At 32.8% G+C, this 65,550-nt stretch overlaps 3 protein-coding genes, 4 long non-coding RNA genes and 2 other non-coding genes across 9 annotated transcripts; 2 read left to right on the top strand and 7 right to left on the bottom strand.

The window, feature by feature from the left end:
- Positions 1-7,400: 7,400 nt before the first annotated feature.
- Positions 7,401-9,507, bottom strand: LOC138348316 (uncharacterized). Its single transcript, XR_011220773.1, has 3 exons — positions 9,395-9,507; positions 8,592-8,661; positions 7,401-7,627 (listed from the first exon to the last, which is right to left on the bottom strand). It is a non-coding gene; the product is annotated as an uncharacterized lncRNA (long non-coding RNA).
- Positions 9,508-11,262: 1,755 nt separating this feature from the next.
- LOC138348315 (uncharacterized) lies at positions 11,263-17,556 on the bottom strand. The gene is made up of 4 exons (XR_011220772.1): positions 17,428-17,556; positions 16,625-16,694; positions 15,593-15,661; positions 11,263-11,539 (listed from the first exon to the last, which is right to left on the bottom strand). It is a non-coding gene; the product is annotated as an uncharacterized lncRNA (long non-coding RNA).
- An 872-nt stretch (positions 17,557-18,428) lies between these two features.
- On the top strand, positions 18,429-18,977 carry LOC101248572 (agamous-like MADS-box protein AGL29). Its single transcript, XM_004237538.5, has one exon. The coding sequence runs from the start codon at positions 18,429-18,431 to the stop codon at positions 18,975-18,977; it is 549 nt and encodes a 182-aa protein (XP_004237586.4).
- A 421-nt stretch (positions 18,978-19,398) lies between these two features.
- On the bottom strand, positions 19,399-29,280 carry LOC101248871 (riboflavin biosynthesis protein PYRR, chloroplastic). The gene is made up of 9 exons (XM_004237539.5): positions 28,607-29,280; positions 28,035-28,169; positions 25,300-25,399; positions 25,067-25,192; positions 24,601-24,914; positions 23,879-23,998; positions 21,707-21,952; positions 21,497-21,622; positions 19,399-20,059 (listed from the first exon to the last, which is right to left on the bottom strand). The coding sequence occupies exons 1-9, from the start codon at positions 28,973-28,975 to the stop codon at positions 19,784-19,786; spliced, it is 1,812 nt and encodes a 603-aa protein (XP_004237587.1). The 5' UTR covers positions 28,976-29,280; the 3' UTR covers positions 19,399-19,783.
- A 1,630-nt stretch (positions 29,281-30,910) lies between these two features.
- On the top strand, positions 30,911-34,489 carry LOC104646930 (uncharacterized). Its single transcript, XR_011220771.1, has 4 exons — positions 30,911-31,038; positions 31,173-31,481; positions 32,243-32,329; positions 34,321-34,489. It is a non-coding gene; the product is annotated as an uncharacterized lncRNA (long non-coding RNA).
- A 3,237-nt stretch (positions 34,490-37,726) lies between these two features.
- Positions 37,727-41,975, bottom strand: LOC101253374 (uncharacterized). The gene is made up of 3 exons (XM_004237328.5): positions 41,791-41,975; positions 40,959-41,075; positions 37,727-38,901 (listed from the first exon to the last, which is right to left on the bottom strand). Exons 2-3 carry the CDS (start codon positions 41,052-41,054, stop codon positions 38,449-38,451), a joined length of 549 nt encoding a protein of 182 aa, XP_004237376.1. The 5' UTR covers positions 41,055-41,075; positions 41,791-41,975; the 3' UTR covers positions 37,727-38,448.
- LOC112941434 (small nucleolar RNA snoR103) lies at positions 41,397-41,501 on the bottom strand. The gene has a single exon (XR_003246717.1). It is a non-coding gene; the product is annotated as a small nucleolar RNA snoR103 (small nucleolar RNA).
- Positions 41,976-48,120: 6,145 nt separating the features above from the next.
- On the bottom strand, positions 48,121-56,190 carry LOC109120143 (uncharacterized). Its single transcript, XR_002027648.3, has 3 exons — positions 56,044-56,190; positions 50,327-55,330; positions 48,121-48,408 (listed from the first exon to the last, which is right to left on the bottom strand). It is a non-coding gene; the product is annotated as an uncharacterized lncRNA (long non-coding RNA).
- Positions 55,652-55,756, bottom strand: LOC112941437 (small nucleolar RNA snoR103). The gene has a single exon (XR_003246720.1). It is a non-coding gene; the product is annotated as a small nucleolar RNA snoR103 (small nucleolar RNA).
- Positions 56,191-65,550: the final 9,360 nt, after the last annotated feature.

The following is a 65,550-nucleotide window of genomic DNA, read 5'->3' as shown; positions in this document are numbered from 1 at the left end:
CATTTATGATTTATATACATAGTTGCATAATATTTAGCAGACTTTATTATTTGCAAAGACCATATCTATTATATTGGTGTCTGTGATATTATGTTGGGTCCGTGCTCAGCACAGGCATTTCTTTTTAGTTTTCCAATGAATAAGTGTAGTAATAATTAGGTTGAATCAATAGTGGATTCAGAATTGTCAAGTGTGAAGGGTTGTAATAAGACTAGAACACACAATTTCTATGAATTTTTATAATAATTTAATAATTATATATTTAAAAAAATATCAAAAATTTAATATATACGATATAATTATTCGACAGTAAAAGTGGGTCTGCCGCCAGGCAGAATGGATCGAAATCCTTTAAAACTTGACAAGTTTTATTCGGTCTAACTTGTATGCTAGTTTAATTGTCTTTTAGATTTTTGATAATTTGAAAGCCTCAATTTTCTTATACCAGGCATATGTGTCTGTGCTGGTACGAATTTGATATTGGAGTATTTTTTTCTTTTAATTTATATGATACAGATAGAATTTAGAAAGTTAATTAAATTTTAATGTCTTTTAAATATTTTAAGTTGTTAATTACGTTTTGTCTGCTAAAATTAATTGAAGAGGTCCATAATGAAAGTAGTTCCTCTCATAGGTTGTTCATTTTTACTCAAAGTAATTAGAAATATAAATAATTATTATCGACATTCAAAATAATAAAGCTATAACTAATGAATATGAATTTAAAACTAAAAGTCATACATAAAATAAATTCTGTAATTTCAAAAAATGATACAATTATCAAATTAAAATAGAACAAAAAGAATTCTTTTAACAAATTTATTTTTTAAAATTTGCTAAAGCAGGCACGACGATAGAAAGGTGTCTGCTTTAGCGTGAAGTCTCCCTTATATAATAAGAGAAAATGTTATTGTGATAAAATAATATTACACTTTCTTTTAGGTTCTTACGAGGAAAGAAAAATTGAAAACTAAGCAGCTCAATTAAGTTTAAAGTATTTTTTGTTGTAAAGCAATGGCAGTACCATATGAAGATCACCAAAAATAATGACTCACATGACTTGTCTTGTTGCAAGCAATTGTGAATGACATGTGGACATAACTTACACTTGGCAAATAGTGACCAAGTTACATCTTTCCAATTATCACTATAAATAGTAGTACTTCTAAATATAAAGTAACAAGAGAAAAGTTTGGCATATATCTTTGTTATACTATCTGTTTGTTTGTTCTTGTTCTTAATGTAGTTTTTTATTATTAATTTGTTAGCTATTTATTTTATAACACGTTATTAAATCGAGACTCTATCAACTTGAGATACTTTAAATAGGTAAAAAGGATAAGAACTTTATTTTTCTAAAGAAAAATGTCTAATTTTATCCTGGTCTTTATCAGGGGGAGTAAAAACGTGTTGCACTCTTTTTTTAAGAGTTGTGACTGATAAAGATTTGGAGAATAAATCTGCTGGATTATAATGTGAACGAATTTGTTGTATATCAATATCACTATTCTTCTGGAGATCACGTGTAAAAAATAATTTCGGTGAGATATGTTTCGTTGTATCTCCTTTTATGGAACCTCCTCTTAATTGAGCTATGCATGCATCATTGTTTTCAAAGAATAAAGTGGGTATCTTGACATCATATTTCAAATTACATTTTCTTTGATAAAATGTATCACTGATCACAATCATACGCTTTCTCTACTTGCTTTATGAATGGCTATTATCTCAGCATGATTTGAAGAAGTAGTGACTATAGACTGCTTCGTAGATCTCTATGATATAGCAGTACCTCCGTTTGTGAACGGATAGCCTGTTTGAGATCGAGCTTTATGTGGGTCAGATAAATAACCTGCATCTACATAACCAATAAAATCTGTACTATCTTTGTTAGTATAAAATAGACCCATATCACTAGTCCCTTTTAGATATCGCAATATATGTTTAAGTCCATTACAATGTCTTAATGTAGGAGAAGAACTAAATCTTGCTAATAAATTAACAGAAAATTCTATGTCAGGTCTAGTAGAATTAGCAACATACATAAGTGCGTCAATTGCTCTAAGATAAGGTACTTCAGGGTCAAGAGATTCCTCATTCTCTTCTTGAGGTCGGAATGAATCTTTACTCACTTGAAGTGATCGTACCATCAGTGAAGTACTTAATGGATGTGCTTTGTCCATGTATAATCGTTTTAAGATTTTCTCAGTATAGGTAGATTGATGGACAAATACCCCGTCTGCTAAATGTTCAATTTGTAGACCAAGACAAAGTTTTGTCTTTCCAAGGTCTTTCATCTCAAATTCTTTCTTTAGATATTCAATTGCCTTTTGGACCTCTTCTGGAGTTTTAATGAGATTAATGTCATCAACATAAAATGCAAGAATAACAAACGCTGACGTTGTTTTCTTAATAAAAATGCAAGGGCAAATGACATCATTATATAATCTTGTTTTATCAAGTACTCACTGAGGCGATTATACCACACGTGTCCTGATTGTTTTAAGCCATATAATGACATTTGTAATCTAATTGAACACATTTCTCGAGGTTCTGAACTAAATGCTTCCGACATTTCAAGTCCTTCTGGAATTTTCATATAAATTTTATTATCAAGTGAATCGTAAAGATAAGCTGTAACCACATCCATTAGATGTATTTCAAGATTTTCATGAACAGCTAAACTGATGAGACATCGAAAATTTATTGCATCATAACTGGTAAGTATGTTTCTTCATAGTCGACACCAGGTCGTTGAGAGAATCCTTGTACAACAAGGCGTGCGTTATATCTTACAATTTCATTTCTCTCATTTTGCTTTCGTACAAAAATTCATTTATAGCCAATCGATTTTACACCATTTGGGGTTTGAACTACAGGTCCAAAAACCTCACGTTTAGAAAGTTAGTCTAATTCGAATTGAATTGCCTCTTGCCATTTTGGCCAATCACATCTTTATCGACATTCTTCGACAGATAAGGGTTCAAGATCATCATTGTCTCTCATAACGTTAAGTGCAACATTATATGCTAAAACATTATTAACTATGATTTGATCGATCTAAACTTATCTCATCACCCGTAAAACTTATTGAAAGTTCTTTATTCACTTGAGTCTCGGGTTCACTGATCTCTTCAATATATCAAGATTAATCATATTTTGAATCTTATCCTCATGAGATTCTTTTGTAGTATCATTATTCGTATTTTTTTTTCTAGGATTTTTATCTTTTCAACACAATGGTCTGCCACGCTTCAAGCGTGTTTGTGATTCAGAAGCCATGACACTTGTAGATGGGTTGGATAGGCACGTTTACTGCGGAAGTATGTGACTTTGTTATCCTTTTCAAAACAGTAAATGCATCTGGCGTTCGATTTGCTATGTTTTGCAAATGGATGATCTTCTGGACCTCCTGTTCACACATAGGGGAACATAGATCAAAATAAAATAATGATGAGACTCTCCATGCAATTTCATTTTTAAGTTCTTTTTTCTCTCCCCCTAATTGCTGAAAATTTGTTTCATCAAATCGACAATCTGCAAATTTTGCAGTAAAAAAATCTCCCGTCAATGGCTCAAGGTAGCAAATTATGGAGGGTGAATCAAACCCAACATATATGTCTAACCTTCTTTGGGGGCCCATCTTAATGCGCTGAGGTGGTGCTACTGGCACATATACAACACATTCAAAAATTCGTAGATGAGCAATATTTGGTTCATGACCAAATACTAACTGTGACGGAGAGTATTTATTATAATGACTCGATCTGAAACGAACAAGTGATTCTGCATGTAAAATAGCATGGACCCAAACAGGAATGGGTAACTTGCTTTTCATAAGTAGAGGTCTTGCTATCAATTGTAAGCGCTTAATAAATGACTCAGCAAGACTATTTTTGAGTATGAATATGAGCTACAGAATGTTCAACTTTTACCACTATTGATAAGCAATAATCATTAAAAGCTTGGGATGTGAATTCTAGCATTATCAAGGTGAATTGCCTTAATGGGAGAATCTGAAAATTGCGTTCTTAATGTATTATTTGTGCCAATAATTTTGCAAACGCTAGGTTGCGAGATGATAACAGGCACACATGAGACCATCTTGAAAATGCATCTATTAGGACCATAAAATATCTAATTTACTTGTACTTCAAATATCTTTTTATTCCTACCAAAATACCACTATCTAAGTTATTTCTCAAGAAAATAACACAAAATATGATATGATTAATGACACTAAAATATCCAACAAAATAAATAAATGATAAAATCGCGTAAAACAAATAGTGCAAATTGATGAGTCATAATGAAATTGATCATAATTTAAAGTACTAAAATCATGTTAAAATAAGTTTGGTAAGTATTACTTACTTGACTAAATATTAAAGGAAAGCAAAATTAGATCACATATTTTAATTGTCTAAATCAATGTAAAATTAAAAAACAAATATTCATTATTATTGTCGTTTTTGGTGTTGAACTAATTTTCTTTTTACATTAGTATTAATTTGATTTTGATATAAAATTTATTATAATTACCTATATGTATTGACTATTATCTTTTATTAGATCATTAATAAGTCTAACTTCCAAACATGAAATATGTATATTAAACGATAAAAACTATGAAAAAGTATAAGAGATATTTGAAAGTTATATTAAAGTAAATATTTTTACGTATAAAATAAAAATTTTAAAATTATATATATAATATCGGGTTGATTTGGTTTTGAGTTGATTTTTTTTAGTTGAAACCAAACCAACCCAAATATAATCAGAGTTTTTTTTCGAACACCAAACTAAGTAAAATCAAATCACTAATCAAATTTTTCTCCAATTTAACTCCATTTATAATTTAATTTGATTTTCAATTCAATTTCGTACACTCTCTTATTATATTTTATTATAATATATATGTTCTTTATCATATGCTTCCGTATTTGTAGTATTATTGCATACCTTTATATTATATCATATGCATACTACATCCATATTCTTTAGATAATGTTATTTACTCTAATAATAATCATATATAGATATCCTACTAATTAATTCATAAATTACTTTTCAGATTTAATGGAATTGTCAAAACTTAAATTCGACTTTATTAATTCAAAATATTAATTTTGATGTAAATTTTCAAAAGTAAAAATTATTTCTTTAAAACACATTTGTCACCTCAAAAATTGTGTCACCATCCCTGCAAGTCAGGATAAAATAAAACTACGAAAAAGATCAAACAAGAAAAACAAAAAAGACTAAAGTACAAAACAACCATGTGACTCATAACGATTATGAAACAAAGATATGGATACAAACTTTTTTTTTTTTTAAAAAAAAAACACTCAATGATACAAACAAAAAAGACTAAAGTACAAAACAACCATGTGACTCATAACGATTATGAAACAAAGATATGGATACAAACTTTTTTTTTTTTAAAAAAAAAAACACTCAATGATACTAAATGTATCATTTTATATTTATGCTTTTTAATTGGGAAAATTATATATAATAGCAAATCAATAACCTAAAATACATAGAGTAATTAGGGTTTGATTTAATTATGCTCCATAGCAAACGTTAGCTAAAGTTTGTCAGGCGCCTCTCTCCCAAAAATCTCGCTCGCCACTCTCCCTCTGCTCGCCTCTCTCGCTTTATACACAGAAGTGTATAAATTTTATTTCTATTTTGTATAAGCAAGAGAAAATTATATATACACATGTAAAGACATATATCTTCGTGTTATATACTTAATTATACAATTTACGAACATTTTACTTCAATTCAATTGTAGACTAATGCAAATTTTATACAAATATTGCAGAGAAAAAGACCAACAAATTATACAATTGCGAATTATACAATTGCAGTGAAAATACAATTTTCTCTAGCTTTATACAACAGAAGTGTATATATTGTGTTTCTGTTTTTGTATAAAGCGAGAGAAAAACATATATCTTCTTGCTATACACTTATAATTATGCAATATACATACATTTTAATTCGATTCAATTGTATGCAACGCAAATTTTATAAAAATATTACAGCGAATTAGGCAGCAAATTATACAATTGTGCGTTATACAATTGCAGTGAAATAGGATAGCGAATTATACAATTGCAGCGAAATAGGTCAGCGAATTATACAATTTAGGCCAGTGAATTATACAATTGTATATGTATATCGAATTATACAGTTTTATGTTTGCTATGAAGCGCAATTATTTGCGCAAACTTTGCTATAACATACAAATATGAATTTTTTTTATTTGCTATATGTGAAAATTGCTTTTTTTAATTTGAGTGCACCTTAAAAAAATATTTAAAATTATATAAAATTGAGTCTTTCTTGATACAAACTATGATAGGGAACATTATTAAGATTTAAAAAATAACACCATAAAATCAACTTGTCAAAAAGTACCTTTTAATTAACACTTGATGAGGACCCAAATGACATGAATTAACCTTATAATAATTGGGCATGACATTGAAAAATGAAAGAAGAAGAAAACAACAACAATAAATAATCATCATATATATATATATATATATATATATATATATATATTAAATAGATTATGGGGAAATAATTAATAGAGATGAGATGTTAATTTTATCTAATAAGAAAATGACAAATAATTAATATTTTCTTTAAAAAATACCTTTAATTGTTAGTTATAAAGGTATAAGTTAGTGAAAAGTGAAAGAAATGGTACAAGTGAGCCCAAAAGGTGAATCAAAAGGTATTTTTAAATCAAAACATGAATGAAGGATATATTTAAATTTTTTTCCTAATTAGACGAAAAATTCAAAAAAAAAATGTTCAAAAATTGATGTATAGTATATCTTTATTTTATTCATATTTTCTTAACTTCAACTTAGATATTTCATTAATCTCATTTCCTTTTACATTATTGTATCTCCTTAATGTATTTCCTTTTATATTATTATATTTCATTAATATATTTTTCAGTTAAAGTTAGATTTCAAATTTTATTCAAGTGAATGTCTATTTAATGCTCATGCATGTGAATGAACTTTATTTTATTGTAAGGTTTTAATTATTTAATCTGCAACTTATATTATTTCTAATTATAATCAATCATTTTTTACTGCATACCTAGACTTGATTCATTTATCATTAAGTTTTAGATTCATTTTTAATATTGTAGAGAATTTTGATTTTGCTTATTGTCCAAAAAGAAAATTAAAAGATTTGAGGTGTATTTATATTTCTACCAATTAATATTTATATTTGTTAACTCCTATTATATTATATTATATTATATTATATTATATTTGTCACGACCCAAAACTGGGCGTGATGGCACTCGTCTTATCCCACCAAGACAAGTCAGCCTGAAACTCAACCATTACAATAAAGTGCGGAAGTAAAATATAAGTAACTTAATAAAAACCCCAAAACCTGGTAGTCACGTGCACAAGCCTCTAAAGTCAAAAGAAAACTCAAGTCTCAAATGAATTTGTTTCTAGAATAGAACAAGATCATAATTAAGGAGAAGAATGTCTGCTGCGATGGAAACAACTACCTGACAAATCTCCAAGAAGCCTCGGAAAAGAAGAGAATGACAAGTACAACAAAAATCCAGGCTCATAACCTACAAAAATTTGTAGAAGCAAGGGGTGAGTACCAAACCACACGGTACTCAGCAAGTAAACGTCTAAACACAAGCTAAGGGGATGAAATACGGGTACTCCTACCACCCCCAACCAAACCTCCACAACTACAACCTGCATTAAAATCAACCCAACCTAACAGCTCACAGTTTACATAGCACGTAGCTCAACAACAACACTTAGACAAATTACATATCCTCAACAACAACACTTCAACAAATTACATATCCTCAACAAGAATACTTCAACAAATTACATATCCGCAATAACAAGCTCAATATTAATCAATCACAAGTTCCGCAGAAAGGCAATCAGAAGACCAGCAAAATACCATATCAAGTTCACTAATGATAAGTATGTGCAATGCAATGGAATGCAATGTCAAGTATAATGATGCATGTCTGACCTAGTAATACACACCCGCTGTCTCTCAGTCCGGGACCCATGGGGGACATATCTGTCCATGAATCTGTCGCGGCGCACGACACGACCCTCGATAATAGTAACCATCACGGCGCGCGATACGTCCCTCGAAATATAGTATCCATCGCGGCGCGCGATACGTCCCTCGAAATGGTACATCCTCTTAAGTACCCATTCTTTCTCAATGCACATAACACTTGTCACAACCAATGCCTCAGAATAATGCAGATGACAAGTTCACACATATAATGAGGAGATGACCATTTCCATAACATCACACAGTTCACAACCACACAAACATGAAGTTACATCAACCATGATTCAACAAGCCTTCAACCCTTTCTCAACACAACAAACATAATCAATTAATCACATTGCCTTTTTTTTATCCCCATTATTTTCATCACTAGAATTAATCAATGTGGATAAGTCAACCCATCACCAATCCCGTTACTCCCAACATATACCACAAGGACATACACGCATTTCATACACTTAACAAGAGTTTAGAAATCCACTTGCCTCAAATAGTCGAACAGTCACTCCGGAACATGAGTCTTTCCTTTTCATTCGGCCTCCAAATAAATGCAATCTATTCAAGTCCATAATTATAGTAAGATTTCGAAACTAACAATACCCATATTATTACAGGTTTAGCATAGACTCGAAAACCTACTCAAATCTATAATAAATTTTCTAAATCTTGATACCCACTTATCTATCAAGTTTCACATTTTATAAATTTCAAATCTATTTAGTTTTAATACCTCCAATTCTCATAACTTTAATGGTATTCAAGTAATACAATACATTTAGTATTTAATTATCTATCTCAATATGTCAAAACCGAATGTATAACATGATAACCAAAGAAAATAATTAAATCAAACTAACGTCTTAGCACACTAGAGAAAACGAAGCAATCTAATTTAATTGTTTCAACCCATACTCACATATAATACTTACGTATATAGTTATCTGTACTACACTATTAATAATTAATGAGAGATTACCCTTCCAATCTTTAATCAATAGAAACAAAAATCAAATTCAATTAATTTATTAAACTATTTACAATAGTGCAAACGGACAAATTGAAAATTAACCTACTAGTTAAAGTCATGGCACCATTACTCCTCAATCATTACTTCTCTGTATGTTATTATTATGTCCCTCACTTTCTCCAAATTTCAACATATCAGTGCGTAATACTAACGCCAATAGCCACCCATTTTCACTTCCAATTTCCTTTACACTCGCCAACATTAACATCAATCAAACCTACATTTTAATGAAATTAAGATAAGTTCGAATAATAGAATCACCTGAAGCTTGCTGCCGCTATTCGTCGTACAAGTAGTTTCTCTCCTCAATTTGTTTTAATTATTTAGGGTAATAATTGTGAGCTAGTAAATAAATTAATATTAATAAGTCTCACTATTTTTTTTATCACACATGGGCCATGTGGTAAGGATATTATATAGATGACAGAATTGACCCATCAGCCACCTAATAAAAATTTATTTATTTAACATCACTCATCAACTAGACAATTAAAATTAACAAATAACTCAAAAATTTCCAAATCTATTTCACAAATTGATCAAAAGTTACTCGAGACAACTGCGAGATGGCTAAAACGGTAATTTTGTGAAAATTTCCACAAATGACTTTCTGGGTCATTACACTATCCACCACTAAAAACCATGTTCGTCCTCGAACATAAGGAAGAAGAAGGAGGACTAACCAACACGACCAAAAGCCTGAGGTATGATTTTTCAAAGTCATATTCATCTCTCCGAGTGATAACCTCATCTTTAAGACCATTTCATCTAGAGTAATTATTAAGAACTGAACTTTGGAATCAAAATTTGAAAGATCTACAAATTAGGAGGGATTATCAAGCCACAAGCTAACCCATAAACTCAAATTAGAGTAACATCCACTAGACCTTAACACAACCATCATAATAGATCTTTTCTCACATAACCAAGATGAAATTATGAATCAATACTTGGCTACAACTCCAAGTGGACTTTAACCAACCACCACACACTCATAATGCACAAATCATCACAGATCTTTCAAGATTTCCTTTTCCTAACATAGTCTTTTCATGAGCTTAAGCTATAAAAATATGATCTTTAGACATCAATACAAATCAAGTGAGAATCAAGCTTATCTAACTCAAAGAATAACAAGATCAAGTAACCACTTAACTAGCGATTCACTCAAGCTAATAGAACCTCGAACCACACTATCAAAATGTCATATCGATAGCTATTATTGTAGACAACCTTTCATAATGATAGAGCTATACCCAATGCTTCCTTCATTCAATCACACATATTCGAAACGTGACCTCGATGATGAGATGAATACTAAGACTATCAGACAACTGTAGGTATCCATGGTAGCACTTCTATGAACTCTTAAATAAGATTGTGTGTGTAGAATCACTACTTTACTTCAACTTCCCAAACAATAGCATCCATAATTGAAATGAATAAGTCTAACCAAAAATGCCATCCTACCAAGAGGATAATCACAGGATCGGTACACCCGATCCACCACTAGAAATTTACCCAAAAATATGAAACCATGTGTGGGCATAAACACCTAATCACACTTCAAATCGTATCCAAAATGAAATAGGTGGTCATATTAGAATATACAGAACCAAGGTTGAATAACACTTAATACTTCTTCCATAGTGCCCATATCAAATATTTTCATTCATATGACTAATCTCCTTGATAATTTTTTTTTTGCCACTCACAATCAAATTGGCTAGTCTCCTTAATAATATTATACTTGCTTGATTTGTAAAACCCCAAAACTTATCACAGTACTCCATTAGATCTAATACTCTTAATATCAATAAAAACTGTCACTAGTTTAAAATTCTTCTTAGCAAGCATATTATAGTCTTCAAAATTTCGATCTATGATTCTTTCTCTTTCCATTTAAGCTCCAATGATAGATATGAGTCCATCTAGGCTGGATATACTAATTCCAAATCTGATAGTACTTTCCCATTGAGATAAAGTTATTAAATCACCCCCATAGTGTCACGACCCAAACCGGGTTGCGACTGGCACCCACACTTACCCTCCTATGTGAGCGAACCAACCAATCTAAACCTTAACATTTCAATGTAATAACAACAAAAAATAATGCGGAAGACTTAAACTCATTAATAAAACAATTCAATAACTATCAATATTCAACATCTATTATTCCCAAAACCTGGAAGTCATCATCACAAGAACATCTACTTTAAACTACTAACTCTAAGAGTTTCTAAGAAGCTAAAAATACATAAGAAGCTAGTCCATGCCGGAACTTCAAGGCATCAAGACATGGAGGAGAAGATCCAGTCCAAGCTAGAAGCGTTAGCTCACCCTGAAGATCCGGTGTGACGAAGACTGGCTAGAATTACTGTTGAGTTGAGGACGACGGCACGTTTGCTGCACTCCACAAATAACAAGAAAAACATAAAAGTAGGGGTCAGTACAAAACACGGGTACTGAGTAGATATCATCGGCCAACTCAAAATAGAAAACAATATATATCAAGTAATATCATAAAATCAACTATGATACTCAACATGTAGCAACAACAAGCACTATATCATTAACAATTACCGTCAAGTTCACACATGAGGACTCAAGCCCCTATACCATACTCATTTGGGAATCATGTTCGTTAGATTGAGTATATTAACATCTTTCAAGATTCATTATCTTTAATTCTCTTGTGTCGGTACGTGACACTCCGATCCCTCATATTCATTATTCCTCTTGTGTCGGTACGTGACACTCCGATCCCCTAAATCTACGTGTCGGTTCGTGACACCCGATCCCCTAAATCTACGTGTCGGTTCGTGACACCCGATCCCCTAAATCTACGTGTCGGTTCGTGACACCCGATCCCCTAATTCTACGTGTCGGTTCGTGACACCCGATCCCCTAATTCTACGTGTCGGTTCGTGACACCCGATCCCCTAATTCTACGTGTCGGTTCGTGACACCCGATCCCCTAATTCTACGTGTCGGTTCGTGACACCCGATCCCCTAATTTCATTCTGTAAATCATCAAGCCTTCTCTATACCAAGGCATCATCAATCCCATTACTTTAATTCATCAAGACTTCTTCTATACCAAGGCATCATCATTAATAATGTATATTAAAGTTTCTTTTCAAGATTTGGGATTCAATATTTTCATCATGCTTATCTTATCACAATCACATAATCATATTCATGCAAACATACCATTAAGCATATAGCAGGGTTTACAATATTATGAATACATATCATTCTCTATTAAGAGTTTACTACGAATATCGTAAGGGAAACCATAACCTACCTCCACCGAAGAATTGAAATCAAGCAAGTTAATCCTCAAAGCTTGGCGTTTTCCTCTTCTTCTCGATCGTTTCTCTCTCTCCCTTCTTGTTCTTTCTATTTTCTTATTCAAACCCTCTTTCTTTTACCCTAATTAGTATATAATTAAGAATAAAAGATGGCAATAATACCCCACTAATTAACTTAGGGTTACCTCTTTTAACCCCCAAGAATTTGAGTTATTAATATAAACCCACGAAATCTATAATTAAGGAAAGAATAGTCCCAAACGTCCCTTAAAACGTGTAAGGAAATCCGATTCTGCCTGGGATTTGCGCAACCTGTGACGGGCCGTCGTGCCTGCGACGGTCCGTCCTGCAGGTCGTCGCAGAGTTCAGAGACCCAAATTTCCACCAAGGGTCTGTGACGGTCCGTCACACCTGTGACGGTCCGTCCTGCCATTCCGTCACAAAGTTCAGAGAGTCGATTTTTAGTACCCAATTTCAGATTTTCTAAGTGTTTTGAAACGAGACCCTGCGACGGTCCGTCGTGCCCTTGACGGTCCGTCGTAGGGTCCGTCGCTTCTGCCAGTTTTTCCAGAATTGAAGTCTGTTGCTCAAAACGACTAAACGGGTCGTTACACATAGTCAATTCTTTACAAACTTTCAGATATCATGTTTTAACTACCATTTACACTCGTCATATGCCTTGTGCCAAAATTTGAGAAATCCTTCATCACCCAATAATTATGTATACTATAAAATCAACCAACATCAAATGCCTATGTAACACATCAAAACAGCTAGTATCATCCCGTCAACAAAGTAGTTTCAATTTTCTCAAAATTCTCATTAATTATGTAAAATTGTAGATCCACACCGTTGAACATCAATAAGTTACCTATCATAATTTGAATAAATTAGCCCCACATAACAACACAAAATCTTACACATTACACTGTTTTTTTTTCACTCAAAACAAAACTCTACATTCTTAAAAATTGCTGACGAAAACCTGGTACGTCTGCACCAAACAAATTCACATCCATAGTCATATTAGATATTATACATGAAAATTCATACGTCCTTCAACTTCAAACCAAAATTCTAAATGAAAGGTCTTATTCTTTCGTTTCGCTTAAATTCTTCTTATGGCACAAAATTTTGAGTATCTTGAACTCTTCAATACATCAACTCTTGTTTCTTTGGTTGACTCGCTTACCAATATTATCCTTTGACCAACAACCTATGGTATTTTCATCTTATCCTTGAAATAAAAATATTACATGAAATCCCATTTAGGTATAACAATCAAAAGTAACCAAATTTACTACTCAAATTATTTTTTAGTCCTTCAAATGCTTCATACTCAATGTGATCAATCATTTCTTACCCCTTACCAATTCATACCTTGACAAAACACACTACCACAAATCTAAACTCACAATGAAAAACTTGAATTTTGAATTCAATTATGTAACTCAATCCTTTTATCTATTGAAATTAACTCATACATAGAAAATATTTACATATTTGGACATCTTAGCTTATTATTGATCGCCTATCCATCCACCTTGTCATACCCTTTCTTAAAAATCCAATGGTACCCGTTACCAAATTCGAAACTATAAAAGAACTTATCACCACACTCGAGTCGAACTGTTTCATCAACATGAATCTTTAAACCCAGTTATACCAATCCAATACAAAGAACTAACCCACTTTTATCCGCACTTCCTTACTAAAACTCTTAATTGTCTTCACATAAGTATACTCTTTAGGACTTCCTTTACCCATATGCTGCCATCCTAATATCGATTCACTTTCATGGAGCTTACGATCATATCACCACTCATTTAAAATTCTCGAGATACACTTTACAACCTAAACACATCAATATCGTACCAAAGATCCACCACTAAAATCTTTCTTATAAATGATGCTTAACTCAAATATCCATAGTAGCAAACCAGTTGATTTCTCAAATGTTAATGCAACATCAAACTCATTGTGCAATCATGTTATACAACTTATAATTCCTTTTGTAGTTAGTATTCACACTTAACAATCAACATATCTATTTTCGTATACCGCTAATACCATATCGTGAAAGTCCATTACATCCACCACTAATACACATCATACCTATCGAGAAGATTGTACCCAAATAGCCCACACATTTTTGTCCGTTAAGTAACTATAATAAACTACTAAATTCAACTAGTCACTCATCCAAAGTGATAGACATTCCTTTGTAGTTCAGGTCCATAGCAAGAGTAACACAATCCATAACACTATTCAAGTAGGAATCGGTATTATTTTAATAGTCATATCATAACCCTCTTTGGTATACACTGAATCTATGAAACTACAACAGAGATTTTGACCTCATCATTCACTAAGTAGCTCATATATGTTATGAACTTTTTACTAAATATAGCTTTGAAAGTTATATTCCCATTATCATCCATCCATTTAATCGTTATACCCCCCTTGTAAAACTGCTCTAAATATTGCATATACCACACAAGTAATATGCACTAGGGTAACTAACCTTACACAACCCCTTTAAAGTTTTTTTTAAACATTCTAAATCTAACCACACATATGTTCCATAAATATATCACCATACCTAAGTACCAGATCTAACATCCAAATCATACACGACACCAACTACTAACATGAGAAACTATGCATGAGTCACCACATAATGAGAGGGAATGGAATGAAGCGAAAAGAATAAAATCAGACCAAGACGCACGATAGAGTTCCAAAAAGTGAAGATTTTTCCTAAAAGTCACCATAGCTTCTCGAAGATAAGTAAAGACGTCTCCGTAAAGATCCTCGAGACTCTTCTTAGACTCGACTTGTATACACGTGAGACCTATGAACCTGGGGCTCTGATACCATTTTGTCACGACCCAAAACTGGGCGTGATGGCACTCGTCTTATCCCACCAAGACAAGTCAGCCTAAAACTCAACCATTACAATAAAGTGCGGAAGTAAAATATAAGTAACTTAATAAAACCCCCAAAACCTGGTAGTCACGTGCACAAGCCTCTAAAGTATTACAATTGATTCAAAAGAAAACTCAAGTCTCAAATGAATTTGTTTCTAGAATAGAACAAGATCATAATTAAGGAGAAGAAAGTCTGCTGCGATGGAAACAGCTACCTGACAAATCTCCAAGAAGCCTCGGAAAAGAAGAGAATGACAAGTACAACAAAAATCCAGGCTCATAACCTACAAAAATTTGTAGAAGCAAGGGGTGAGTACCAAACCACACGGTACTCAGCAAGTAAACGTCTAAACACAAGCTAAGGGGATGAAATACGGGTACTCCTACCACCCCCAACCAAACCTCCACAACTACAACCTGCATTAAAATCAACCCAACCTAACAGCTCACAGTTTACATAGCACGTAGCTCAACAACAACACTTAGACAAATTACATATCCTCAACAACAACACTTCAACAAATTACATATCCTCAACAAGAATACTTCAACAAATTACATATCCGCAATAACAAGCTCAATATTAATCAATCACAAGTACCGCAGAAAGGCAATCAGAAGACCAGCAAAATACCATATCAAGTTCACTAATGATAAGTATGTGCAATGCAATGGAATGCAATGTCAAGTATAATGATGCATGTCTGACCTAGTAATACACACCCGCTGTCTCTCAGTCCGGGACCCATGGGGGACATATCTGTCCATGAATCTGTCGCGGCGCACGACACGACCCTCGATAATAGTAATCATCACGGCGCGCGATACGTCCCTCGAAATATAGTATCCATCGCGGCGCGCGATACGTCCCTCGAAATGGTACATCCTCTTAAGTACCCATTCTTTCTCAATGCACATAACACTTGTCACAACCAATGCCTCAGAATAATGCAGATGACAAGTTCACACATATAATGAGGAGATGACCATTTCCATAACATCACACAGTTCACAACCACACAAACATGAAGTTACATCAACCATGATTCAACAAGCCTTCAACCCTTTCTCAACACAACAAACATAATCAATTAATCACATTGCCTTTTTTTATCCCCATTATTTTCATCACTAGAATTAATCAATGTGGATAAGTCAACCCATCACCAATCCCGTTACTCCCAACATATACCACAAGGACATACACGCATTTCATACACTTAACAAGAGTTTAGAAATCCACTTGCCTCAAATAGTCGAACAGTCACTCCGGAACATGAGTCTTTCCTTTTCATTCGGCCTCCAAATAAATGCAATCTATTCAAGTCCATAATTATAGTAAGATTTCGAAACTAACAATACCCATATTATTACAGGTTTAGCATAGACTCGAAAACCTACTCAAATCTATAATAAATTTTCTAAATCTTGATACCCACTTATCTATCAAGTTTCACATTTTATAAATTTCAAATCTATTTAGTTTTAATACCTCCAATTCTCATAACTTTAATGGTATTCAAGTAATACAATACATTTAGTATTTAATTATCTATCTCAATATGTCAAAACCGAATGTATAACATGATAACCAAAGAAAATAATTAAATCAAACTAACGTCTTAGCACACTAGAGAAAACGAAGCAATCTAATTTAATTGTTTCAACCCATACTCACATATAATACTTACGTATATAGTTATCTGTACTACACTATTAATAATTAATGAGAGATTACCCTTCCAATCTTTAATCAATAGAAACAAAAATCAAATTCAATTAATTTATTAAACTATTTACAATAGTGCAAACGGACAAATTGAAAATTAACCTACTAGTTAAAGTCATGGCACCATTACTCCTCAATCATTACTTCTCTGTATGTTATTATTATGTCCCTCACTTTCTCCAAATTTCAACATATCAGTGCGTAATACTAACGCCAATAGCCACCCATTTTCACTTCCAATTTCCTTTACACTCGCCAACATTAACATCAATCAAACCTACATTTTAATGAAATTAAGATAAGTTCGAATAATAGAATCACCTGAAGCTTGCTGCCGCTATTCGTCGTACAAGTAGTTCCTCTCCTCAATTTGTTTTAATTATTTAGGGTAATAATTGTGAGCTAGTAAATAAATTAATATTAATAAGTCTCACTATTTTTTTTTATCACACATAGGCCATGTGGTAAGGATATTATATAGATGACAGAATTGGCCCTATCAGCCACCTAATAAAAATTTATTTATTTAACATCACTCATCAACTAGACAATTAAAATTAACAAATAACTCAAAAATTTCCAAATCTATTTCCCAAATTGATCAAAAGTTACTCGAGACAACTGCGAGATGGCTAAAACGGTAATTTTGTAAAAATTTCCATAAATGACTTTCTGGGTCATTACAATATTATTTTATATTATATTATATTATATATATTATATTTATGTTATATTACATTTAGATTTTTAGATCTTATTCAAGTTAATGTTCATTTGATGTTAATGCATGTGAATGATTTAAATAAATTTAAAAAAATTATTGTGGTCTGTAATTAATAATATTTCTAATTATAATCACTTATTTTTATTTTCTATTTAGACTTGACTAATTTATAAAAGAGCATTAAAATATTTTCCTATTATAGTTTAATCTTTAGATTTAAAAGATTTTGGTGTACATTAAGATATTTTCCTATTATGGTTTAAGCTTTAGATTTAAAAGATCTGTGTACATTTACCTTCTTCCAATTATGATCATATTTTCTAACTTCACTTAACAAATTTCATGAGTATATGAAAATATTTACACATTTAACTTAATATTATATATTCTAATAATGTTGTTGCCATACAAAATATATTTAAAGCATAAAATTTAATGAACTTTTCCTAATTTTCTATATGATAAAAAAATTATTTGACTAAAAAATTTATTTTTGCGTATATAAATAGGCGTGATATCTTTTTTTTTTTAATATGAGTATCATTTGTTGAAAAACGTTTACAACTATCTTTTCATCAATCTCCTTATGAATTCAGCCATGGAGAGAAAGAAGACTAAAGGGCGTCAAAAGATACCAATGCAAAAAATAGAAAATAAGAATGCCCTGCTAACCACATTTTCAAAGCGTCGGAAGGGTTTGTTCAAAAAAGCTAGTGAAGTTGTTACAGAATGTGATGTTGACATTGGAATAATGATGATTTCACCTTCTGGTAAGCCACACTCATTTTTTCACCCTACTGCTGATGCAATTGTTTCTCGTTTTCAGAATCCTGATATGCAGCTAAGCGAAGGTATTCGTCTAGACGCGACTACTGCTCGAAATCGAGTGAATCAACTCAAAACCAGGCTCGAAGAACTTGATGCTATAGAAGATGCTCTGTTTGCTCAAACAATTTTTTATGACCAAATGGCAGAAACGCAACAAAAAAGTTCGTGGGAGTCAATTGAACAACTCGATGCAGATGAACTAATCATAAATGAAGCTTGGTTACGTGACACTAATTTCAAAATTTGCGATCGTTTGAGCCAATTAGAAATTGGAGCTTCATCCTCATTGGGATGTGAATTTTTGGAGTATGAAGTTTGAACAATTCAAATTATAGTTGAATCATGCTAAGTTTATTTATAGATATATTGGTGGAGACTCTAGTGAGTTCAAATTTATATTATTAAGGTATTGTTTTTTTTAAAAATAATTTATTTCAATGATGCTTCAATCATGTATTGCTATGACTTTCATTAATAATATCTGATATGGTTGGTCTAAACTATTACTTATGAGAACAAAGTTTCATGTGTTGGTTTGAAATATAATATAAAGGATACAAGAACACTTATATGCACTACATTAATAAATTATGATTGATTTTCTCCTCTCAATTGATTTAGGGTTAGGAACCAAACATTTTTCATCTATATATGACATATGATTATAGTATACCATGATGCATAAAGATGAATTCTCCAAAATAGATTGAGATACATATCACAAGGGGGAGAACAATAAGTATGTAAGAAATATGTTATTAATTATCATCTGTATTGTCACTTCACGAGTCTACACCCTGATCGTGGCTGGAACTCTGAATTATTTTTGGTCCCATACTAACAACTGACCTGTCTTATTGCTATATTTTACGCTGTAACAATTACAACCATTGCAGAAAATAACTCCAATACTTTATATATAGTGTCTAAAGTAAGAGATGCTTGTAAATAAAAGAAAATGAAACTATAACTCAACTGACTCGTCTAGCCTCAGCAACGATGTTTAGATAAATATGAATTATGAAACTCGAAATACACGTGCAACACGTATCGAGAGGCTTGGTTTTATTGGTAGATTACAACATTAGCCTAACATTGATAGGACAGAAATGAGAAACATCACTACTAATTATTTTCTGAAGTTTGAGGAAGCAAAGATTTTTGACTGGTTGAAGACTCACCTAAGAGCTCAGATCTCAACTTCATTAGCAATCGTCCAAGATAGTTAAGGCCTTCTCCGTCTCGACCTCCTCCCCAGAATAGATCATGTGGTGAACCCTCCACAAGAACAGATCCCGCCGTTGAGAGCAACAAAGAGTTTAAATAGGGGTATGTAGTGAACTTGCAATGTAAGGCCTTGTACATGACGTCAATCTTGATAGATTCCCAGTCTGGTCTTACCTGGAACACACAGAAAGAAGAGGGAAATGAACAGAAGTTAGGCGTTAACTGCATTATACACTACGGACCATTAATAAAGGGATAAAAAGGTCCATTTGCGAGCAGGCAAAAGGGAGTGCGGTGCAGAACCAATATAGCCTAAATTGTAAAGACCATGTATTTCTTGCTTGCATCAGAGGGTTGGATTAAGATGGATCATCCATGGCCCAATTTCGTAAAGTTGCTGGAATTGGCAAGGATTTAGAAACAAAACTCTTTTAAGAAAAATTATGAGTGTAGCATCCTAAGGTAATGTTTGCTACAGAACTATAACTCTTTGTTGCAACAGGCAATACTTCCGAAGTCTCCTCCGCTTAATACTGCTACCAACATTTCAACTTAACTATTTCTTTAAAGCACACTTTCTGGAATCAAACTTACCTCGCCCTAGACCCTGGCATTGTGCATAGACTCAATTCTCTACGATGTCCAGACCAACTATATTTTCAGGAACAGGTAAATCAAAATACTAACTTTTTACTGAGTTTGAGGTTGCGAAATGAATTCATCAAAAACTAATCTCTCTTTTGATAACTGTGGTGGCCAGGTCTGCGCGCACCTCGACTAATCACACCGGATACTTGTCACTTCTCACCAGCAACGAGAACTAGGTAACTCAATCCACCATGGCTCATTAAATTCTTTTTATCAACATATCTTTCTTCTCAATATCTTTGATTAGTTTCATGTTTACTTTTATGAACCAATGAAATCCTAAAGTTTGATACATAATAAATTGTCAATTGTTTTTTAAGACAACTACATATGTTTGATAATTAACACCCCTTCAGTATTACTGGGGATCTGCTGGTTGCCAGCAACCATTTCAAAACTACTATTTTTTCATTTGTTGATTGTGTTGTTTAAATAAAACTAGTTTTACTTCATAATTACCCCCCACCCCCACCACCACCAAAAAAAAAAAAAGGAACTGCCTGTTGGGTTTTAATTTATTTATTTTGGCTTAATAAACTACAGAGGAAGGATCTAGAGTGTCGTCTACAAGCTCACGTGAATCCATTAGCTTTTGTCCAAACCTTATATATGTATTAAGTAATCTACTAAAATATCTATAATATTTGACTGTGAACCAGTTACTATTGGATATTAATGTGAGATTGTTATAAGAACTCATGAACTTCAAATCCTGAATCCACCTGCATGTGCTAAGCCACTTAGGAGATACCGTTTGATATGGAGTAGATAGCTTCTGACCTTACCCATTTATGATCAAGCATTTACAATACAATTGATCATATTCTGCTATCTAGTTAAGGGGCATGCTTATGCTTTCTGAACACATGAATAAAACAGCCTTGCAAAGAAGGAACCACGAAAAAAATGATAGTTCATGGAGAAGCAAAGGGATAATGTTGTAAAAAGAATGTAAAGAATTACCAGATTAGGTTGCTGCCTCTGTATTCTCCTTCCAATCCGTGCTGCTTCCTCGGGGCTCTTTGCACATTTTAATTCTTCAATACAGCTTTTAGCTACAGGATCAGATACCCCAACAAACTTTTGTGCCTTGAATCAAAGAATTATTTGTCAAATGCCTGAAAGATGCTGCAAATAACGAAGTTCTATTTTCAAGTTTTTCAAGGAAATAACCTGGTAATAATGCTCTACACTGGACCAGGTGACAAGTTCTTCATTTTCATCAGGCATCTGAATTGGATGGAGTGAAAAATTTGAGAAGGCACCATATGGATCCCATGTCTTGTAAAAGAAAATGATGCTTGATTCATAAGGAGAAATGGTAGGATCAATGGCTGAAGTTTCTTGTACTGATGGAATAGTAGGTGTCAAGTCAGGAACTGGTTGCAGAAACCCACTAACAAGTATGTCGGGTCCAATCTGCATATCCATATGACTTCAGAGTTCAAAAATTAACTCAGAAAAACTAGCCATCATTAAAAGGTAAGTCAGAAGAGGGGGAAACAGTCCAAAGGGACAACAAGGTTTCAGTTTATCTTGTTTCATTTCTTGAAGGTGGTTAGTAGCTAACCCCTACCTACCGCTTCACCAAAGAAATGATATCAGAGAATGCCGTTGAGGATCCTTCATAATAGAGCAATTGAAAGGCAATACAATTTTTAGCAATTATTGCATACTTTACAATTCTACTAAGTAAAAGAAACACAAAGATGAACAAAAAATTGTCATGTGGTGTTGGACCATCTTATTGCTATAAGGTAAAAAATTATTTCAGCATTTCGGTACATCAGTAATGAGATATTAATGGCATAGAGACCTTTGTTTTTTACCAGCCTTGACAGATTACCATTGTGATACAGGATGCTAAACATTGTTCGAAAGTACAATGTACTTAGTTAAGGCTAGCCCAAGGAAGTAATACCTGCTTTTCCGACCCAGTTCCTACATCTGCAATGTGTGACCCTCATTAAACAGACTTATTAGCAGACCAACAGTAACTAAAAAGAGTTTAGGGATTTGGAATGACAGATAGATTGCGGAAGTTTACGCCTGGAAACACCTAAACAAAATCCTTTAACTTGAGCATATGCACTAACAAGAGATGAATGTGAGCAATATCATATGAAGGGAAAACAGAGAAAGAAAGATAGTGTAATTGGAATGCAAGCATTGGGCACATGGATACTGAATGAGGAATCTAACTGACTTCTCACTCAAGCAATTTTTATTGTATTTACTTGAAAGAGATAGAAGCAACACGGGAATAAGTAATTTGTCCTGCAATTCCTATTTATCCTTTTAAGGAATGCAGAAATTCTGACTACTTTTTCTTTAGCTTCTTCCATTTTGAAAGCTAAAGTTCCCTTCAAGGTAAGAATTTGACATAAATAATCTTCTATGCCTCAATCACAAATTAGTTAAGGTTGGCTACATGAATCCTTTGAGTACATTGTGCCTATTCAGTTCAAAGGATTCATTAAACCTTAGACTACGTCAGACTAGCCATTAACCTACTCCAGCCTTCTGCTTTATTTGAGTTTGATATCGTTCTGCTTTGTCAAGCTCCCGCATGCAGAGTCTTCCATCAACATGAAAACTTATACAAATTTCTTTGTTTGCTAGAACTCAGAAACCTAAAAGGACTATAGGAGTGACTCATCTTCTTAGGAAAGGTGAAAAACCGCTTTTTGTGTTTCACTTCTACACACAAGTTTGGGTGGTTATTGTAATTACTGATAGCACTGTTATGGTGCTACTTTTTAAATTTATATATAAATATATACATGTTGCTAGCCTAAAAAAAAAAAAAAAGCAACTGCATACAGCTTGGCGAGGAGGTTATTCTGCATATCAGCAGACTTTTTTATTCTTTCCATTGTAAATAAGCTACTTACAACCCAGCAATAGGGTTTCAGGAAGAGAAAGTAAGGAAAACTATTACAGCATGCGGCTTAGACATGATTAGCAAGATATTCAACAACATTCAACGACTAAGTGTAATTAGCATCTATAAAAGGGAATTTAACAAACATTGAGAAAAACCAAGGGTTTCTGATACTAAAGTGGATTTATCAGAAAGGATTCCAGGACTTAAGACAACGAACTACACTCAAATAAGAAAACACCAGAAATCTGGGTAAGGCCAAAAAGAGAAAAATGCACAGTTTATAACATGTACACACAGTACATAATTAAGGATTAAGCTAGACCAGACAGCGCTACATGCATTTCTCTTTCCCTCTTTTGTTTTGTTGGAGTGAAGGGGGATGGTTGAGGATAAGTAACAGCAAGACATGCATGTACTAAGCACATAATCAGAAAATTTAAAGGAGAAGCCTATCAAACCTGCTCATAGCAAACATCAATTAGTTCCAGAGCCTGGGTCATCTCTACCATTCCAAGTTCCCCAACTGGAGACGGTGCATTTTTCCCACCTATAATTTTGGGAGCGACAAATGCATGTACCTGCAGTAAGGTTTGACATATATAACTGCAATACAAAAACAAAAATTTCTCTCCATATGCAAACTAGTAGAGCAGACAAAAATTTGTTTAATTACACAGTAAACTAGAAGAGCTGCCAAAAAATAGGACAGCTGAATTGTCAATAAGATGAAGAACACCATAAAGACTAAAGAGTGATATGTAAGCAAAGGAAGGAAGAAACATGAACTTCTGGGTGTTTGATATACTATTCTCTGAGCATTGATGAAAATCTTGACAGTACCAGAAATAACAGAGTTTTTCAAAATGAGTATGTGCACTCGACAAGCCAGACTGATGTCCATATTTAGTTTAAAAACAGAAGAATTAGACAGTATCTATCCTCCATTTGGATTTTTCTGAAGTAAAAAGTTGCTGAATCAGGCAGCTACTGTCATTCACTGGTGAACTTGTAAAGAACAAAAACTTCTTAATAGGTTAAAATAGAAAATCAAAGTTAAAACTTTCAGTTGTATACTTCCCATTTCAGAAATTTAAGAGAATAAAACATATCCTCCTGAAAAGTAATAACAGCTCAGCAGGAGATCCAAAATAAATAGCAAGAAAAGATTATGAGGGTATACTTTGTGTATGACCCCAGAAGAAATAGCAGATGCAGCAAGTGTCCCTCCACACTCCCACAAAACAGAGAGATAACCACGATCATATAAGTACCCCATAACATCTCTAGGATCTAAAATATCAAATTCCACCACTTCAACGCCTTTGGATGCAAGCAATCTCTGGAAACTTCTCTTTGCACCTCTTTGTGTAGCAACTATAGTGGGGACCTCAGAAACATTCCAAAGATGTGCTTCTTCTGGAAGGTCAAGAGTTTGAGATAATACAACACGCCGGGGCAGATGGTCACCTCCATGTCTAACCGTCAAACGTGGATCTAGAACCAAAATCAAAAGTAAAGCAGCAGTAAAATATCTGAGATATCTCATCCAAGTCAAAAAGCATAAAGCCATTTTGAGTATCTCTAATAAAGTTGACTGGATATTCTTAGCATTCAGGATGTTTATGGAGGAATGAGAAGATTCATACTGTCTTTGCGCACAGTATTTCCTCCAACAATAACAGCATCACTTCTACCCCGCATTTCAAAAACTCGAGTTCTTGACTTTTTGCTACTGATCCATGAAGCATGACCAGAACTAGCAGCAATTTTCCCTGTGTACACAAAATATGGCCGCAGCTCATTGTCAAATTTATTAATGAAGCTTGTGATTTGTTACCATAGCAATGTTGTTGCAACATCATAGGCTATATGCACTCACCATCAAGTGTCATTGCATACTTGAGAACAGAGAATGGGACTTGACAGGCAGCTCTATATAGTAAAGGAGCATTGACAAGAAGGCAGGATTTGATAGCATCCTGAAAATTACAAATTGTAAGTGTTAGCTCTACACAGCAGAAATTGTAGAACGTAAGAATTAGCTCTACAATGCGAACTCTTCCCATGAAACAGATTGAGTTATCAAAGTAATAGTAAACGCATTAACAGTAGTTACAGGATTTCTCTTTCTTCTTCTGCTCTAAGTTTTGCAGAAAAAAATCCTCATTTATTTCAATGAAAATCTAAAACTAATCTAAGCAATGCAAACACTAAACAGGTAATGTATCTTGAAGTGTCTCGAGAATAAAAAATTAAGCTTTAAGCAATTTACAGTGATGCATAAAAAGCACATAATCTTTTGAGAATGTACTATAATATTATGCTAGACCCATTAGTAATTTATGTCAAGTAGTTTATATCAACAGCTTTGATATTTTTCTAGTGTGTTTCTTCTGAAATATATTCTTAAGAAGGGCAAGCAGGACAATTGACACACAAAATCAAGTTGGGATCAAACCTCTAGAGGATGCAAAGAACCACTCTGGACTACCATTGATACAAACAACTACTCCACCTTCATCAGAAATGAGTAGGAAATAACTATATGAATCATCACTGACCATGTTTCTCCATTTGAATTATTCTCAGGCCAACATTATACAAAATACAAACAAAAATAAAAAGTACTATAGAGTCTCTACATTTTATAATGATATACAAACCTCACATAGAGCTAAAAGAACTGCCGGAAAGCATAGGACTCAAAAGTGAATGTTACTAACATAAATAAGACATATTACCTGCTAATTGGTATTGTTATATAGATTGTTCCTTTCATTGTCCCCTAACTTTAGTTAGGTTTGCTTGAATTCCAAAAATTTACAAGTCTTTTAATTGAATTGATTATATTAATCAGTGAATACTTCAGTACGGAAATACATCAGAAATATGTGGAATGAATTCTTTGACCTCATAAACCTTAAAATTGGGAGAGAAAGAAAACAAATTTACGGAAGATGTGCAGCTTGAACAGAAGCTTTAAAGTTAGCATACCCAAGCTACATGCCAGAGCAGCCAATAAAGAGGCAGTTTGCAGAATTGAGAGAAGGAACAACAGGGAGTATCAGATTTAGTCATTTAGAAGAAGTTCTTGGATTGGGAGGTTGACTATCTGTCAAGTTTCTAGCTGAATCGGCAATTTCTAGAGAGTACCCTCAAATCCCAAAATGCACTATTATGGACTAAGGAGAAGGAAAGATAATTCAAAGTCAGATCAGCTAGACAGCCAGAGCACAGAAGAGGAAAGTTGGCCAAGATTAGCAAAACGGACACACAAAGGACCCAGAGAAACTTGCTTACTGTAGTAGCTATAAATGGACTTGTCTAGCCAAGGACAATCGGCAAAGAAGAGGAACTAACATATGCAGAAGGTGCTTCCTCAGTGAGAGCTAAAAATGAATCCCCATACCATGTGTAACTACATTGCACTTTCAGCTGTCCCACTTGGAGTATTTTTTGTGGATCCCTCTAGGAGTACAGGGAGCCATGTCAAGAACAGTAAAGGAGATGCTTTTACTGGCAAGGTAAAACAATCAATAAGAGGATCAAAGAATATAAGAAAACCTTCCTGCTTGCATTTTTTGGGCAGTCTGGAAAATGCTCAATTCCAGATGTTTCGAAGACAAAGAGGAAACTGTCCCCAACAATAAATAGAGATGTTTTTACAGTCTTGGGCTTTTTGGTGTAAGATAGATTTTGTAAAGGATGTTAATACCAAGTTGAACTTCAAGGACTCCTTAATTTGTCAAAGAAGCAACATTCAGACCTTTGTACCTGGTACTTTTGTAAATAAAATGTACCCTTACTTGATCCCAAAAAATATAAAAGATAAAGAAAATATTTGACACTTAAAAATTGCTAGGATGTACAAAATACTGCTTCAATTAACAAATTCTTGCATTCCAAACCTTTGACACTGATATTTCCAGGACTAAAGAATGGATAAACATGGAGGGATGAAAACTGAGGCAATAAGCTCGATTTTCTGGTGTGACATATGTGACGCAGCAACGAAAATCCTGTACTTGAATTAAGTGTCAGGCACTTATTTAAATACCATAAATTTCTTTGCAATTTTTGCTAGTGAAAATTCTTGGTATCTAGCAAGGAGTCTGAATCAGACAAGTTGAAATTAGCATATAATTTGTGGTGATTTAATATAAATGCTAATAATTAGATATAAACATGCATCAATAGTATAATTCCTTTCAAAGATGATAACATGCACCTTTTATAGAATATTTTAAATTCCAGGGAACCATAAAAGCTATTTAGCTAAAGATTTCTTCTAAAGGTAGCAAAATGAGTATATTCTTTTCGTACAAACATTTAGCACCATACCATCAATGTGATACCCTTTTATTTCTGGTCGTTATTGAGACTTCTAATTTTATCAAATATGGGAAGTAGATAGATATTCACCATAACTGCAGGGCAAAAACAAGGACACGTATGATGAAGAAAATCAAAAGTGCAGTTAACGCTATGTTTTAATTCTTTTGGTGGAGAATGTTATATTGCTCCAGAACTAAGAATTGAGATCTTACAATAGTTAATTTGCTACGCCGAAGCCCATCAAGTGAATTACCCAGGATGCACTACATATTAGATTACCTCAATAGTCTTACTCTGTGTATCTTCCCCAAGCACATCAACTTGAAGACCTTCACTCCTCAATGCGTGAATGGCATTGCCACGAAGGTGTTGCAGCGGATGCCGTATCCCAACAACAACTCTACTAATCCCTGCCTAACAAAGATGCATCAATTGCATTTCCCGCTAAACTTTAGCAATAAAGTACACATATTATCAACTTTTTCAATCAGTTTTCCTGTCTAATAAGGCAGTGAAACAGATGAATCTTTTAAGTGTTACAGGAACTTTTCCTCCCAACAAGAATGCATTACAGTACCATGCTTCTTAAAACATATATGTTTCTTTAAATAAGAGATGTGCAATTGGGATCTTCTGCAGTAAAATACAGCAAAATAAACTAGTAAATGTCTTTATGCCTGAAATCTAAAATATATTTTGTACACTTAGTAGTATATGCTGGTATCTTTGAGTGCCTTTTCTCAATTCTCACAAACAAATAAACAAAAAGATCTCTACTTTACCAATCCAATTTTTCATGGTATAGAGTAAATAGACAAACTTGTTTTGTTGAAATTGAATAAGAAATATACCTTGATTAGGGCGGAAACGGCACTAGTATCACAGTGACAGTCTCCAGGTTCCATATTAAGATAAGCAGTGGCACCTCTACACTGCTCGCCAGCGGCTTCTACAGCCTGCACTTCCGCCGGAATAGTCCCTTCGGCGTACAAGTAACCTTCTCCGACCACCGTAGCTCTACCATTTGGAACAGCGATAACGCAGCCGAAGTTGGGATGAGGAGCGGTAAATCCGGCCGATTTGTCAGCTAATTCGGCTGCTCGTTTGATGTAGAGAGAATCAAAAGATGAAGCGGATGTGTAACTGTAATTGGAAGAAGAAGAAGCAGAAATGGGTTTGCAGAGAAAAGGTGTAGCTAATCCTCCTAGCAAATGCGCCATGGATTTTGTGGGCAAACTTTGAAGATAAAATGAATGTTTAATAGCTTCACGTAATTAATTATGTAACCCAACTCTGTCAATTAATTAGCCATGAAAATTACATTACTCAATCACCTTGTAAATGCATCTATTCAAGCTTTTATTTGGACAATTGTTACATTATTTCATATCGTATATAGTATTTTTTCATCGCTATATAATATCGCATATTTATAATTTAAATGATCTATCAAAAAAATAAGTAAAGTAAAGAATTTTTGCAAAGTTTAATTTTTTTTTTTTTTTTGAATAACACACTTTACTTCAATGGGATAATGATGTTATAGCAGTTGATGAAGGAGGGAGATAAGCAGGGAGCTATGGTTAATCCCAATTTGATACACGTTAGGGAACATAAACCGAATATCAAAATTATAGCTATATAATATTAATATAATTTTTGTGTTTGATAATCTTAAAATTTAATCAAAGCTCTTTAAGTCTCGTTAATAGAGGTGTCAATTTGACTAGTTAAGATCAAAGGGCTCGTTGAAATCAGTATCCAAAATCATGTAACTCGTGTTAAAATTTACATTCCAACTTGATAGGCATACTGCATATATACCAATTTCAATTTTAAACAATTATTTCATTATTACAATGTAGAAAGTACACATTGATCAAAATAATTATAGGTCAAAAGCTAAAGGTTCGTTGAGTAACCATAAGTGTGGAATAATATAAGTACAATCCAAAAATTGGTGATATGATTCAATTAGAGCATCTAAGAATAAAATAAATGTAAGTCTACATCATTGTGTGAAACAAAAAGACCAAATAATAATAATAATAATTAAACAAAAACAAAAAAAGTCTAGTGTTGTGTGATCATCCAAGCAACTCACTTTGAAATCTTCAAATCAATTGCTACTAGCACGGTCACAAACTTGGGACTCAAATTAAGATCTGCCTAAAATGAAAAACGTATAATAAAAAATATATATCCAAAATGTATTGCAACAAAACAATGACAAAGATAAATAACCTTTAAAAATACTTGTTTACAACTAATACTTAGCATAAATATTCAACAAATAAGGTATGTAACCACTCACAAGATAAAATTTACCTAAACAACATGTTAATACACATAATCAAACATATAATAAAGAAAATATGCACAAATTCAACCAAATGATGAGCATAAATAAATGACCTTTATTATTTTTTTCATCGTCATATTTTGTTTTTTCAATATTTTCATCATATTTTATTTATTTTTATAAGTTTCAAACCTTTAATATTTTTACTAAACCGAGGGTCTTCAGAAACACCTCTCCACAGAAATAGGGATAAGGTTTGTGTACACTTCATTCTAGTTTTTTAAAACTGTATTTGTAAGATTACATTGAATTTGAATTGTTGTTGTATGAATAAAAGTAGAACCTGCCAAGGAATTTGATTTTGGAACATAATTAGGTGGTTCCTCAAATAAAGAAAGCTTATTAATGAAGATTGAATTGTTTACTAATAGAGGAAAATCAAGCTCTTATAAAAAAAAGTGAGTATCTCAAACAAAATCTAATTGAAAATGAAGATTGAAGGGGTCACTTTCTTTATCCTTGTACTAGTACAAAAAAAATAATAAATCAACTACGTATATAATACATAACTCCAATATACAAGGCCCAAAACCCTAACCAACATATCTTCTACTTTTTGTAAAGAGATTGTCAATAATGTTATATACTAATAAATCAACCAATTAAAAAATATACCAAATCAGATTTGTTCCCATGGACTGTCTTTCAGAGATCTTCTCTTCCAAAAAAATCAAAGATCATGATCAACAACAATTGATTCAGATTCCTTCTACTCCATGCCAACCACACCATCAAGATCTTCCCACAAATGATCCTAATTATAAAAGGAAACGATCGATAAGTGATCATAAAGAAAGAGATTCTTTAACCAGAAAGAAGTCGGTTCAAAAAAAAGTTTTGCATAGAGATGTTGAAAGGCATAGAAGACAAGAAATGTCTAATCTTTATGCTACTCTTAGATCACATCTTCCTCATATCAAGGTGAATTCAATTGCCTATAATTATATATTCTTCTCTTAATTTTATTGCATAAAACCTAATTACTATTAGGTCATGTGTTGAGCTAATTAAGACAATTTTTTTAAAAAAAACTTTTATGTTATAATTTTTATTAGGGAAAACGTTCATTACCAGATGACATGCAACAAGCAGTGAATCATATCAAAAACTTAGAGAATAATATCAAAGAACTTGAAATAAAGAGAAAAAAACTTGAAGATTTGGTCTTGTGTTCTTCCAAGGAGGATAAACATTTTGGTGATTATGTGAAAATAAACTTATGTGATTGTGGTGTGGAGATTTTGATCAATGAAAGGATTCCCCTCTCAAGAGTACTTGAAGAGCTAGTAAAGAGACAACTCAATGTTGTTAGTTGTGTCTCAACCAAAGTAGATGAAAGATTACTCCATAGGATTCAAATTGAGGTATATGTTCGTATGTCCATCTCATTTAAAAGTTTAAACAGTTTGATTGATCATACTTATATTTTACACGTCCCTGACAAACGAGTTTAATGTTTTTTTCATAAGCTTAACATGTGGATGATAATACTTTTGTGAATCACTTTGGACTAAAATTTCTCTCACATGTCAAGGAGATTCAACAATTTATATATATGCAAAAAAAAAATATTTTGTATTCTAGTATTCACACAATATATCTTTTTGATATAGGAAATTCAATTGAAAGTAATACAAGGCAAGCAAAAGTTCCAAAATTCACGGAGATATAGATCAAACAACATATATATAAGTTATTATGCTTGCATATCCATCAACCCTTGTGTCAACTAACTTTGCTATTCCTTTTTAAATAATGTGTGGAAGTGAGATTTTAACTATCTCTAGACCTTTGTCTACTATGATATTACGCGGATGATGCTCAATTCAACTTAGCCGGGGAAAGCACAGATGATAATCATGAGTGTTCCCACTGAAAAATGTTCAACGACTATTTTCATTGATATTTTGCCTGAATTGTGTGCGAAGAAAAAAAATAGTAATTGTTTTATATGAAAAAAAAATATTAGAAAGCTTTCAACTATTTCCCACCATGCATTGTTATTAGTATGCTAGAAAATGAGTGGGAAAATCATATTCTTGTACTGATTCGCGATTGGAAAAACCTTTGTTAGTGTATGGATGATTTAGTGTCATAATATTATTTTTGTTCATAATATATGCAGGAGAGTGATGTTTCATGCATGTGCATGGATGGTCTAGAACAAAAGCTTGCAGAGATGATTGTGTTCCACTCTTGAGTGAAGATTTGGGTATTTCCCTACTTCTAGTGATCATGATCAATTTAGTTTCAAGAATATATTTTCTATCTTATATAATTAGTAAAGTTTCTTTAATTTGTGACCTTTCTTGTTCTAATAAAAGCTTAATTATATCCTAAAAAACCTTGCCAATATTTTCATGACATTTTATCTCTAGATTTATACATATCTTACACTAATAATTAGTAGTGTTACCTTTTTAAAATGTGAGAAACTTTTTGTACTAGCAGGTCATACAATTATGTGATATTTATATATAGTCTTTAAAACGTGAGATTTGTAATTTTAAAAATAAAAGATAGATATCGGCTACGTAGTAAAGATGATATGATGATAGCAAGAAATATTTGTACTGACAATGTATGTTGTGAATGTTCAGTATGTTCTTATGAGTTCTTTATCTTGCATGCATGTATATGCTTTTCTTTTTAATTAAGAAAAGCAGCCCATATTGTTTGAATCTTACATGCATCATGCATGTATTCTCAATCTTCAAGCAATCAACATATAAATGAATACAATTGTTTTAGTTATTTTTTTTAAGATTAATTGAAGTTATGGAACACTTCTAAAGTACTAGTATTTTTTTTAAAAAAATATTATAGTAGGTTAATTATTATTTTTTAGGTTGAATTTATTGAGAAATATCTGAAATTGCATGACTTTTCACTTAGATGTCTAAATTTAGAGTTGTTTCGATTTAATACTCAACCTATTATAATTTTGTCTTATTTGGTACAAAATGTTGACATGACAAATGATATGCTAGTTGTGTAAATATTTTTACAGCGTTAATATTAATGCGTATATATATAACTTAACTCTACTATTTGGATTTCATTTTATGTGACAGAAAAAAGAATGCTTAATTAGATGGATATGTGGACATATTAGAAATGAGGATATATATACAAGACAACGTAGGGGTGACTTTCGTGGTAAAAGGTGCGACGAGCAATAATTGACATGTGAAAAGAAAGAGCATAGATACCTCAGTGAGGAGAGGTGCGCAAGGTTAACAATGATAGGTCTAAGTAGAGCTAAAACTACGTAGACAAAGGAGGAATTAAGAATACGTGACAATAAGACATATATATATATGACATGACAATAAGACATATATATATATGACATGACACATCTCCAATTCACCGAAGAAATAATCATAAATAGGAAAGCTTGTACATTGAATATACATGTAAACGTTAATGGTATAGTAGGTAGTCGACCAATTTCTCTTCTTTTTTTTTGGGGGAGGAGGGTTGGTTGGGGGGGGGGGGGGGGGACTATTGTTTATTATCCTCTTTCCTTTTAAGTATTTTCATCAAATACTTTTTTTTTTCAAATCAGTTTTGAAAAGTACTTTTATTAGATTAAAGATCCTCTAAAAATAGTCTCATTTTCCTACAAAAGTAGAAATAATGTTTACATACATGGTATCATATCTCTCAATCTTATCTATGTGTGAATTACACTGAATATATTATTATTGTTATATATATGACATATTTTTATTGCTACAAAAATATCATGACGTGTTTGAAACAAACTTCAAAAAAATAATTATTTTAGTCTTTGATTGAACTTCATACATAATCAAATTAATAATACCACATAAATTGAAACTGTGAAAGTATATATATGTATATACACTAGTAGAGCTTGAGGGAATGGTTCCAAGGAACTTCATTTGCTTGAAGTCTTGTACATAAATTTTATTTTAATTTATTTTTGTGAAAAAAGGTGAAAATCATAGAACAAAATAATTTTTGTTTGCTATTCCCAGTTTGTTCTTTTGTTCTGTGTTGTATTTAGGTGGATAATTCCACAAATGTTGGTTATATGTTGATTGTCGATGGAGTTACAAAGTGCAGTTAGTTTTTTAATTTAGGATTATATTTTTAAATTGTATATATTTCGCTTTATAATAAAGAATATTTGAATAACTTTTAATAAGTAAATAATATATTTTTGTATAATAGGTGGAAGAAGGGACAAATTTGATCCAATATATATGTGAAAGCTGGAGGATATTTTGAATCATTTCTAATACGTTAAGGATATTTTAAATTATTTTTCGTTTATTTTATTGATCTCTTTATTCATAAATATATTATCAAGGAAATAAATTAAATGACTTTTAAGATCTCAGACCTAGGGCTAACAAAAGTATCTTTTTATTTTGTCACTTACATTTATTTATTCAAAAGAAGATATCCCAACCAAAATTTGGGATATGTCTAATGAAAAATCCATTTGAAATCACAGGCAACAACTTCAGATTCCTATCCATTTAAATGGACATAATATCCATCAAGATCCAATTGGGGGTCCTCATGTTCCTTCTTCTCCTTGAAAAAAAAGTTAAATATCCCCTTTTTTTACTTCTAATTATTTGCTTTTTTAGCTATATAAATACTATTGATAGATCACAATTTTTAAAAATCTTTATTTATTCATTAAAAAAGAATCAAAAATACTCTTAAACTATACTTCGGCTCTAACCTATCCTTCTGGGCTGGCTCTATGCTTATTTGAATAATGCATTGGCCTGGGGGCCTCAATTTTTTTATCAATAATAAATTATGTGTTAATTTTTTTTTAAAAAATTGATTATTTATGATACAATATATTATTTTTTAAAAAGTATATTTTTAAATTCTCCTTAATCCTATTTAAATAGATGAAATGAAGAAGAATTGTTTTATTTTCTCGCAGTCTCTATGTTAATAGTTATTTTATTCCTTTAACTCCTTTTACCCTCTCTTCTTTAAATTTTTGATAAGTTAGAGTAATACTCTATTAAAAATATGAATCAATAGTCGAAAAGTGTTGAGCAAAGTGAATTGCAATTTTTTTTCTATTTCTTCAAATTAAGATTTAGAAACATTACAACAACCATAGTAAAATGTGGAGTGTACAAAATTATCAACTTCTTGAATCAAATTCTATGTTAACAATTCATATAATAATTGTCCACATAAGCAAATGTTTTTCAACGTTGATTTGATAAAAATCTTATCTAAAGCAAATAATTGAAAAAGAAATAAAGTAAATCAATTATAAAAAAAATATTAAGTATACTTTGCATTTAAAAATGTATTTTAAAAAAATAATGCATATGAAGTTTATTTAGAATTTAGGCCTCTAGTTGAAATTTCGCTTTAGGCCTCCGTTTGCGTTGAGCCACCCCTGCTATCCTTTTCGTCAAACTATCGGGTCAAAAGTGCACTTCATATTAACTGAAGTTGTTAAATGTCATGTGGATTTCACATTGCATGCCAATAGGGTTCCACTGTCACATAGACTAAATCCCTAAATCTTAATCACTCTTTTAATTTTTTTTCCTCGTTTCATTATTTTTCAAAAACGATTTCACCACTTCTACCTTATTTCGAGGCTAGGGTTTCACACTTTTCTTTGTCGCTGGGTTTCAAAGTGGATATTCATGGTTGTAGGTTAGTAAATTTCTTTTCTTATTTTATTATGCTTACAACTATGAATATTCACTTTGAAACCCAGCCCCGAAAAAAGTTATGAAATCCTAGCCGCGAAAATGAGCGAAAAGTTGTGAAATCCTACCATCATGCTTTGAAATTGTAAACACAATAAAATAAAAAAAAATATTTACTAACCTACAACCACGAATATCCACTTTAAACTCAACCCCAAAGAAAGCTATGAAACCTTAGCCGTGAAATGAGGTAAAAGGGGTTAAAGCATTTCTCGAAAACAATTACATAGGGGGGAGGGGGGAGGGGGGGGGGTAATTAGGATTTAGTAATTTAGTCTATGTGACAGTGGAACCCTATTGGCATGCAATGTGGCATACGCATAATATTTAACAAGTTCTGTTAACAAGAAGGATACTTTTGACCAAATAGTTTGATGGAAAGGTAGTTTTGAGCCGAAATATAGTTTAAGGGTAAATATGACCTATTTCAAATATTTTAAGGATATTTTTATATCCTTTTTCTTTTAGTCTATGTGGAAGTGGAACCCTATTGGCATGTGACATCTATGTGACATTTAAGGACACTTTTGACCCAATAATTTAATGAGAACGATAGTTTTGAGCTGAAATATAATTTAAAGATACATATAATCTATTTCAAATAATTTAAAGATATTTTAAACTCTTTTAAAAAAAAAATTAAGTTATTAATCTTCATCGGACACAATCAATATTTTGGTGGAATCACTGTTCGCAAAGAGGTGAAGGTCTTGAGACTACAAAATGTGTTTGATAATTAAGACTCAACAAAACGGCCAAATGGGACACTCTTGCATGTATTTTTTGTGTTCGATATTGATATTGGAATCCGATTAAATTTAAATTTATATTGAAAAACTTTATATTAAGGATAAAACACTTTTAACAAAGATGACTCTGTATCAAAAAAGACTTGGTGAAGCTTTTAATAAGAATGAACTTAATTTAACACTCAACCACAATCTTGCTGGTAACTCTTTGTATGTATCTTCATCTTCCATTCCAACCTCATCTGCAGTCTCAACGTCCTTGGTATTCCTTTCATCACCACCAATCACCTTTATATTATGGCTGTTCAAATTTGAACCAAATATATAGCCTGAATAAAAAAATAAGGTATTGATTTCAGTAATAATTTTGTTTTTGTTTTTGTTATAGTGTTATCGGTTCTTAATATTTGAGGTTTTTTTTCAACGGGTTAACTGATAACTTGATAGTAATTTACTAATTAATATTTATAGCATTCATTATATATAAAGTGCTTGACTTAGTGTTTAATTACAAACTTTATTTATGTTGCATCAAACTCTTGGTCATTGTAAAATGCGGTAATATTTGCTTTCGAGCAAGATATAATACTATTTGTCAACTCATATGTTTTTAGCCTATCTATCGATTGGTTACAAGAGGTTAGGCTCTTGTTAACATACATAAAAAGTGGAATTAAGAATAGAATAAGAGCAGCTTTACTCATACTTCTGCTTACGAAAAGATATAAGAAGCACCCTATAAACATGCAAGATCTCTTAGTAAGCCGGTGTATTCATTTGGTTTATCACTTTATTTTTAAGTGAGCTTCTATGATTTTTTTTTCCGTGTTAAATCTTAATATTAAACGGATAATCAAACCGACAGCGATCTATAATTGATAATCGAACAGACAACGATCTATAATCAATAAATCGATATCCGACAAGCCACTATTCTATAATGATTTAACATATTTACTACCCGATAACTGATTAGTCGAATCAAAAGCTTCAAAAGCATAACAGAACTTATTGATACGCAACCCTACTTTATATAGATGGACTTAATTTAATATTTGTGAAATTGTGAAAGCTTCATCTTTAGAACATTCATATCTTAGAAAATATTTTAAATAATATATAGTGTAACATAACATACTACATCACATACACATATTCAATAGTGTTTATACACACTTTTACATTTTCATACAAAGTATTTCATATTATATACAAAAGGGGGTAAATAGAGTAAAGAACTGAAATAATGGGCTCATTTTGATTATAAGCTCGAGTCAGTGACACTCCACTCTTCCTCACAACCTTACATGATATTTATAACCTAAGGTAACATTTTGTCAGTAAAAATAACAGAAATGTGTAAACCTACACTACATCCCTCCAAAACGAGTTCAACAATCGTAGAACAAGTTGTACAGTTGTATTGGTTGTTACGTAAATGGGGGATGCACTAGAAAGCCACTAATGTTGCTCCCTAGCAGTGTTAGTCCTTGGAACTTCTGATGATGACAGCGAAACAAAAGATGGACACGTATAATGAATACTATCCAGGTATACACAGCAAGGTTGGAGCATCCAAAGCCTGTATTATAGGTTCCTCAACTCTATGTTAGGGCATACATATATTCAATCCAGGTCAAGGCTTCACGACTGCTTGGTCTTCTCTAGTAACGATTGCATAGGCCGATCAATCAATCAGAAAAAAGTGAGCAAGCCAGCCTTCTCCACAAAGAGGGGCTTATGAAAATCTCAGATTATAAGAAATACTAAGTAGACTGCAATAAGGGTTCATTACTTTAAGATGATTTAATATGCTTGGATACAACGGGTAGACATAGTACCTTTTTTCAGTCAAGATAAACTTTGATGTCGATACCATTATCAATAAGGGACTGAACAACTGCTCTAATTTTCCCTTCGAATTTGTCCCTATCTCTAGGTGTATAAGAAGCAGTGTATACATCAGCCTCTCTTGCCCTGTCGGACAAGATCTGTCCGACAGACAAGCATGCAGGAATATCACTTCGTGATTTGAGAACTGCCTTGATATCTTTGGAGTTTGTACCAGCTACTGCAACCTGTTTGCATGTAACTCTATGGGTGATTGACGCTGAAATAAAGCGCTTTGATATGAAAACATCAAGTGTAAACGGTTCCATGTAAGCTACAGTCCGTTGCTTGAAAGACACATGCTTGTTTGGGTTCTTCGATTTTTTCCCCTTCTGGTAAGTATATGGACGACTATTGTCATCATCAACAAAATCTTCCACCCCGAAAAAGCTTCTAGGTGCTAAGGCAGGCTGCCAAACGAAGCAACAAACTTATTCAGGGGATACTATTTCAAAAATATTTAGGTCCATCTCTATAATAAGCTATAAATCCAAGTGCACATTAAGTTTGATTGTTCATCACACATATGTCAAGTGCAATGCCTAGAAAACATAAATGCAAGTATCATATGTGTGGAACCACATAATATCAGAGATGAAGTGGAACTTTTATATTTTTTAACACTAGCTAATGAATTAAACATTTTATCAGAACAGCAGTGCTACAAAGACAAAAGCAAAGCAATCACTTTACAATGTACATACACATCGCGTGCTAACACACAGAAGCACCACACTGTGATACTTGAGTGCTAATCTTTTCTCCCTTCTCCATCCCTCATATTTCTCAAGAATACACGAAACAAAGGGGAACAGTGTTTGGTATAAAAATAAGCCCATACATTCAAACAAAGGAGGAGGAAGACCACATTTTTAATATAAGCACAAACGCACAACCGTGGCAATGAAACCACGAGTATAAAAACCTGTAAGCAGGGCTGACATCAAGTGCTATATGGAGTCAACAGTGTTTCACTTCTCTCTCTTTCTCACAAGTCATTCCTTATCATTCTTTTCCCGGACAAAAGACTCATTCCTTATTTTAACTGAAGGACAGAAATCACTTCGAGCTCGGAGCTCATACTGAGCCAAAAATAAACGAGGGATTCAGAACTTTAATGAACTTATTTTGTTTTAAGTTTTGTGAAATATCCAATCTAAAAGCTTAAAAAAGATTTGTACTCCGATTCTACAATCTCTTCCCTCAACACAGTCCAAACCTATCTTTTTCTTGAAGCTGCAGCGCATTTCTGCTTCATTAATTATACAGAAGCAAAGGTGAAAAGATAACAGCAGGACACTAAAGAGACATAAGGTCAGCACTTCTTATTAAAGCCAGTTTCTATAAAGCCCAAATCCATCCATTCATCATGCCTTTAGATCAATTCACTGCAACCTTGTACAATATCACATACAGTTAACATAAAAAATGCACATATACATAATATACAATTAAGCAATCACATCTATAAATAATACAAGCATTTTTATATATAAGCATTCTCAGAACAAAGGAGAACCAACTGATTCCTCAATTAAGTGTAACCAACAATAAAGAGTTGATTTCAACAAAATGATGGTTGCTTCAAAATGCTTTATGTCCAAGATATGATTATTCCACCGGATTATAAAATGCATTGCAACTAAGAATAACAAAATATTTTTTACAATTTAGAAACGACCTACATTCTCCAGAACCTACCATTTGCAACTTCACCCTTTCATAATTACATGGTTCTATGATCAGAGAGTACCTTCCCAGTTACTTGACACTACTTAGAATAGTTTTTCATTTAAACATGTCTTAATGGAAGATATAAATACTGCTCAGTCATACTGCTTTTGACTTGATGTGAGATCTGCACAACAATTACTCCACTTTTACATGGTCCAACAATTTCTCAAACATTACATAACTCCAATATTAAAACTCTAAAACTATTCCAATTATTAAGGCTCTAGTTATATGAGGCTGGCAGTCAAACTTGGATGTCCGTGAATGTAGATTTATTAGGAGTCTAGACTCTCTAGAGAAAAATTAACTCTTGACTCACTTGAGCCTTTATCTCAATATGAAATTGACGTTCTGAAACAATAGAGTTCATTCCAACAATCTTTGTATGGAAACAAGAAGACATACTGATCCCCAGTAATTTGAGACATTCATCAGTCATGTTACCCTAGAGTCATTTGTATGAAAGTTAATAAGCACTCTTCTGCATTTATTTTACGTAAAGACAGTCTTTGTTTGAAAGATATACAAACACACCACTGGATAAAACAAACAAGAAACCTCAGAATTAACAAGTGGAGCTTAGATATAACTAGCCATGTCCTATTGGAGAACCATTCAAGTCAACAAGGCAGAAGCAAGAGCATTCAGTCACTCCTGCCAAAGTTATGTATGCACACACATATGAAAATTGAAAGGCTGCATGAACTAGTAGCATCAAGTCAAACCATTTTACCTTTGAAGTATGAAAACCACTAACTTGCGCACATAGATAAGGCCTCAACTTCTGACCTCCTCTAGTGCACAACATTTCAGAAACTAGTTTCAGCATATTCCCATAAAAAAAGGAGACCTTTGATCAATAAGACACAGTATTAGTTCATTAGTTCTACTACAATCCCACAAAATAGATAATTTGGGTTCCAGAATACAACACACCAATAGAAAATACTCCATCCATCCCAAATACACCCTCCTACTTATAAAAGATTAGAGTATGTTTCCATCCACAAATTTCAAGAAACAAACCCAAATCAACATGTTGGGTTGTGAGAACAAAGAAAAATACATAAAGAGGATTCATACAGCTTAAAGTATTTGAGCTTAAAATTTTTATTTCGTAATTTTCTATCAAACAAACTCGTTTTTTTTTATCAGTAAGTAATGACAATTTCAATGTTAGTAGAATCTTTATGGGCAATCCAATACTCATTGGCTGCCCAGCTAAAGCCTACCAATTGTTCTCCAGCCATATTTACAGCAGAAACACATCTCTTAAGTGGGTTTCCAAGAATAGGACGCATTTCTATCAAGAAAATTCATGACCCATTATTTTATTAGTGTTCTTCATCACACCTAAAGAGAAAAAACCTACTATAAATTAAAAAAGAAGAAGTTGGTATTCAATGAGGCATTTCGTCAAACAACAAGCAGACATTCATCAATTAAGTCTTTCGTCAAGTCTAAGACTATCTTAGATACATCAAAATGATAAAAGAATTGAAGATAACACCTGCAGAGAAAGTTTTGTTAGAGTAAACTGCAGAGAAAAGAAGAACATTTATCACCTTTCACCCCTAAGTCGCCGGTTTCTCTTGCTCTTGTTTTTTTTCCTTTGAACATCAAATTGTCTTCTTACTTTTGTGTATATTTAAGAATGGGACAAAATGATCTCAAATTTTGATAACTCGTTCAATCTATTCATATTTTAATTAGTTGGGTAAGTAAAATAATTATTATAATAAACTTAATTATGCTTTGCAGAAATGGTTTACATATTTATCGTTCAAGTTGTATCGATTGTATAATTTGTGGATTTGTATTATTCGCGAGTACGTTTGTATAATTAAGTTATTTGTATAAACTAGAAATATCAAATTATACAAATATAAACATCTAAACTTTAACCAATTATAAAAATTAATGTTACCCCACCAAAATTGATATTCTAGACTCAACAGAACAGATGAAACAACCAACGGAGGTTGTCTTGATAGACTATTGACCTTAGTTAACATTTATAAAAACAAACAAAACAATGTAACGCCAAACACTACAAAGTCATCCTAATCACCTCAAGATCCTATCCAAAGGTCGTTCTAGACCAAAATCGACTGTTAGAAGATAACCGTATTGATAAAATTATCATTCGAACATATTTACCAAGAATGTTGATCAAAGTCAAACATTAGTCAAACTATCAAAATTTCTCGCCCAAGGACTCAAACTCACGTCAAAGGCCTCGAGACCCAAACCAACTATGCCACTAGCCCGAAATAGAGCTTTTGGAGCCAATGGAATTAACAGAAATCTCATACTACGTTAAACTCTCCAAATGTTAACCAAATTTAACTCTTTCACTTAAAACCTACAAGAAGGGGAAAACTCACAACTCACTCCGGACACACGTGTATCTATCCCAAATCACCACAAGTACAACACAAAAGCTAATAGAAGGGGAATTTTTTTTAACAATCACACAAAAGCACACAAAAGACCAAGAGGATTATTATAGAAAAAAAATTCTATATATATATATGTGAATTACACACTATACATATATTTATTGTATCAAATTCATGGAGTGAGGCGAGCAAGAGAGTAAAAAACATGTGGATTCACTTGGATGAATTGCATCTTGAACAAATTATACCTAATTTTGACCCTATGAATTGAATATATATGTATGTGGAAATATCTAGACACACCATATACATGTATTCAAAGTCTAAAATCCTTTAAGATTCATAATATTATAAACTAGGAGTGTCAAATGCGCGGGTTGGATTGAAATTGAAAATATCACAATAGGTTGAATAAAAATCGTGTTGGGTCTTGACCCGCCCAAGTTTACTTTGGCTTCAAATGGGTTGGGATCAAATGGGATAAAAAATGGGTTGAGTCTTGACCCATCCAATTTGACCCGACTAAACTAAATAATTTAACATATTGATATTTAACTTTTATAATCACAATTTAAATTTTCGGTCAAGAATAAAAGTAACAAATGGAAAGATAAATCCTAAAAGATGTTAAATAATATTAATTCATACCTTCAATATAAAAACATATCTTAATAAAAAGTTTTAAAACGGGTTGAAATTAGATATTGAATTAGGCTCAATTGGGAATTCTCTTCAAATAGGTTAAAGCTTGAATGAGTTGAGATTGAACCCAATTCAAATTATCTTGAGCCCAACCGTAAAAATTTTGGACGGGTTACCTATGTTTGGATTTATTTTTTACATCTCTATTATAAACTAACGTAAATCTAAGTAATTAACTCTTAAATTAGTGAGATTTCTATATGTTAGCCTACTTTTAAATATTTATTATGTTTACAAATGAAGAAACTTTACCAATTAACTCGCCTTTTTAAATATTTATAAATTAAAAATATAGTAGTACAATTTTTATGTGTTTTGTTTATTGTCATTCAAACAATGGTACTCGCCATGGGTTCTCTTGTCGTGTATATTATTTTTATACTAGATATATCTAGGAATGTACGTCAGCAATGATTTAATATATGTTAAATTTTTTACTTTAATTTATGAAACATAGATGAAATTTTGAGGAGACGATCAAATATTAGTTTTATAAAAAATATTTAAAGATATTAATAATTATGATTTATAATATTTTTTAATTTTTAGCATCAGTTTCAAAATTTTACTCCACCTGTTTCAATTTAAATGACACAAATAAAATATTTACATGCATGATTTAAAAATATTTTTAGTTGTTAATTATTGTGATTTATAGTACATTTTATGTAATTTTTAAATAATATTTTTCACTCACTCTGTCTCAATTTATGTGGCACTGATAGAATTTCGAAAGTCGATCAATTTTTTTAAAAATATTTAAACATATTTGAGTAGTTAATTATTTTGAGCAATAACACTTTTTAAATATACAACCAAATACTTCAAGTTGTTAATTATTATGATTTACGATAATTGTAAGGTTATTTTCAAATAAATAACATAATCAAAAGTATAGTAAGACAAATAAATTAAAATGAATAAAATATAAGGTGGGTCCCACACCTTTAACTACAAGCAAATTGCTGAAGTTGACACGTGGTCATGAGCTATGTGCTTGTAGACTCTTCTACAATACGGAATTAACTAGGTAATTTTGCGCTTTGTGCGATCATAATTGACTTCATTTAGTTTTAGAATGATTCTTAACTAATATCCAATAATAGAAATAACTTAAGTCATTGCAATTTTTTTGAACTTAAATGTAGAAATTTGAAATTGTCACATATCTTAAGAAGCAATAATGAATGATTGAAAAATACAATTTTTTTAGATCAATTTTACCTTCTAATACTTGTGGTTTTGGATGGTCACAATTTATTTTCTTGATATAATGTCTTCTCGATATTGCATGATCTAATGTAAAATAATTAAGCATTAAGATACACACTTTCTTATATCCCATTCCGGGATATATAAGGAAAACGATAGAGAAGAAATAAATTCCTGATTTGGAAGAGGTTTAGGAAGAGACAAATAAATTACTTATGTTAAAACTTTTAGCAATTGAAGAAATCAAGATGGAGTTCTGTGCTCAAATTTTGATTTGAACTAATACTTGATTTTGGGTAATACTAAAATCTTAAAGATTCTTGCATGAGAAAGACTGCGATATGGACTCGGTCATTATGAAGTGAAAGGGGCCAAAATTTTTGTCCCTTGATGTCACCATGGCTAGCTGAGAAGAGGTCATTGCTTGCTCATAGAGATCAACATTTGCAAGGCTAGCTACTGTAAAAGCGATGAGATCATCATATTTTACTAGGTGCATTCATGATCTCATCATCATATACAGTAGTTAGCCTTGCAACGATATAGTCTAAATAAACAAATGACGACCTCCTCTCGGTAGCACTAGGGCATCAAAGAACAAAAATTGTGCTCGCTTGCACTTTATGGTCACGAGCCTCGTGTCGTAGCTCCCCATATCTTCCTGATTCAAAAACTTCAAAGTTATAAGAAGAGTGAGACAACGGTCTATTTTTGAGTGTTCAATGAAGAAGAAAGAGTGAGTAAAAGGACTATTATATAGATTCTAGTACAGTGAAAGAGTGTGAATGGATATCATATCATATTACTTATAAGGAATATTAATTTAAATGATATTTGTCAAAGATATAAAAAATTGAGGAATGTTAATTTAAATAATAGCGGTCAAAGATATCAAATAATAAGTTAAATATGCCAGTCAAATATATCAAAGATTAATGTAAATAATGTCGGTCAAAGATATAAAAGATTAAGGAATGCTAATTTAAATAATGCCGGTCAGATATATGAAAGATTAATTTATATATTGACCGTCAAAGATATCAAAGATTAAGGAATGATAATTTAAATGATGCCGGTCAAAAATATCAGTGATCAAGAAATATTAGTTTAAATAATGTCGGTCAAAGATATCAAAGAATGTCAAAGCCATTCAATATTTATAATTTAAACAATATTATATTTTTTTACACGTGGCCATATTTTCACACGCTTTCATTTACATGTGCCAATTATTTCCACGCTCCTTTATTTACACATGCCACTTTTTCAAGTCTTTGACATCTATCGTGATCAAATCATCCACTTATTGGCTTTGAGTAAGGCCTCCTTACTTTCAGAGGACTCTAGTATTATGATTTGTTAGTAGTGACATTTTGAGGTGTTGTGGATATTGTCGCGACATCTATCCTTATACAGTAGAGGCTAAATAGATAAATAGTCTTAGTCAATCTTTCAGTATCCAGTTTCAAATGTTTCTTTAAAACTTTATATTTAATATTCAGCCTTTTCAGATATCTTTGAGATTTATTTAACTATTTTCAAACAATTTCAATTTTAATGCTTATGTATGTTTGATTTAGTCCTTCTCTAATAGTTTGTCAGGACAAGGGTTCGCTTCGGCAACAACAAGAGTTCTTGAGTGTCAATCACGTTTAGGTTGTAGGTTCGGTGTATGACAAAAGTGTCCTAAATTTCTATTATGTTAATACTTTTAGACTAAGTTTGATTGGATCGGCCTGTTGACGGTTATTATGTTTCACAACGGACATTGGTAGTGTATCTTTGTTAATTTAATTTCGTAGTGAGATCTTGTTGGGATTAGGTTATTGGCATAGTTCCTCCAAGTATTTTCCTTTGCCTTCACTACCTATTACCTTTGTCCCGTTCTCTTATCTCTACTTGCTTATATTGTGCATTACCTAGTTCGTAGTTGCTTGTAACATTACACTTTCCTTGCCTTTCATACTTTTTATAATCCTTGGAGCTCATTCAGAGTATGAATTTTGAGTACCATTTCCCTAGTACTCATACTACACTTTTGCACCCTACAAATCATAGTATGAATTCTCGTCTTTGACATGTTCCTCATAACCAACAACTTTGGCTCAGAGACTTAAGGTGAGCTCTTGATGTTTAAAGTTTCCATTCTCCCTCTATTTTAACTAGAATGGTTTTTATTTTGTATAGTATGAGATGTTTTTTTTTGTTATATATATTTTTTTAATTTACTTTGTACTCTTGATGTAATTAGTAGCTTGACTACTAATTAATACCAGATCTTGGGTTGTAAAATGTATATTTCTCTCTCTCTTGTTTTTTTGCTTTCTATGTTTGTTATCCATCTTCTATATTCTTCTCTTCTACGTGGTATCTCGTTACTTTGGTTCTGGACTATGAGTTCACCTTACCATATTGATATATGCCATCATGATATGAGATTTTAGGTGATGATAAATTGGTATCAGAATCAAAGTTCACCAGATACTTCTATATTCTATATTTGGGAGGCTATAGGGTAGGAAATCCCATTTTGAAGTGCTTATTGTGTGCATTTACTTCGATCAGCCTCTAAAACATTATTTCAATACTCTTTCTTAGATGGATACCTTGAAGTATTCGATGGATGCAAATGAGATGTCAACCCATATTACTTATGCAAACTCTTGATTTTGATCCTTCGCTAAGGGTAGATCTTTGAGGATGTTCAGAGCAACCACATATTCTTTTAGCCTGGCTACGATAAGATTTGAGGCTTAGGTACACCAAATGATTCTCAATCCAGATTCTCCCACATTGTTTCCTATTGAGAAGGATTTGACGGGGGGATTTTTTAGAAGATTAGTTTTACCTTATCTTTTAATCGAGAATTTGGTAACATCTGTTTCTCCTAGAAGTTGATCATTCGAGGACCAGGGAGCTAGCGTGTTTTTATACCTACATTAGTATAGTAGTGATAGCCTCTTGCCCCGAAGTGGACACTTCTCAGTATAAGTCATCATCACTCTCAACTTATTAAACTCATGGCAGTAATAACTCAAGTTATATATGGCTTTGAGGCAGGTTGTGATGCCCATGTTGGACAGAGTTTAGGTTTGGCTTCCCGTGGTTTTTGTTTTGAGATTTTAGGCCATTGGGTTCATTATATTCCAATCGAGCCATCTCAACAACTTATGTTTGATAGGAAATGCTATGAATATAGTGTAACATAACATACTACATCACATACACATATTCAATAGTGTTTATACACACTTTTACATTGTCATACAAAGTATTTCATATTATATACAAACAGGGGTAAATAGAGTACATAACTGAAATAATGGGCTCATTTTGATTATAAGCTCTAGTTAGTGACACACTCTTCCTCACAACCTTACATGATATTTATAACCTAAGGTAACATTTTGTGTTAGTAAAAATAACAAAAATGTGTAAACCTACACTACATTTGTCACGCCCCGAGCTACCTTCGAGACGCGGACGCATAACCTAGGGACCACAAGTGATCCCAAGCTAACCCTGCTGACATGATCATGAGCATACTAAATATAATAAACTATTGCGGAAGCTAAATCATACTTAAAATGAAAAGATGGGGAATACCCATATTCTATAACTGAGATATTTGAAAACAATGAGTTTAATACAGCTGAATCTAACTATGTCTGAAAATAGCCTCTAAACTAGACTAGAAATACTGGGACAAGCCCCAGTTTTATCTAGCAAAAACTGAAACTAAATGACTAAAGACTGAAATAAAACTAATGATTGTTGTCCTCGGAGAATGAGGACTCACCACTAAATCTGCTGAACTGGAGATCGGAAAATCGATCTATGCGTGATCTGGATGGTGAGAACCTGAACCTACATCACGAGAAGATGTAGCACACATATGCGTCAGTACTTGAAAGGTACTGAGCATGTAGGATAGAGTAAAACTGAAATAAAACATAACTGAACAAGCACAAAAACAAGTGTAATAATCTGAACGTGATGTGCTGATTTCTGAGCTAACTGGATGCAATGACCAATTTATAACATGCTGAAACTGAATACTGAATATACTGATAAATGGTCAATGCAAAGAGTTTGACTGAACTGTGGGAGCTACTAATAACCGATAATAAAACCACATGAGCTAAATGTGGAGTCCGATGTGTACGCCCCATCGAGAGGATCCAATATACCCTACCAAAGGTATAAAGACATGCTGGCGTGATCACTAAAATGATTGCCCACAGAGGGGACTTACAACCTACTCGACTAGTAGTTCTGGGACTATTGGGTACGCTAAACCCTAGTCCAACTCGGTATTATGCTACTCCCAATGAATTCTGCAAATTAACTGATTATTTCTGTAAATACTGGATAGCTCAAAACTGAACATGCAAACTGAGAATATAACAATTAATCTGGTAATTATGTAGTTATAACTGAGACATGTATATCTGAAGTGTCTGAAATATATGACCTAGCATGTGTAATTCAAGAACTAAAGAAATACAAAGCTAGGGTTTTGAAATTCATACGATAATCTGAGTAATAACATGATAATTCAATTTGGAACATATATTTAATAAATTCATGAAGTTATATCAAAGTTCTAGAACCCCTAGGCTTAATCATGATAAAAGAATCAAGAACTGATTGAAACTAAGGAACCAATAGGTGAAAGGAACCCACTAGTGAAATCCCACATATTTGGTGATAAAATCCACGGAAAAATACTTAAGTTTTGGGGCTGGAACTGATGGAACTTGTGGCGTTCTTGAACAAGGGTTCTTGAGCTTTTTTTTTCCTTTCTTGCTTCTATTTTTTCTATGTTTTGATTTAATGATTTGACTTGGATATGATTTAATTATGTTTCTAGGCTTAAACTGACTAAAATCTGATAATTTAGGGTCAAAACGACGTAACTTAGGGTTTAAACGAAGTGGAAAAGGTCAAAAAGACCCTTGGGAAGGTTGCTGTCGGGCCTCACGACTGCCAGGACAGACGGTCCGTCGTGCGCCCGACATCCCGTCGTTGGGTCCGTCGTGAGGGCCTGTTCGACAGTCCTTTACTAAAATGGGCATAACTTTTTAGTCAGAGGTCTGATTTTAAAACGGTCGGTGGCTATGGAAAGATAATTCAATTATATATCTGTGCGTTGGTTGTGGAAGACCTAATTCATTTTTTACTAAGAGTTATGATCATTTTAAGTTGACCCAACTACATTTCCCCTTAAATGGCTGCAAATTTTCCACATACGGACCGTAGGTCCACCTACGAACCATGTTGGTCATCCATAGCTCTTGTAAGAGAGTGGTTGAAGGGAGTCTTGATCGACAGTTACGGATTTCGGATCGTCGTTTGACCTACGGAACGTAAGTCCATCCGTCGTCCAAGACTTAAACAACTTTTCTAGGCTGAAATTTTTGAGAGTTTCTGATTCCATCGATGGTTGTGCAGGACGGACTGTGGTTCAGGCTACGGTCCGTCTCATGCCACCGTTGGTAGCACCTGTAGATTTTTCTAAAAAACTAATTTTTGTGCTGTTTTGGCTACGGGGTGTTACATTATCTCCCCCTTGGGAACATTCGTCCTCGAATGAAGACTAAACTAGCTGAAATAGAGGGAGAGAGATGCAAACCCCGCTACTAAACACTGAGAACTGAGTTTTGACTGAATTGAGTTCTGAGTACGTGCAATTACGCTAAAAATGAAAGTACAAATTGAGGGAACATGATTCAAAAATTGAATTTACGCATGAATGACTGTAAAACTGAAGAGGAACTATTACCTCAAGCTGGAGTGGAATCGAAAGGAAAAAGGTAAGCATACTTGTCTTTCATGGCTGCTTCTGCTTTCCAAGTAGCTCCCTCTACGGACTGACTCCTCCACAAAACCTTGACTGAAGCGACTTCTTTGTTTCTCAACCTTCTAACCTAACAGTCAAAAATCTCAACTGGTACATCCTCATAAGAAAGATTATATTTCACCGCCACACTCTCTAATGGCACTATAGAGGCTGGGTCACCCACGCACTTCTTCAAGAGTGAGATGTGGAAGACCGGATGCACTGCTGCTAATTTTGCTGGAAACTCTAACTCATATGCCACCTTGCCAATCCTTTTCAAGATCTTGTAAGGGCCTACATATCTAGGACTGAGCTTCCATTTCTTTCCAAATCTCATCACCCCTTTCATAGGTGAGACTTGTAGAGAAACCAATCATCAACTTGGAACTCTAGTTCCCTTCTCCTTACACATGCATAAGATTTTTGACGACTTTGGGTTGTCTTAAGTCTATCTCTAATGAGTTGCACTTTCTCCATAGCATAAAGGACTAAATCTGGCCCTATCAAAGCTTCTTCACCTACTTCAAACCAACCAACAGAAGATCTACATCTACGCTCATATAAAGCCTCATAAGGGGCCATCTGAATGCTGGAATGGTAGCTATTATTGTAGGCAAACTCAATAAAAGGAAGGTGATCATCCCAACTACCTTTGAAATCGATCACACAAGCTCTCAACATATCCTCTAAGGTCTGAATGGTACGCTCTGCCTGCCCATCCGTCTGTGGATGAAATGTTGTACTAAGGTTGACTTGAGTACCAAGACCTTTTTGAAATGACTTCCAGAAATGAGAGGTAAACTGAGGACCTCTATCTGAGATGATAGACAAAGGAACCCCATGCAACCTCACAATTTCAGTAAGGTAAAGCTTGGCATAGTCCTCTGCCGAATATGTAGTGTTGACCGCCAAAAAGCGAGAAGGCTTAGTCATCCTATCAACTATCACCCAAACTGAGTCATGCTGTCTGCGAGTACGAGGTAACCTGTGAGATCATCTTTCTGGACTTAAGGTAAGAAATAAATGGACCCATAGGCGCTAAGCTACTACCCTTCTATTCTAATATTGGTTCGTTGGGAAATTGAAAACGAACAATCCTTGTTCTTCAATCGACTGAGGCATAACATGAGTGTAACCAATCCATACCTAGAATGACATCGAAGTCTACCATTTCTAACTCTACTAGATCTGCTGAGGTGACTTTCTGAGAGATTCTGATAGGACAATTTCTGTATACCGTCTAGCTATAACTGGGTCACCGACTGGAGTAAAGATTGAGAAAGAATCTGAGAGAGTTTCTGGACTAATACTGATTTGGACTGATATACTGAGTTACAAAAGACCAAGTCATGTCTGTTGTCTTTCCACTGAGTGAACCATATGTGAGTCTCATCCTTGAGTTTGTAGGATGCCTATCTCACATATAACTACCAGTTACTGATATCACACCAAATATTTTCTTGACCTTATTAATGAACTTCTGTGGGTCCTTACCAACTTTGGACCCTAAAAACTTAGACAGATTCATCCTAATAAAATTATAAACTCTGGTTGCCATTGATCAATCAATTCCATTAGTAGGAAGTAGAACCTACTGATTATTCTAGTTTGTCATACTCTTGACCAAAAGCAGAATTGACTTTCTGAAATTCTGCATGTGAACTTCCTTGTCTGGTACTAGAGGAACTGTTTTTGAACTTCCTTGTCTGAAATTCTGCATTTGAACTTCCTAAGCTTATACTGAGCCAAAAATGAACGAGGGATTCAGAACTTCAATGAACTTGTTTTGTTTCAAGTTTTGTGAAATATCCAATCTAGAAGCTTAAAAAGGATTTGTACTCCGATTCTACAATCTCTTTCCTCAACACAGTCCAAACCTATCTTTTTCTTGAAGCTGCAGCGCATGTCTGTTTCATTAATTGTACAGAAGCAAAGGTGAAAAGATAACAGCAGGACACTAGAGAGACATAAGGTCAGCACTTCTTATTAAAGCCAGTTTCTATAAAGCCCAATCCATCCATTCATCTTGCCTGATTCACTGCAACCTTGTACAATATCACATACAGTTAACATAAAAAATGCACATATACATAATATACAATTAAGCAATCACATATATAAATAATACAAGCATTTTTATATATAAGCATTCTAAGAACAAGATAGAACCAACCGATTCCTCAACTAAGTGTAACCAACAATAAAGAGTTGATTCAACAAAATAATTGTTGCTTCAAAATGCTTTATGTCCAAGGTATAATTATTCCACCGGATTATAAAATGCATTGCAACTAAGAATAACAAAATATTCTTTACAATTTAGAATACATTCTCCAGAACCTATCATTTGCAGCTTCACCTTTTCATAGTTACATGGTTCTATCATCACAGAGTACCTTCCCAGTTACTTGACACTATTTAGAACAGTTTTTCATTTAAACATGTCTTAATGGAAGATATAAATACTGCTCTGTCATACTGCTTTTGCCTTGATGTGAGATCTGCACAACAATTACTCCACTATTACATGGTCCAGCAATTTCTCAAACATGTCTGTACATCTCTAATATTAGAACTCTAAAACTATTCCAATTATTAAGGCTCTAGTTATATGAGACTGGCAGTCGAACTTGGACGGAAGGAGAAACAATGTCCGTGAATGTAGATTTATTAGGAGTCTAGACTCTCTAGAGAAAAATTAACTCTTGACTCACTTGAGCCTTTATCTCAATATGAAACTGTCGTTCTGAAACAATAGAGTTCATTCCAACAATCTTTGTATGGAAGCAAGAAGACATACTGATTCCTAGTAATTTGAGACATTCATCAGTCATCTTACCCAAGAGTCATTTGTATGAAAGTTAATAAGAACTCTTCTACATTTATTTTACGCAGTGTTTTGGGAAGCGAAAAGCGGAAAAAAGCGACGAGGGCTTGCTTCACAGAAGCGAGAAGCGTGAAGCGAAGCGCGCGCTTTTTGTAAAAAAAGCGACATTAAGTATAAAAATAAAAAATATTAAATTAACTAAATAGATGTAATAGTCTTAGATTGAAAGAAATTACATAGGCCAAAATACTCATAAGTCATAACATATAAAGCAAAAAATTAAAAACATAATTAAATCACAAAGATTCAAACTCCTATTCTTCAACAAGGCTAACACACAGAAGCACCACACTGTGATACTTGAGTGCTAATCTTTTCTCCCTTTTCCATCCCTCATATTTCTCAAGAATACACGAAACAAAGGGGAACAATGTTTGGTATAACAATAAGCCCATACATTCAAACAAAGGAGGAGGAAGACCACATTTTAAATATAAGCACAAACGCACAACAGTGGCAATGAAACCACGAGTATAAAAGCCTGTAAGCAGGGCTGACATCAAGTGCTATATGGAGTCAACAGTGTTTCACTTCTCTCTCTTTCTCACAAGTCATTCTTTATCATTCTTTTCCCGGACAAAAGACTCGTTCCTTATTTTAATTGAAGGACAAAAATCACTTCGAGCTCGGAGCTCATACTGAGCCAAAAATAAACAAGGGATTCAGAACTTTAATGAACTTGTTTTGTTTTAAGTTTTGTGAAATATCCAATTTAAAAGCTTAAAAAGGATTTGTACTCCGATTCTACAATCTCTTCCCTCAACACAGTCTGAACCTATCTTTTTCTTGAAGCTGCAGAGCATTTCTGCTTCATTAATTATACAGAAGCAAAGGTTAAAAGATTACAGCAGGAAACTAAAGAGACATAAGGTCAGCACTTCTTATTAAAGCCAATTTCTATAAAGCCCAAATCCATACATTCATCATGCCTTTACATCAATTCACTGCAACCTTGTACAATATCACATACAGTTAACATAAAAAATGCACATATACATAATATACAATTAAGCAATCACATATATAAATAATACAAGCATTTTTATGTATAAGCATTCTCAGAACAAAGGAGAACCAACTGATTGCTCAATTAAGTGTAACCAACAATAAAGAGTTGATTTCAACAAAATGATGGTTGCTTCAAAATGCTTTATGTCCAAGGTACGATTATTCCACCGGATTATAAAATGCATTGCAACTAAGAATAACAAAATATTTTTTACAATTTGGAAACGACCTACATTCTTCGGAATCTACCATTTGCAACTTTACCCTTTCATAGTTACATGGTTCTATCATCAGAGAGTACCTTACCAGTTACTTGACACTATTTAGAACCGTTTTTCATTTAAACATGTCTTAATGAAAGATATAAATATTGCTCAGTCATACTGCTTTTGCCTTGATGTGAGATCTGCACAACAATTACTCCTCATTTACATGGTCCAACAATTTCTTAAACATGTTTCTACATAAGTCCACTATTAAAACTCTAAAACTATTCCAATTATTAAGGCTCTAGTTATATGAGGCTGACAATCAAACTTGGATGTCCGTGAATGTAGATTTGTTAGGAGTCTAGACTCTCTAGAGAAAAATTAACTCTTGACTCACTTGAGCCTTTATCTCAATATGAAATTGACGTTCTGAAACAATAGAGTTCATTCCAACAATCTTTGTATGGAAACAAGAAGACATACTGATCCCCAGTAATTTGAGACATTCATCAGTCATGTTACCCTAGAGTCATTTGTATGAAAGTTAATAAGCACTCTTCTGCATTTATTTTACGTAAAGAGAGTCTTTGTTTGAAAGATATACAAACACACTACTGGATAAAACAAACAAGAAACCTCAGAATTAACAAGTGGAGCTTAGATATAACTAGCCATGTCCTATTGGAGAACCATTCAAGTCGACAAGGCAGAATCTAGAACATTCAGTCACTCCTGCCAAAGTTATGTATGCACACACATAGATAAGGCCTCAACTTCTGACCTCCTCTAGCGCACAACATTTCAGAAACTAGTTTCAGCATATTCCCATAAAAAAAAGGAGACCTTTGATCAATAAGACACAGTATTAGTTCATTAGTTCTACTACAATCCCACAAAATAGATAATTTGGGTTCAAGAATACAACACACAAATAGAAAATACTCCATCCATCCCAAATACACCCTCCTACTTATTAAAGATTAGAGTATGTTTCCTTCCACAAATTTCAAGAAACAAACCCAAATCAACATGTTGGGTTGTGAATTTGTAATTTTCTATCAAACAAACTCGTTTTTTTATCAGTAAGTATTTGAGCTTAAAAGTTTGAATTCGTAATTTTCTATCAAACAAACTCGTTTTTGTATCAGTAAGTAATGACAACTTCAATGTTAGTAGAATCTTTATGAGCAACCCAATACTCATTGGCTGCTTAGCTAAAGCGTACCCATTGTTCTCTATCCATATTTACAGCAGAAACACATCTTTAAAGTGGGTTTCCAAGAATTAGGACGCATTTCTATCAAGAAAATTCATGACCCATTATTTTATAAGTGTTCTTCATCACACCTAACTAGAAAAATCGTGGATAAATTAAAAAAGAAGAAGTTGGTATTCGATGAGGCATTTCGTCAAACAACAAGCAGACATTCATCAATTAGACTTTCATCAACTCTAAGATTAATTTAGGTACATCAAAATGATAATGAATTGAAGATAACACCTGCAGAGAAAGTTTTGTTAGAGTAAATTGCAGAGAAAAGAAGAACATTTATCACCTTTCACCCCTAAGTCACCGGTTTCTCTTGCTCTTGGTTTTTTCCTTTGAACATCAAATTGGATTCTTTCTTTGGTTGTGTATATCAAAGAATGGGCTAAATGGCCCATTTGAAGTGGACCAACTACTTTGATAATCCGACAAAATTATCTCATATTTTGGCAACTCACTCCTATTCATATCTTAATGGGCTAGATAAGTGAAATAGTCATTATAATAAACTTAATTATGCTTCATAACAATGATTTACATATTTATAATTTAAGTTATCTCGTTTATATAATTCACGAGTTTAATATAATTTTGCGGGTACGTTTGCACAATTCAGTTATTTGTATAAACTTGAAACAAGAAATTTATACAAACACACATCTGAAACTATTAGTAGTTGTAAAAATTAATGATACCCCATTAAAATTGATATTCTAGACTCAACAGAACAGATGAAACAACTAACGGAGGTTGTTTTGATAGACTATTGACCTTAGTTAACAATTACAAAAACAAACAAAACAATGTAACGCCAAACACTACAAAGTCATCCTAATCACCTAAAGATCCTAGCTGAAGGTCGCTCTAGACCAAACTTGACTGTTAGAAGAAAACCGTGTTGACAAAATTATCATTCGAACATATTTACCAAGAATGTTGACCAAATTCAAACATTAGTAAAACTATCAAAAATTTCTCTCCCAAGGACTCAAACTCACGTCAAAGGCCTCGAGACCCAAACCAACCATGCCACTAGCCCGAAATAGAGCTTTTGGAGCCAATGAAATTGACAGAAATCTCATACTACGTTAAATTCTCCAAATGTTAACCAAATTTAACTCTTTCACTTAAAACCTACAAGAAGGGGAAAACTCACAACTCACTCCGGACACACATATATCAATCCCAAATCACCACAAGTACAACACAAAAGCTAATAGAAGGGGAAATTTTTTTTAACAATCACACAAAAGCACACAAAAGACCAAGAGGATTATTATAGAGAAAAAATTCTATATTTATGTGAATTACACAATATACATATATTTGTTGTATCAAATTCATGGAGAGAGGCGAGCGAGAGAGTCGGAAACATGTGGATTCACTTGGATGAATTGCATCTTGATAAAATTACACCTAATTTTGACCCCATGAATCGAAGATATATGTATGTGGAAATATCTAAACATGCCAGATACATGTATGCAAAGTCTAAAATTTGTTAAGATTTATAATATTATAAACTCGTCTTTTTAAATATTTATAAATTAAAAATATAGTAGTACAATTTTTATGGGTTTTGTTTATTGTCATTCAAACAATGGTACTCGCCATGGGTTCTCTTGTCGTGCATATTATGTTTATACTAGATATATCTAGGAGTGTACGTTAGCTATGATTTAATATATGTTAAATTTTTTTACATTAATTTATGAAACATAGATGAAATTTTGAGTAGACGATCAAATATTAGTTTTATAAAAAATATTTAAAGATATTAATAATTGTGATTTATAATATTTTTTAATTTTTAGCATCAGTTTCAAAATTTTATTCCACCTGTTTCAATTTAAATGACACAAATAAAATATTTACATGCATGATTTAAAAATATTTTTAGTTGTTAATTATTGTGATTTATAGTACATTTTGTGTAATTTTTAAATAATATTTTTCATTCACTCTGTCTCAATTTATGTGGCACTAATAGAATTTAGAGTCAATCAATTTTTTTTTAAAAAATGTTTTAAACATATTTGAGTAGTTAATTATTTTGACCAATAACACTTTTTAAATATACAACCAAATACTTCAAGTTGTTAATTATTATGATTTACAATAATTGTAAGGTAATTTTCAAATAAATAACATAATCAAAAGTATAGTAAGACAAAAGTATAGGAGTCAGCAATGATTTAATATATGTTAATTCTTTACATTAATTATTTATGAAACATAGATAAAATTTGGAGGAGTCAATTAAATTTAGTTTTATAAAAAAAATATTTCTGTTAATTCTTTACGGTAATTATTTAAGAAACATGGAAAAATTTTTGAGGAGTCAATCAAATATTAGTTTTTTTTTAAAAAAAAAATTTAAAGATTTTAATAATTGTGATTTATAATATTTTTTAGCATCATTTTCAAATTTTTACTCTACGTATTTCAATTTAAATGACATAAATAATATATTTACATGATTTAAAAATATTTTTAGTTGTTAATTATTGCGATTTATAGTGCATTTTATGTAATTTTTAAATAATATATTTTACTCTCTCTGTCTCAATTTATGAGGTACTAACAGATTTCGAGAGTCGGTCAATTTTTAAAAAATATTTTAAAAATATTTTAAACATATTTGAGTAGTTAATTATTGTGATTGATAACAACACTTTTAAATATACAATCAAATATTTCAAAGTTGTTAATTATTATGATTTACAATAAGATAATTTTCAAATAACATAATTAAAAGTAAAGTAAGATAAATAAATTAAAATGGATAAAATATTAAAGTGGGCCCTACACCTTTAGCTACAAGCACATTGCTGAAGTAGACACGTGGTCATGAGTTACGTGCTTGTAGACTCTTCTACTATATGAAATTAACTAGGTAATTTACTCTTCGCGCGATCATAATTGACTTTATTTAGTTTTAGAACAATTCTAAACTAATATCCAATAATATAAATAACTTAAAAGTCATTGCAATATTTTTGAACTTACATGTAAAAATTTGAAATTGTCACATATCTTAAGAAGCTATAATGAATGATTGAAAAATACCATTTTTAGATCAATTTTACCTTCTAATACTTGTGGTTTTGGATGGTCACAATTTATTTTCTTGATATAATGTCTTCTCGATATTGCATGATCTATATAAAATAATTAGGCATTAAGATACAAGTCCTCATATCCCATTCCGGGATATGTAAGGAAAATGATAGAGAAGAAATAATTTCCTAATTTAGGGGGGTGGAGGGAGGGAGGATTAAGAAGAGATAAATAAATTGCTTATGTTAAAACTTTATTAAGAATTGAAGAAATCAAGATGGAGTTGTGTGGTCGAATTTTTATTTGAACTAATACTTGAATTTGGGTAATATTAAAATCTTAAAGATTCTTGCATGAGAAAGACATGAAAGATTGTGATATGGAGTCCGTCACTCTGAAGTGCAAGGAACCACAATTTTTGTCCCTTGATGTACCATGGCTAGATGAAAGGAGGTCATCACTTGCTTATAGAGATCAACATTTGCAAGGCTAGCTACTGCAAAAGCGATGAGATCATCACATTTTACTAGGTGCATTCATGATCTCATCATCATATACAGTAGCTAGCCATGCAAAGTTACAATCGACAAAAATAAGTGACAACCTCCTTTCAGGTAGCACTAGGACATCAAAGAACAAAAATTATGCCATCTTGCACTTTATGGTGACGAGCCTCGTATCGTAATTCCCCATATCTTCCTGATGCAAAAACTTCAAAGTTTTAAGAAGAGTGAGACAAAAGTCAATTTTTGAGTGTTCATTGAAGAAGAAAGAGTAAGACAAAGGACTATTATATAGTTTCTAGGACAGTGAATGAGTGTCCATGGATAGCATATCATATTACTTATAAGGAATATTAATGCAAATGATATCGGTCAAAGATATAAAAAATTAAGGAATGTTAATTTAAATAATGGCGGTTAAACATATCAAAGATTAATTTAAATATGCCAGTCAAAGATATCAAGAACAATTTTAATAATGTCAGTCAAAGATATTAAAGATTAAGGAATGTTAATTTGAATAATGTCGGTTAAATATGTCAAAGATTAATTTAAATATTGATCGTCAAAGATATCAAAGATTAGGAATGCTAATTTATATGGTGCGGTCAAAGATATCAATGATCAAGAAATATTAATTTAAATAATGTCGGTCAAAGATTTCAAAAATTGTGAACATCGAACCATTCAATATTTATAATTTAAATAATATAATATTTTCTTACACGTGGCCATATTTTCACACGCTTTCATTTACACGTGCCAATATTTTTCACGCACATTTATTTACACATGCCAATTTTTCATGTCTTTGACATCCATTGTGATCACACCATCCGCTTATTGGATTTGAGTAAGCCCCCTTACTTACATAGGACTCTAGTGTCATGATTTGTTAGTAGTGATATTCTAAGGTGTCGTGGATTTTGTCCCGACATCTATCCTTTTACAGCAGCGACTTAATAGATCAATAGTCTTGGTCAATTTTTCAGTATCCAGTTTCAAATGTTTTCTTTAAAACTTCATATATAATATTCATTATTTTTAGATAGCTTTAAGTTTTATTTAACTATTTCAAACAAATTCAATTTTAATGCTTATGTATATTTGAGTTAGCCCTCTCCTTAATAGTTTGCCAAGACAAGGGTTTACATCGGACCAATAAGAGTTCTGGAGTGTCAATCACGTCCATCTTGTAGGCTCAGGGTGTGACTAAGTTGGATTGGATCAGCCTGTTGATGGTTATTATGTTTCACGATGGATGCTGGTAGTGTATCTTTGTTAAGTTAATTTTGTAGTGGGATCTTGTTGTGATTAGGTTATTGGTATAGTTCCTCCAAGTATTTTCATTTGCCTTCACTACCTATTTCTTTTGTCCCGTTTTCTTATATCTATTTGCTTATATTGTGCATTACCTAGTTCGTAGTTGCTTGTAACATATACTCTTTCCTTGCCTTTTATACTTTTTATAATCCTTGGAGCTCATTCAATGTATGACTTTTGAGTACCATTTCCTTAGTACTCATACTACAGTTCTGCACCCCACAAATAATAGTATAAGTTCTTGTCATTGACATTTTCCTCATAACCAACAACTTTGGCTCAGAGTCTTAAGGTGAGCTCTTGACGTTCAAAGTTTCCATTCTCCTTCGCTTTTAACTAGAATTTTTTTTATTTTGTATTATTGAGATTTTTTTTTCTATTTTTTTAATTTACTTTGTACTCTTGATGTAATTAGAAGCTTGACTACTGACCTATACCAGATTTTGGGGTGTAATATGTATTTTTTTTCTCTCTCTTCTTTTTATGATTTCTGTATTTGTTATCCTTCTTTTCCATTCTGCTCTTCTACGTGATATCCCGTCACCTTTGGTTCTGGACTATGAGTTCACCTTATGTACTGTTGGGATATTGATAGATGCTATCACGATATAAGATTTTAGGTCATGATAAATTGGTATCAGAGCCTAAGTTCACCAGAGACATCTATATTTTATATTTGGGAGGCTATACATGTCACATCCGGGGAGCACCCTCTAGAAGTAACATGTCGTACTTGACCTCTCAGAGGTCTTATACAAACCCATAGTTATCATTCATCACATTGTCATAGGTAAATTTAGCAGAAAATTTAAAACGTTCTTAGCACATCATATGCTAGAACATTACTTCATATATATATATATATATATATATATATATATATATATATATATATATATATATATATATATAAAATATCATCATACATAGTTAATAACTCTATTCTCTTTTTGACATCCTAGACTCAACATCATAAGAGTACTTTAGGGACACAACCCTTATAATATAATACATAAGTACAATATTAAAAGAATTTACAGTAAAGACACAACTTAGGAAATCCTAGAACTTATGGATTCCCTTCCTTGAGCTTGGGAATCATATATCAAACTCCTAAATTATAGAGACATCCTTTAAGCATCCATAACCTACACTTTGTGTAAAAAGTAGAGAAGAATGGAGTTAGTACAAGAATGCACTAAGTATGTCAACCATGCAAAAACATGCATTTAAAAGAGACATTTTACTTGAAATTATATTTCATGCCTTTTGTGAAATCTTCATAAATCCTTGATACAATATCATTTATACAATTCACATACTTCATATAGTCATATTAAATAGTCATATAATGTATAAAATCATGCAATACATTTAAGATACAATTGATGTCACATTACAGTAACCTATTTTCTCTTTACAGTAAGCCACATCAACTCGCACATATACTAGCTTCACTTCACATCAATGCATTATAAGACCTTACTCACAATCCTACTCTAAGTATTGTATTGCAATGTATATGTGTAGACCCATAACCTCATACATACTAGTAAAGTTATCATAAGGCCACAAGACTTAACGCTCTATTTCATACATCAACAAGTAAGTGAAGACAACTTCATTCATGTCAACAACCTTCATCATGTAGTCATTAAGATTAATACTATGCATATATAACAAGATCACTTAATATATGCATTTCATCACAACAAGTAAACAAATACTACAAAGTCATGCATAAGTAGCATTTACATAGACACATGCATTAGAACACCTTCCTAGGACTTCGTTCAATAGGAACTTGTGCAATGCATAGGTGAAGTCCTACACCCCCACCTACACTAAGCAACTACCCTTAGGTTATCCTATTTAGGGTCCTTACTTTACTTCCATTGTCCATTTTACTTTAGAAAACTATAGCCTTAACCGACACTAAGATCATGGGTGTTAAATTGAATTTGGTGTTGTAGAGCCTTACACCAATAAAAGTTGTTCTTACCTAGCCAAGGTAGAACATTAACACATGCCAGCATACTACTGAAGTCACTTGTTAGATCCTATGTGGCAAACATAGTTATGGAACTAAGAGATATATAACCCTCTAAATGCTCATTGGCATTGGAGCCTCATTTCATGAGAAACCATGGGTGGATCTTCTTCAAGGAAAGTCAACACCTCATGTGGAACCATAGGTGAATGTTCCTCCAAGGGAAGTCAACACCTTATGAGAACCCAGCGGTGGATCTTCTTCCAAGGGAAGCCAACACCTATCATTGTCAAGTTCACTCGGTGTTTAGATAAGTTCCCTTTTTATCAAAAAGTCTTTATTAACTTTATATTATAAAATTAGGCTTAGGAGAGTCATCTCTTCATATGCTTAGCTCATAGGTCATAGATGAGAATTCATTCACCTATGTTATATGAGAAACCCTTTCACATGGACATAACATACGTAAGCACCTATATAGTTTTAGGGTACACTTGAGCACACCTTTCAAGGCCCCTCTATTGACTAGATTATCATACATGTGAGTAACCCTTTCACATAACATCTTTAGACCACACATGTTCATAACATACTCATATATTCATAATCGGAAAAATGGGAAACCAAACCTAGGAACTATCCTATCAAGGCACATATGTGCAATGTATAGACAAGGTCCCATACCCTTTCCCATACTAGTACACCTATCAAGTCATCCTTGTTAATGGAATACATAACATGCTTCACATACATATACCTTACATGCATAGTAGTATACATTTAGTAAATATGAGATCAACCTTTCATTAGATTCTATGAACCTTTATTACATTGTAAACATGCATAATGTGTGAGTGTGTGTGTACATTGGTAAACATGATCATATAATGGCTATCAATCAAAACATTGAGGCATCCACCCTCTTAAGACCCCAATGCACAACCAAGAATAGACCACGCAACACAATTTAGCATAGGAGGCAAGCTAACTTCATATTACACTTTAAGACTTATAACATTAGCTATTCACACATTCACATAGGGATACATGGGTAGGGGTCATAAATCCTTAACACTCAATTAATGGCAACACCTAAACATGATCTTAACATAACCATTTACATTCTTATAACACTAGCTACATAACGTAGATTCACAACTAGAATAACAGACTAGGCACAACTTACACATAGTATGATCATCATAACCATGCACTCTTATATATATATATATATATATATATATATATATATATATATATATATATATATATATATATATATATAAATATAAAATAAACACCGCCATCATAAGTGGACCATACCACACAATGCCATAGAAGACTTCATCAACTACAATACTATAGAAAAGTAAAGAGAAAGAGCCCTTCTTACCAATTCATCAACCTTTGATCATCATTGATCAATACAACTTTTTCATCATCAATACATAATAGGAAAATAGCTAAATATACACTTAACATAAAAAAATCATACTTCAATTCCTACAAGATCAAGATACCAACGTAGGCACTAAACAATCAATTCAACAAAGAGTAGAGAAAATAGGTAATCCTTCTAATTCCCTAAAGCATTGATAATAAATCCTATTATATCAATAATATACATGTTAGGAAGTATCTAAAGAGATCATTACTCAAAAGGAATCATGCTTCATTTAACCTAAAATTGAAATCACATCACATACATAACATTATCAATCAATAGACTAGAATAACCTAGATCAATTCATAACAAACCTTCTTTACTTTGGTCATACTAGATTCATACCCATAATTCAACCATGATATTAACCTAACAAAATAGCTACAATCATATTATCATAATCGAATTCCACATTCATACATTATAAGGTCAATGTTACATTGAACACATAGAGACATAAGTTAGTCTTATTCCAATCTTCATATATTGATCCACATGGATCATTAATCAATAATTCACCATAAATATACATAATAAACAGTAGAAATAAGCAATTCAACGTAATAGAATCACAAATCCACCAATAACAAGCCACGATCACAATTCCCACGCATAGGCTAAATAGAGTTTGGGAAGGGACATGAGTTCACAATGCAATTGGATTGATATTCACGTTAAAACCAATACATTATAATCAATTCATCATTATTAAGCCTTTAAAAACATTTTGAGAAAGAACCCATGACTAGATTGAAGAACAAGAAGTTTGATCTCTTTTGAAAACATTGAGAAGGACTCTCTAGATGGAAGATTAACTAGAGATGAAGGATCACCATACCTTTATCTATAAGAAAAAATCTAAAACTTAATGAAGAATCATTGGGAATCCAAGCTCCAAGTTGTTCTTGAGCTTCACCTTTAATGGAGGTTTCTAGAGAGAATTGGTTTTGGAGGAAAAGTCTAATTTGTGTAGAATGGACTGGGAATGGGGTTTTCACGTTTTTGATCACTTAAATACACCAAAATAATAATCAAATAAACCAAGTAGGGTCAGTTTAGAAAGGTGGGGTGAATTTCTCATTCACTCCTTAAGTAAAATAGTCACAGTCATGTAGTTGCAGGCAACCATTGACGGCCACAAACGACTGGGCGTCGACTGGACCACGGGGCGTCCTGCTGCTCCATCGTTGGTGACTGTAGCTCCTTCTTTGAGAAAGAAGGCTCACCAAGCAAAGTATTGAGATACGCCTCCCATCGACGGGGCATCGATTGGGAAACGGGGCGTCAACTTGGCTCGTCGATTGACACTAATAAGGCAGTGTCTCGACAACCTTCGGGCCTTTTTTGAGGGCCTCTTATGGTGCCCTTGGGAAGTCATACCCGGACGTTTCCAACGTAAATATGAACATTAACAAGTCAAGGACCTTCCACATCTGTTTCACCCAAAACAATTACACAAAACACGTCCAAACATAC

This window comes from Solanum lycopersicum, chromosome 4 (assembly GCF_036512215.1).
Source record: "Solanum lycopersicum chromosome 4, SLM_r2.1".
NCBI lineage: Eukaryota > Viridiplantae > Streptophyta > Magnoliopsida > Solanales > Solanaceae > Solanum > Solanum lycopersicum.
This window is presented reverse-complemented; position numbering and strand designations above follow the sequence as displayed.

Bases quoted from the DNA above. Each gene is read 5' to 3' on its own strand.
- LOC101248572 (XM_004237538.5), top strand. From the start codon at position 18,429: ATGGAGAGAAAGAAGACTAAAGGGCGTCAAAAGATACCAATGCAAAAA.
- LOC101248871 (XM_004237539.5), bottom strand. From the start codon at position 28,975: ATGGCGCATTTGCTAGGAGGATTAGCTACACCTTTTCTCTGCAAACCC. The intron at 23,999-24,600 runs GTATACCCTCAT...ACCTTACTGCAG, and splicing joins CTTCTGGGGTCATACACAAA to GTACATGCATTTGTCGCTCC. The intron at 21,623-21,706 runs GTTATTTCCTTG...CTTTGATTCAAG, and splicing joins GTGTAGAGCATTATTACCAG to GCACAAAAGTTTGTTGGGGT.
- LOC101253374 (XM_004237328.5), bottom strand. From the start codon at position 41,054: ATGCTGAAACTAGTTTCTGAAATGTTGTGCACTAGAGGAGGTCAGAAG. The intron at 38,902-40,958 runs GTAAAATGGTTT...TTCGTTTGGCAG, and splicing joins GTGGTTTTCATACTTCAAAG to CCTGCCTTAGCACCTAGAAG.